Source organism: Phycodurus eques, chromosome 15 (assembly GCF_024500275.1).
Source record: "Phycodurus eques isolate BA_2022a chromosome 15, UOR_Pequ_1.1, whole genome shotgun sequence".
Lineage (NCBI taxonomy): Eukaryota > Metazoa > Chordata > Actinopteri > Syngnathiformes > Syngnathidae > Phycodurus > Phycodurus eques.
In genome coordinates, this window is record NC_084539.1 from 23,578,337 (window position 1) to 23,646,909 (window position 68,573).

General features: G+C 49.8%; 7 protein-coding genes and 2 non-coding genes across 11 annotated transcripts in view; 2 read left to right on the forward strand and 7 right to left on the reverse strand.

Annotated features, from left to right (window-relative positions):
- Positions 1-15,150: 15,150 nt before the first annotated feature.
- Positions 15,151-17,894, reverse strand: nkx6.1 (NK6 homeobox 1). Its single transcript, XM_061697933.1, has 3 exons — positions 17,303-17,894; positions 15,907-16,082; positions 15,151-15,600 (listed from the first exon to the last, which is right to left on the reverse strand). Exons 1-3 carry the CDS (start codon positions 17,892-17,894, stop codon positions 15,355-15,357), a joined length of 1,014 nt encoding a protein of 337 aa, XP_061553917.1. The 3' UTR covers positions 15,151-15,354.
- A 2,541-nt stretch (positions 17,895-20,435) lies between these two features.
- rpl17 (ribosomal protein L17) lies at positions 20,436-23,392 on the reverse strand. Its single transcript, XM_061697990.1, has 7 exons — positions 23,351-23,392; positions 22,909-22,958; positions 22,675-22,715; positions 22,305-22,439; positions 22,048-22,146; positions 20,854-21,045; positions 20,436-20,519 (listed from the first exon to the last, which is right to left on the reverse strand). The coding sequence occupies exons 2-7, from the start codon at positions 22,946-22,948 to the stop codon at positions 20,472-20,474; spliced, it is 555 nt and encodes a 184-aa protein (XP_061553974.1). The 5' UTR covers positions 22,949-22,958; positions 23,351-23,392; the 3' UTR covers positions 20,436-20,471.
- On the reverse strand, positions 22,201-22,267 carry LOC133414276 (small nucleolar RNA SNORD58). The gene has a single exon (XR_009769982.1). It is a non-coding gene; the product is annotated as a small nucleolar RNA SNORD58 (small nucleolar RNA).
- Positions 22,790-22,855, reverse strand: LOC133414277 (small nucleolar RNA SNORD58). Its single transcript, XR_009769983.1, has one exon. It is a non-coding gene; the product is annotated as a small nucleolar RNA SNORD58 (small nucleolar RNA).
- A 1,749-nt stretch (positions 23,393-25,141) lies between the features above and the next one.
- Positions 25,142-32,564, reverse strand: mfhas1 (multifunctional ROCO family signaling regulator 1). The gene is made up of 3 exons (XM_061697781.1): positions 29,426-32,564; positions 28,081-28,264; positions 25,142-25,659 (listed from the first exon to the last, which is right to left on the reverse strand). The coding sequence occupies exons 1-2, from the start codon at positions 32,280-32,282 to the stop codon at positions 28,122-28,124; spliced, it is 3,000 nt and encodes a 999-aa protein (XP_061553765.1). The 5' UTR covers positions 32,283-32,564; the 3' UTR covers positions 25,142-25,659; positions 28,081-28,121.
- A 2,420-nt stretch (positions 32,565-34,984) lies between these two features.
- Positions 34,985-35,821, reverse strand: LOC133413488 (protein phosphatase 1 regulatory subunit 3B-like). The gene has a single exon (XM_061697958.1). The coding sequence runs from the start codon at positions 35,796-35,798 to the stop codon at positions 35,031-35,033; it is 768 nt and encodes a 255-aa protein (XP_061553942.1). The 5' UTR covers positions 35,799-35,821; the 3' UTR covers positions 34,985-35,030.
- Positions 35,822-38,564: 2,743 nt separating this feature from the next.
- lmbrd2b (LMBR1 domain containing 2b) lies at positions 38,565-52,229 on the forward strand. The gene is made up of 18 exons (XM_061697816.1): positions 38,565-38,648; positions 40,614-40,858; positions 40,943-41,043; positions 41,116-41,214; positions 42,541-42,708; positions 42,781-42,991; positions 43,908-43,982; positions 44,045-44,155; positions 44,227-44,410; positions 45,393-45,574; positions 47,819-47,952; positions 48,028-48,133; positions 48,203-48,300; positions 49,495-49,598; positions 49,665-49,711; positions 49,802-49,907; positions 50,670-50,796; positions 51,798-52,229. Exons 2-18 carry the CDS (start codon positions 40,685-40,687, stop codon positions 51,859-51,861), a joined length of 2,091 nt encoding a protein of 696 aa, XP_061553800.1. The 5' UTR covers positions 38,565-38,648; positions 40,614-40,684; the 3' UTR covers positions 51,862-52,229.
- Positions 52,230-52,327: 98 nt separating this feature from the next.
- On the forward strand, positions 52,328-57,093 carry capslb (calcyphosine-like b). Of its 3 annotated transcripts, XM_061697962.1 has the most exons (6): positions 52,328-52,507; positions 52,631-52,683; positions 53,182-53,318; positions 54,715-54,892; positions 55,221-55,430; positions 56,808-57,093. In XM_061697962.1, the coding sequence occupies exons 2-6, from the start codon at positions 52,663-52,665 to the stop codon at positions 56,907-56,909; spliced, it is 648 nt and encodes a 215-aa protein (XP_061553946.1). In that variant the 5' UTR covers positions 52,328-52,507; positions 52,631-52,662; the 3' UTR covers positions 56,910-57,093. The 3 variants fall into 3 exon arrangements, with proteins under 3 accessions (XP_061553946.1, XP_061553945.1, XP_061553947.1); XM_061697961.1 differs by having other exon boundaries at positions 52,328-52,683; XM_061697963.1 differs by lacking the exon at positions 52,631-52,683.
- Positions 56,693-68,573, reverse strand: part of myo5b (myosin VB) — a 36,717-nt gene continuing 24,836 nt past the window's right edge. The window contains 17 exon segments of the mRNA XM_061697761.1: positions 56,693-57,408; positions 57,487-57,567; positions 57,645-57,819; positions 57,894-58,191; positions 58,479-58,506; positions 58,508-58,630; positions 58,693-58,779; positions 58,849-59,000; positions 60,948-61,079; positions 61,150-61,243; positions 62,662-62,860; positions 63,163-63,257; positions 64,375-64,620; positions 64,685-64,777; positions 66,155-66,265; positions 66,554-66,667; positions 66,754-66,884. Of these exon segments, the coding sequence (XP_061553745.1) occupies positions 57,247-57,408; positions 57,487-57,567; positions 57,645-57,819; positions 57,894-58,191; positions 58,479-58,506; positions 58,508-58,630; positions 58,693-58,779; positions 58,849-59,000; positions 60,948-61,079; positions 61,150-61,243; positions 62,662-62,860; positions 63,163-63,257; positions 64,375-64,620; positions 64,685-64,777; positions 66,155-66,265; positions 66,554-66,667; positions 66,754-66,884 (2,321 nt within the window). The 3' untranslated portion in view covers positions 56,693-57,246.

Here is a 68,573-nt window from a genome sequence, read left to right on the forward strand (position 1 = left end):
GAACACATACACACACATGAACACACGCACACAAACCCATGCATGCACACTCACACACACACACACACACATACGCACACACTGACAAGTGGTGGCGGCGGACATGTTGAGAATGAAGATCATTCAAAGTCTGTCACATGACAAACAAACAGGAAGGAAGAAGAAGAGGAAGAGGAAGTAGTTGTGTAGAGGAGCAAGTGCGTGTGTGTCTGAGTGCGTGTGTGTTTTGCGGTGTTGTGAAGGAGACAAATGTTGTATTGAAATGGGCTTGGCGCAGATTGTGCAGGAAGTAATGAATTCCTGCACGGCGGCGGCGTGTGCGTGCGTGCGTGAGAGTGCGAGGAGGCGAGCGAGCGAGCGAGCGAGGATGAAAATGAAATTAAATGTTGCCTTCATCTCCACAAAGGCGCATAAATCAAAATGTGGATTAGCATGAGCGCAGAGAACATGCTAACACACCCCCTCTAACGGCACGCGGACACCACATACAGTAACACGACACGCGTCAAAAACATCTTTTATATGTTTAAATACACATATATTGTAAATATAAATCATCATTCATGATCTAGCATATGTTCATTATTTTTATTCATCATCATTTATTATGTCGCGTGTGTGTGTGTGGTTGGTCATGACCTTGAAGTGCATGTGTAGGGCAGGACTGTGTGTGTGTGTGTGTGTGTGTGTGTTTTTTTTTACACCAGACAGCAATACTACATACATATCAAAAACATGTTTTATATGTTTAAATATAAAAATATAAATGATCATTTTTATTCATTTATTATTTTGTTACACGTTATTACTTACATGGTTTTGTTTTAGTGTGTCGACTCGCTTGGGGTTAACGAAACCATCGAGGGGGGCGGGGCTTGTAACGCGGAGGTTCGATCCAGCAGCCCCCACGCTAGCACGCTAGCACGCTAACTAACATGTTCAATGTTGATTCATGCAATCACACGCATGCACAGTCGCACATTTAAACATGAAGACATACACACACAGAAAGACACAAACACACACGCACACACTCATACACGGACACACGCTCACACACGCACACACAGAGACACACACATGCAGGCAGACACGCACACTCTCACACACACGCGTACGTGGGAAAGTTGCACGGCAAACATGCAGAGCGTCTAATGCGGTTACTACGCTGAGCGTCATGTGACAGGCAGAAAACTTTCTCAGCGTTCAACACTCGGGATGTGGGAGGTCGCGACCCCCCCTCGGCGAACCCCCGACGGCGGCGGCCGTGAGGCGTGCCATCATCAAACGCTAGCACAACATTCACGCTAACCGCGCTCATACTAACGCTTGTTGTTGTTAGCATCAAAGACAGCAAAAACAAGAAGAAGATAGAAGGAAATGAAAGTCTTGCGGTCAGCTGACATTCGGCTGCCACGGCTCTTATTTTGAAAGGACACTTCCTGCTCAAAACAAGCTTACAAAACTAAACTACAAAACAAACTCAGTATTACATTCCTCTTCTGGATCTTCAGCAGTTAAAGGCTGAGATGCACACACACAATAACACACACACATACATTTACACACGTAAACACGTACACACACTCACACAAACTTGCAGACATACAGACACACACACGCAGACACAAGCACTCAAATGTACACGCACACTCATACATGCATGCACACACTTTTGCATACACACAAATTACACACAGACACATGCAGAAATACACGCAGACGCACACACAACTACACATTCAGACCTACATACACACACATACACACGTGCCCATGCATACACATAGACCTGCACGCACACACTCACACATACACACTTACGCGCACACACACACACACACACACACACACACTTGTACTAGCTAACGCTGCCTATTAGCAGCTAAATGCTAATCTATATTTAGCATCTGCTTGCTAAGTGTGTCCACCAAATGCTACGTCTTAGCTTGGAGTGAGCGCTTGTCGCGGTGTCCTTGACACAAAAGTGAGCGTGAGTGACAGGCAGAAGCCCCTCCCCCTCAGGCCCGGGTTAAAAAATTCTCAGGTGTTTTGAAGCCCCCCCGGGGGGCTCGTCAGCAGGAAGGACGAGCAGCTAATGTACGGGACGACGACGGCCATCGGCGGAGGACGGCGCGCGGCGATTAGCCGTGAAAGGACTTTTGGCGACGAGGCTCGGCCAGGAGGTCTCGTGTTTATGATGTCATCGCGTCGCCGGGGGGGCCGTTAGCCCCTGAAGTGGGACACTTGATGGAGGTGGAACTGCCTTCATTCTCCCGGTGACCGCCCGAGTGCCTCATTAGCAGCTGAGCCGCTAAGGCGGCTCCTACCGATGACGGCCGCTAACGCTGCTAACGCCGCTAATCGTGACGCCCGTCCCGTCTTTCCTGCCACCTCTGCGAAACAGACTGAATCCCTTAAATGTTGTCTGCGCGCGTCATTATGTGCGTTCGTTTAAATGAATAGAAGGGGTGTGCATGTGTGTGAGCGTGTGTGTCTGCATGTGTACGCGTGTGCGCGGTTTACACAGCTTGGCGTCCGAGCTCGACAGCCAATTGTAATATTTGGACAAGATTTCAAAGCGTTGGCGAGTCGCAGACAGGAAGTGACACACCGTGTTGACATCAAAGAGTCGGTCGGGGCGGGCGGGGGGGAAGGAGACGTGTCTTTACACGCGTGTCATTTCCTGTCACGCCGCCCGCGTCACGCTCAGCGGGTGTGCGTGAGGGTTCGCGCGGTTCGCCACAGACGCAAAACTTCAACTCCAAAATTTCACTCCTGATTGGTTACCTTCCGCGGGGATCCTTTGTATTTCCATCGTCGTGGGAACGCCGTCGTCGGCGCGTCAAAGATTAACGGCGAAAGCGGGACGCTCATCCCCGCCAAAATAAAAGCTAACGACGATCTTTATGGAGCAGCTGCGCAAAAGAGGCCGAGTCGCTCTCGGCTTTACGACACGTTAACGACCTCCGTTAAGTCGTTAGCCGCGTGACGTTGGCGGCGAGGGATTGTGGGAGCAAACAGGAAACGGGAAGTGTGACGCCACATGCCAGTCCGAATGAAGTAAAGATCATTTCCTGTTTGAAGACAAGCGATAACTTTCACGATGGCGTTTTTCCCGGAACTCGCAGCGCTCTACACGGCGGCGCTCCGCTCGGCGCCGCGCCGCGCCCCCGAGCTTTCATGCCGGAATTGACGGCATCCTGATTTATGGGCCTTATTGCGCCGCGTAATTAATTTTATGCATATGACTTCCTTTACAATTACCATGGCGACCCACGCCACGTACATCAACGTTTCCTTAATTGCACATTCATCACACAAACTACGTGCCTGCACCCTGCAAAAGTCAACACACCCTACACTTTTGATACATACATTATGTTGATATAATAGATACATTATATACACTATACTACATTTACATTATCCTGTAATGTCCTGTAATATAGTTTGCTGTTTTTTTTCTGAAATTTCTTTTGTAATATTAATTTCAATATTTAATCTCATTAAATATTAAAATGAGAATCCATCCATCCATTTTCTGAGCCGCTTCTCCTCACGAGGGTCGCGGGAGCGCCGGAGCCAATCCCGGCTGTCATCGAGCAGGAGGCGGGGTACGCCCTGAACCGGTCGCCAGCCAATCGCAGGGCACATAGAAACAAACAACCATTCGCACTCACAGTCACGCCTACGGGCAATTTAGAGTCTCCGATTCACGCATGTTTTTGGGACGCGGGAGGAAACCGGAGCGCCCGGAGAAAAGCCACGCAGGCACGGGGAGAACATGCAAACTCCACACAGGCGGGGCCGGGGATTGAACCCGGGTCCTCAGAACTGGGAGGTTACATATTTCACATACAAATTGTAACAATTATTTTTCTAACAATTAAATTAATTTGATAAAATAATTGATTAATTCATTAATCCAAAATCATTCAATTATGAACAATACAATATTTGTAATCAATTGCAATTTTAATCAATCCAATATTATCAATATAAATATCAATTTTGGTCATATAATAAACAATTTTACACACCTTTAAACAAATGTGTTTAATACATTCATTATGACATTGTTTCAATTATAAATAATTACAAATTGGAGTGAATTACAATTTCATTATTAACTAGTTTACGTATTATTTTTACAGACACACTCGCATTTTTTGCTTCAAAGTTAACAATATAGAATAAGCACAATTGATGAAATGATAAATAACACAATCAAAGATTTGAAGGAATTACAACGGAACGATTCAAATCAACAACTTTGAAGCCAAGCGAGCCGTTACGACGTCACGATGTCGATGACTATGACGACGACGATGAGGAGGAGGAGGAGGATGAAGACTATTACGGGACGTTTGAACTGCAGCCCTTCTCGGGTCGGAGGTCGCGGCGATGAGGAACATCGAGCTGATGAATAATTGCAGTTCCACACAGCAGACGTGAAACTGTTGTTCGTGATTCATGTTTGATGGGATGCTGGCGCGTAAACGTTTACATAGCGCACACGACACGCATCCGAACGTTGCCGCCTTCGGGATCCGAATCCGAATTAGCTTCACTAATTAGCCTCCGCGAGTCGGGCCACCCGAGCGCCGCGGCGAACGGCCGCGACGACGACCTCAAAACCGACAACGGAGCCGAGTGACGGGCGACGGACGACGGCGGCGCAGATGTGCAAAATCGAAGCGGTCGACGGCAGAAGGGAAGACGATCGGCGGCTATAGCGCCTATCGAGGGAAGGAGCCGGAAGAAGCGCCGCCGACCGGATTTCGGTCCTCGAGGGCGGGTCGGTGGGCACCGAGAATCTCGGAGGGGGATTTCGGCCTTTCCCGTGGCACCCCCGAACCAGACTTGCACTTTCCTAAAAAGACAAACTTTTCAATGTTGCACGTTCCTAAAAAGAAACATTGTTTTCATCATTGCATTTTTTTTTTTTTTTTTTTTCAAACCCGCACTTGCGTTATGTGGATCGTTTGATGAATTCCGACTGCCTGCGAGACCTTGAAGGTGTCTGTGATTCGCGATTGGACGAGCGTGTCGGGGGCGGGGCCAGCGGGAGGAGCAAGATCGTGAGCGTTATTCGGAATCCCACCGGTGTTCCTGGCAAGAAGCCGCCGCAACGTGGCGAGAAGGGCAGACGTACGCGGATGTACCGAGATCACCGCCGCCAATAAGTCCCGCATTCGTAGCAAAAAAAGAAACAAAAGACGTTCGTTCTGGTGAGGCCCGGCGGGATTCACATGAACGCCGCCGCCGTTCTTTTTCCCGCCTGGAAGCATTCGGGCGTACGGCAGCCAATCGTAGTGCAGCGCGGCGTGTCCCGGAGCCAATCGTCTTGGAGCAGACCGTGCGGGTTTCCTAAGGAGTCTGTGGACGTTTGAAAGAAACTCTCGTTGGATGTTTCTTTGGGCAGCGCTAACTGCCCAAAGAAACAGTTAGCACATCCGCCTTCTAATTCTGAGGTTGCGGGTTGAAATCTGGCCTCGCCTGTGTGGAGTTTGCATGTCCTCTGCGTGGCTTCCCGCCCCGAAACATGCGCGCGCGTGCATCACAGGGTTTATTATTTGCGGAAAGAACAAATATGATCGACCGCTGCTCGTCTAGCGCGTTTAGGATATTTCAGGATGGTCAAATATGCCGCTGCTATTTTGCCTGTCCATTTCGGCGCGCTATCCGCGTTGCCGCTAAAACACGTGATCGTCGACGAATCGACTTCACGACGTAACCGTCGTCGCGGAACGCCGAAGTCGACGAGTCGGTTCGCGATGCTTGTCGACAAGGGAAAACTCACCTGGTGTGTGTTTTTGAGAGGGCGGCTCGCAGCGACACGTCTCGCGTCTCGTGTGAAAACGATGCCAAGGTCTCGCGGTCGTTTATCAACTTCACATTATTTTCCGTACAAGAGCTTTTTTTCCTGCATGAAAACCCGACGAGCGTCTCAGGTGACTCGTCAATTAACACGCGATCATTAACACGTGCTCCTTAATTAGCGCGTGCTGCCTAACAGGCGTGTTAATTAAGAGGCGCTGATGTGTTCCGACCCGACGGCGTACACGTCACCTTTGCCGGCAGACGCCCCATTTGCGTATTAATCGGCGCGTTACCGTGACGACCGGACGATGAATTAAGCGTCGGCGGGCAAGAGGCGAGCGCCGCCCCCGCAGTCTGCGGCCGTCTCGCGTGTCACGCGGGTCCCGTGAATGGTTTGTTAATGACGCACACGCAAACGCACGCGGGGGGGCCGACAGTGACGGATGGTCCTTAATCGGGGGCGGGGGGGCCGCCCGCCGCAACGCCGACAGGCGAGCGCCACGTGGGTGGCGCTAGCGAGTGCGGCCATTAATAACGGCGGGGTGGGTGGGGCGGGCGGGAGGGGTCAGGCGGTGTCGGCGTGCGTCCGCGGTCACGCCGCCCGATCTTTAATCAAGTGAGCGGCGTTCGCTAATGAAAAGATGGCTCCCAAATTGCAGGCGTGCGCTCGTCACACGCATCGGCGGCCAGGCGTGGGAGCAGCCTGACGACCCATCTGTGGCTCGCCCTGACCCGGGGGAGCTCGGGGGGGGTCGTCTCCCAGACAACGTGTCGCAACCCCCCTCGACCGCCCCCCGTTGGCCTCATCTGATTGCTCTTTTAGCCAAACGTTGACACCTGCTGCCTTTTTTACACATTCGCAATTCAAACTTTCATCCGCCAAACGTTACACTTGTGGCGTCGTTAGGCCGATTCCGACCCCCTCAATTAACATTGAGCCCCTCCTAAATCATTTGGTCTATCAGTCACCCTTTCCTCGACACGGTGACCAGAAGCGAACGTGACAACTCTTGGTAAATGATTCCCCTCCAAAACATTTGGCCAATCACAGTGGAGAGTTTTGTTTGACATCGACACGAGGAAGCAAAGAAGAAAGCGGACGAGGTAGCGGACAAGAGCGCGAAAGAGGAACCGGACGAAGAAGTGAACGAGGAAGCGGACGAGGTAGCGGACGAGAGCGCGAACGAGGAACCGTAGGAAGAAGTGAACGAGGAAGCGGACGAGGTAGCGGACGAGTTAGCGGACAAGAGCGCGAACGAGGAACCGTAGGAAGAAGTGAACGAGGAAACAAACGAGGTAGCGGACGAGTTAGCGGACAAGAGCGCAAACGAGGAAGCGGACGAAGAAGCGGACAAGGAAGCAGACGAGAAAGCAGACAAGGAACCAGAGGAAGAAGTGAACGAGGAAGCAAACAAGGAAGCGGATGAGGAAGCGAAGGAGGAAGCGGACGTGTTAGCGGACAAGAGCGCGAAACAGGAAGCGAACGAGGAACCGGAGGAAGAAGTGAACGAGGAAGCGGATGAGGAAGCGAAGGAGGAAGCGCAGGAGTTAGCGGACAAGAACGCAAACGAGAAATCGGACGAGTTAGCGCTGTCGTTCAGGGATGTTAGCGTCGACTGAATTTTTGAATTGCTTTGTATTTTAGTATCTATTATATAGACTCAAATATGTATATTTGAGTATAGTGTTAAATATTCTGTATATGAAACTATGGTATGTATAATAACTAACTTGTAAAGACTAATATATTTTATTGTTATGGTTTACTTTTTATATATTTGATGTACGTTGAGGTTTCTGTACCTGATTTGTGAATCAACACTCATTTATTTATTTACTGGCACAACAGTTCACTAAAATAATGACGCTAGTGAGATAACGTGTCTGTAAATATACAGATCTGTAAAGTTGACGTCATCACACGTGCTCACGCTGCAAATTGTTCTGGTTTTCGAGGAAAGTTACTCCAAAAATACCCGAAATCCAAATGAGCAGATTTCACCTGGAACGGTGGAAGGCGAACGAACGGAAGCTTTGTTTCCGTCACATTTGACGTCGCAGTTGATCGCCTCTGTTGGGAAGGCGACGCAACACGCCAACCAAAATGGCGCCCTTCAACTATCGATTCGTACATTCTTTGCATACACGACATACCATTGTGCTTTGGATATTCTACAATTCATATTTAGATATGTTAATCATTTCCTCAAAAGAACACAAACTCTTGTTGTTTCCTTTTCCTAAAAGAAGAAAAGTTTACTGAAAACAACTTCCGTTGTACCAGAGGAAATGATTGCTGATGCACTTTCCTAAAAAGAAGACAACGACACCTCCACAGGCGGCACGGCGGGACGACCGGTTAGAGCGTCTGCCTCACAGTTCTGGGTCCGGGGTTCAATCCTTGCATGTTCTCCCCGTGCCCGCGTGGCTTTTCTCCGGGCACTCCGCTTTCCTCCCGCATCCCCAAAACACGCCTTAATCGGACGCTCTCAATTGCCCGTAGGTGCGAATGTGAGTGCGAGTGGTCGTTTGTTTCTATGTGTCCTGCGATTGGCTGGCGAGCGGTTCAGGGCGTGCCCCGCCTCCTGCCCGATGATAGCCGGGACGGGCTCCGGCACGCCCGCGACCCGTCTGAGGAGAAGCGCGACAGAAAATGGATGGTTGGATGGACACTTCCGCACTACATGCATCACACCTCAACAAGTTCCACACAGCACATACACAATTCGCACATTACGCTAGATATATTGTATTTCGAGCTATAGTAGATGTACATATTTTATACGTTATTATATATTCATTGCTGATGTTGAGAAACAGGAAGCGTTAAAAAAAACGTTAACATTTGCTGACTTTGAGACGACCTCGCTGCAAATGCGCGCGCGAGCGTCCGGCGAGCGTTGCTAACGTTGAAAGTGTTTTCAAATCCAATTGAGACGCTAATCACAGCTGCGGCGGCAGCGCGGCCGTGGCTAATCCGTAAGCGACGGCGCACTCTGCATGTCGTTAGCGGGAGGCGGGGCTTCTCTTCATCACATTCCGCTAAGCTAATTCAATTAAAAGCGCCTTCGCTAACTGTCCACTTATGCTAGTTTGTCCCGCCGTGGCGCGCGACCTTCAGCGAGCGGACGGCCTCCGAAAATCATGTGCTAGACTAGCGCAATGCTAACCCTAGGAGAGTTTCAATAGTTCCGACGTCACGTTTCATTTTCACCTTGTTTCCATGGCGACCACAACACCCCTTTTTTTTTAATGACCATACGCAAAAGAAGATGAGAAACTCTTGATTTTGCACTTTCCCAAAACCAAGACGAACTTGTTGGGGTTTCTTCTGCGCGAGGTTCGCATCCCGCAAGGCTCTGGCAGAGGACATTGTGATACTTTCTGTTTGTTTGTTTCATCAAGAAGATTACGGTGCGTTGAGTTGCACGAAGACCTTTGACCATCAATGAGGTTCCGGGCGGACGTGACGGACGAGCGCGACGAACGTGCAATTAGCGCCTATTAGCCTCAATTAGCGGCGTGGTCAGGGCGACGTGTGCCCGCGCGTCACTTTTGTCTCGTCATTCGGCTCGTTTGTAAACATCGCCGAATGACGGGCCGCGCCCCCCGAAGAGCGCGTCGGCTCGGGACCATCCGATCGGCGGACGTGAGACCGTCGGGACCGTCTGTCTTAACTCCCGCGCTCTCGCTTCCTTTAACTCGCCCGGTGCCATCTGTGCATGCTCTTTTGTGCGGGCAGCTGCGTATCCCCTCGCGCCCCGCCGACCCCGTGACCCCCTACCAGTATTCAAACATACACACACACGCAACCTGTTAGCGGCACTCATTTATTCATTGGCTTTTTCACTCATACACACTGTGTAACCTCTGAACCCCAACATCCTTTTTACTCGCTACACTTGCCGACCCCCCCCCCCCCACCCCCACCTTCGTCACCCCCATCCCGCCCCGCACGCCGTCGACGCCAACTGCCACCATGTCCCACCAACAACACATACGTCCCTTTGTAACCATGGCAACGGGTCCTCAACACTAGTCATTACGAGTCACCCCAATGACACCTACTTGGCTAAAAAGCTAACTAGCATTAGCGACTTTGTAAATTCAATCGGTTGACTGAGGCTCAATGCTAACTAGCGTTATCAACATTGCTCATGCTATTACTGATTAGCACCGAAGTGTTTTCTTTCGCGTAGTGTTTTGAATAAATCTGAAAATAAGCGAGTGAAGTATTCTTCTTCAGCTCAATGGCGCTAACGAGCCTTTGATGCTCTCAAGTAACAACAACTTACATCAAGCGCTTCTTAATCTTCCTCTTTAGTGCGCGCGCGTGTGTGTGTGTGTGCGCTAAGCAGATTCACAGTCACGCGCGGTGAAAGCTGTCGATGGGCGGGGCCGTATGAGCAGGATGATGATGATGATGATGAAGACGAGATCGTGCACTTCCACTGTGTGCATTCTTGTGTGTGCGTGCGCGTGCGATTGTAATGATAATGTTTGACGAGGCTCCTGACAGGCATCCGTATTTCGGGATCAAAGTCTCAGATGACTTTCATTTGCTAAATGGAGGATTTAGAAGCTTCTGGAAGCTTTCGTGGAAATTTGCGCTCGATTCGGGACCCGCATTTGCATTCGCGGCCGTCCTCGACTTCCGCCCAACCCTCCAACGCATACCCGGCGTTCCCCGAATCCGTGAGCTCAATTAGCTGCTAATTGCGTCAACGAGCTTAAACGTACAAACGCTGACGATCACGTGACCCTTCCGATACTTCTTGACTTTGACGTGAACAACGATCAGTAGTTGTAATAATAACCGAGCCCCCTCCCCAAAAACGACCGCGGACCCGGCGTCAGGTTTAGCAGCCGGTAATGGTGTTTAGCAAGTGAAGCGGCGTGTGACCTGGGACGCGTTCACCGACGAGCGGCGGCCGCAGGGCTGCGCTCGCCGGCGCCTCCATTAGCCGAGTTTAACAGCGCGCGCTGTTCTTCTTATCCAAACTGAAGAAATCCTCCAGTGACCATAGCGTCGATCGAAACAGTCACATCCGTTGGACTTCGTCGGGCTTTTACGCTGGCCGCGTTTGGGAAGCCAACAGGTACGTCGGGTTGGCCGGCGAGCGGGTTCAACGTGCTCTTCATCGACACCTGCGTTCCGACTCGACTTCCCCTGAACTCCAAAACCGGTATCATTCGGGTCCGCAACAGCCGATCGGGTCCCAGTCCGCTCACCTCGAGCTTCGAGCTCGTGCGCGCCCACAACCAAAAGATTCACCGAGGGGAACCGACAGAAACGTGTCAAGTTCGTGACTTCTCCTTGCTAATGAAGGCGTTTCGTGATATGGGAATATATTCCGCGAAAAACAAACAAACAAAACAAGTAACACTGCTGCAGAAAAGCCATTGATGCACGAATGAATGCAGAGTTTCAATGTTGAATGTCGAATGTTGATCGGCCCACTGCCCAACCCCCGCTATTCCGAGGCGGTCTCCCATCCACGTACTGACCAGGACCGACCCCGCTTAGCTTCGAGATCAGACCACGCCGGTGGGCGAGGAGGTCAAACGAAAGACTTCGAAGTCGTTTACCATAATTGTGTTCCTGAAATATATTGTTTTATTTCACTAAATCCATGAACCAATTATTTATTAGATAAAACCGACATAAAAACAAGATAAAAATGAATAAACGAACCTTTTTTAACCAATGAAATGATTCATTCCCATTTTAAATGTTGTCATTTGTAATCATTTTCATAATAATCAGGCAATTATGGTTAAAATTCAATTGTATATGTATTTAGTAATGTTATTTTATTGACAATAAATCAATTAATTTCATTTTTAACTTCAATATGATCCATCAAAGTTGAAAACAGTTTATGTTACAAATACATTTATACTCATTTTAAAATGTAAATGTTTAGAATGAAGCTAAATTACTTCAATAACCAAGTATTTATTCAATATCAACAAATCATTGTTTCATGTATATTTGTGCAATTAATTTGTATTCATATTCAATCAATCAACCAATTTAAAGAGAAATGATTAAAAATCGATCATTCCATGTTTAGGAAAATCGACTTCATCAATGGAAAACATATTTGTGACTTGATAAATGCTCATCGCGTCATGATTTGATAAAAGAAAAAAATCTATCCATTACGATCAACGATTTCTACATGAATCACTCGCCGTCCTGTGGAACTATTTTTCTAACATGATCACGGCCGTTTCGGCGCGACGCTCACTTTCCTCACCGGCGGACACGTCGGCGCGCAAATCCGCCGCGTTGACGGACTATGAAAAGCGGTAGTTTTTGATCAGAAATGAGTTTGGGAATAGCAGCATATCGTTTGAGATGGAGTTGCGCCGGAATATCGACGGGATGGCGGAGTGACAGACAAGTCGCGTTCGCTTCGGGTGCGAGGAGTCGCGTAGAAAGTCAGGACGGGGCGAGCAAGTTCGGGTCACCGACACAGTTACCGCCGGTCGGAGGTCCTCTTACTCGCTTCTTTGGAACGGATTGATCAGGCTTTCCGCATCTCAGGGTCAACTTCTCAGGGGTCAAGTTTTCACCTAACCTGCTCGCTGGAATCCACACACGCATGCGTGCGTGTGTGCGTGCGTGTGCGGAAGGGTCAACAAGTTTGTCCCGTTTCCCAGGGTGCCAATCAGTTGCGCCCATCAAGCCGTGACGTCACGCCGGCTGCCAAAGATCGCGCTGATAGTTTCCATGGAAACACTGTGATGTCATGACCGTCATCAATAAACACGCACGCACGCACGCGCACACGGCCAGCGACACGGGAAGGAGTGAAGCGCTAACAGGAAGTGGCCGCGTGAAGACAGGAAGCCGTCAGGAAGCGAGGCAGCGGTCGGGAGGTCAGGAGGTCAGGCCGTGGCACTGTGGGTGGAGCTTATCGATCCCGGTGAGTGCCTCTTGCCAAAGGTCAAAGGTGAGAGAGAGCACAGAAAGCTTTTAAAGTGGCAGCGACCGTTGGCCTGATCAATACGGCCAGATGTCATGTGATGTGATGTCATCCGTGTCACGTGACCTCGGCACGCCCGCACTTACGCGATGGAAACAAAATGGTGCCGCTAATGCTAAGGCTAACTGCCAACCGGCTCATTTCTATGGCCGGCAGCCTGTTGTCGTCGTGTTAACATGTGATATTAGCATTGCTTACGTTAGGGGTTAATGGACTTTGTTAGCATGTTAGCCTGATGTTAGCATTCGTTACGTTAGCATATGTCAGTAATGAAAGGGTTCATACTCTCGATTTGCGAGTGAGTCTGACGTTAGCGAGATGTTAGCATGTCTTGTTGATGAAAGGATTAAACCCCTTTATTACATTGCAGCATGATATTAGCATGTTAGCGTTGTTACCAAGTGTCGGCAATGAAAGGACTGATGCATTTCATTAGCATTTTAGTGTGAAGTTTGTGTCAATGGTGAAAGGGTTAATGGACTTTGTAGCATGTTAGCGTAATGTTAGCAATCTTCAGTAATGAAACAGCTATTACACTTTATTAGCTTCTTAGCACGACAATAGCATGTGTCGCTGATGAAATGGTGAATGACTTTATTAGCATGTTAGTGTGATGGTAGCATGTGTCACTGATGAAATGGTTCATGGACTGTTTTTTTGCATGTTAGCATGACATTAGCTTGTGTCAGTAAAGAAAGGGCCAATACACTTTATTTGCATCTTAGCATGATGTGAGCATGTTTTGCTGATGGAATGGTTAAAAATTGTGGGGGGAGGGCTAATGGACTTTATTAGCATGTTAGCATAAAGTTAGGATATGTCAGTAATGAAAGTATTAGCATCTTAGCATGAGCTTAGCACGAATCGCTGATAGAATGGTTAATGGACTTTATTAGCGTGATGTTAGCATATGTGGCTAATGAAATAGCTAATGGACTTTATTAGCGTTTAAGTGCAGGGGGCGGGCCCAATGAAATTTTTATGTAATTTCCTGAGTGTTTGCCCTTTGCGACCCGCCCACTTTATCTGTTCCTTTAATGGCGTCTGCTCGTGTGTTTGTCGCTTTTATCGGCGGCGTTTTAATAAAAGGCGCTAATGGCGCGGCGTATTTGCATAGAGATGAATTACGGGCGCGGCGCCTTGACGTGACTTTTAAAAGATGATTGAGGACGTTATTACACCGCGCACTCTGCTACGCTAACAGGTTATTGTAGCGCGGCTAACGCTAATAACGCCGCCGCGCACAAAAGACGGGGCTGACCTTTCATTACTTAGCCCCGCCCCCCGTCACCCCCAGACCGCTCACGTCGCTAACGCAGCCGCCGACAACGCCATCCATCACTTTCAGTGCCGGGGGGGGGGGGGGGGTCAGCGAGAGATGATGTGACAAGATGGACACAAAAGCGCCAGCGGCAACAATGGAGGCAGATAAGAACCGGGGCACGCAACCCCTACTGCTGCCCCCCAAGCCAGCCACTGCCCCCCCCTCAGCCAACAGGTGCTACGCTAACTGCTAATCGCTAACAGGTGGCACCCAAACAAAAAGATGTTTGGGGGCAATTTCGGGAGTGTAAGTTTGTATTTCTGATTTCATGCTAAAGAATCATTCAATCAATATTTTTTCATCAGAAAAATGTTTTTGTTTTCCTTTTGAAGCTTTTATAAATACTTTCAAATGATATTTATGTCCATATTTTGTTATTAATCTTACACGGAACTAAATGATTTTTAGACCATTTTTTTATGACTCATTCAATCAATATTTGTAATCATTAAAGAAACAATGTGAATGATTGGAAGTTTTTATAAATGATTCGGATAATGATAATAATAACAATCATCATCATAACGTCATCGTCCTTGGATGTTGCTTGAAACCCAAAATGACGAAAGGAACCGGAGGAAAAGTTGACGTGCTGATGTTGTCCTTTTCGTGTCTTTTTCCTTTTTTTACCGCTGACCTTGCAGAACATTTTATTCAAATGATCAATAATTTGCTGTTCACGTCCGTGGCACGATGACGTCATGAGACCGTCAACCCCATTTGACTCTTTACGTTATCATTATTATTGTGAACATTATTTGACGTGCAAATTGTTCTGTTTGTTTTTCGCGGTTGAGAACATCAAAACGCACAAATAAAAACATATTTTTTTCCCCCTAATAACCATTTTGAGTCGTAATCGTAATCTGCAATAATGTGTAATCACCCGTAATAAAGAAACCACGTGTGGGTGAAATACATAGAGGAGCGCCGTTCAAACCCTAATAATTATTATTAATAATAATTGTCATCATCATCATGCGAGTAATAGGAAAGAGTGTTTATTGAGTGAAAGTGCTGACGTTACACGAATTAAATTAAACTGAATGTCGTGTTCTGCTCACGTGCCTGTACATTGATAATCATAATCATAATTCGAATCATAAAAGAGGGCGCGTTTGCTTCTATTTACAGTCCCAAAAGGAGGCTTTATACAAGAAAAGTGAAAAGTCCAAAAGTCTTTTTTGTTTTGTTCGTTCGTTTTTTTCTTTAGGAGGACGATCCGTCCCGCTCGGGCGCGTGCACGACGACGAGCGCGTGCTTGTGGAGGAGGCCGTTGAGGCGGGGGGGCCGGTCGGGGTCCAAAGGTTTGTCGTAGTCGTCCAAGTCGTCGTCCGCGTCCAAGTCGGAGCTGACCTTTAACCTCTCGGTCTGCGAGTCGTGCTTCTGCTTGGCGGAGGCCATCTCGGCCGCGTGCTTCTTCCGCCATTTTGTGCGACGGTTCTGGAACCACACCTGCCGCAGACATGTGCACGCCATGCAATTCTTTGTATTATTCTTATTCTTATTATTCTTAAGATCAGCTGCATCAGTCTCAAGGCGGGCAGCGACAGCGGCTACGGGAAACGACATCACTCCGTTTTGAAACAAAGACCACATTCCAAAAATCACAATCGAGTCGCAATTAAAAATCTACGCAATGACGTCGGTTCCTGCAATCAACGGCAATGCGGATGACGCCGCTCGGCTTCCCGTCCTTTTCATTGGCCGATGCATGCACTCGCGGCCTTTGTCCGACGCGAACGACTTGGCATTTTGTACCTTGACCTGGCTCTCGGTCATCCCCAGAGAAAAGGCCAGCCTGGCTCGCTCGGGCCCCGCCAAATATTTCGTTTGTTCAAAAGTTTTTTCCAGAGCGAAAATTTGCTGTCCGGAGAAAGTCGGTCGGGTGTGTTTGCGCTTGCCGTCTTTGCTCTCCAGCACCACGCAACTCTGCTCTGGAACCAAACACACACACACACACACACACAAAATGCACATCAGTTATGAGTATTATTAGTATTATTCGCCGCCGCCGCCGCCTCATCATCATCATCATCATCATCATCAGCGCTCCAACGTTGATTCTTTTCCCACCGCCGTCATTATTATTTGAGCGGTTTTTTTGTTTTTTTAACTTCCGTAGTACTTTTACATTTTTCTAAAAACGTCATCGTTATTGTCGTGATTGAGAAGAAGCATTTGATCCACTGTCATCTTTACAATAGAATTAGGTCATCATTAATCATTGACATTTAAATAACATTTGTAACACGTCATCATTATTGTTAATTGTTAAACATCTGGACAAGAACTAATCGTCATCATCATCGTCACAACTGCTATCCCACAAATTCTTCTTCTTCTTATTCTTATTATTCTTAAGAAACATTTGAAATGACCGTTTGAACGCCACTATCATTCTTCCTATTAATTCTAATAATAAACATTTGAACAACTATTGATGACCATCGTCGTCATTCTCGTTTTCCCTTCAACAGCTTTCAAACACAACATTAATCATAATAATAATAATAATAATAATAATAATAAAACAAGGTGAGACATTTGCTACCTGCGCCATCAATTTGATCGTCAAACAAATGAATAACGATCATCGGCAGTATTATTCCGATGATGATTTTTTTCCCCTCTTGCCTGCAACAGCGCGCATTATTTGATTGTTTTGCAAAGGAAAAGAACAAAATCCGGAGAATGATTCATAACCCTTTGAATAGCCGTCAACGACGTCCTCTTATAATTCGCACACATTTATTTGCTCAAAGTTTTTGAACAGAATTATTTTCGCGCTCATGCAAATTATGAATATGATCAAGACGAAAATGGGAACAATTGAATTTCGTCAGGAGAAGGTTCCTTTACTTTCCCGATAAGGAGAAAAAGGAATTTGATTTTGGGTCGCACGTGATCCAAATGTGGTAAACTGACGTCACATTTGTTCCCCGTTTTTCCTCGAAAACGATCCCAAAATCGAAACGAGTCGAGCCCGCTTTCATCATTTGCAACCGCCGTTGGAATTAAGTCAATCGGAAGGACTTTTTTATTTTGGGGGGAATGGATTCTTCCTCTTGCTACATTTCCCCCCCCCCCCTTTTTTTTTGTTTTGTTTTGTTTTGTTTTGTTTTTTTTCTTCTTCTTGAGTGCGGCGCAAACTCACGAGGCGAGCAGGCGAAGCGGGCGTCCCTCCAGTGGGCGCCCTGCATGACCCCCGGCCAGAAAAGGGGGGTCCTGCAGCCGGGCAGCTCGCTCAGGGGCTTGGGGGGGTACCGGACCATCGCGGCGGCGGCGGCGGCGGCGATTCCCGGCGAGAAGTAGAGTCCGGCCGGCGGCACCGGTGGCACCGGCGGCGGCGGCGGCGGCGGCTGCAGGGTGCTCAGGACCCCCAGGGAGGCCGAGGCCACCGAGGACGGCGCCGCCCGGGGCCGGTTGAGGATGTCGTTGATGCCGTGGGGCGTCGCCAACGAGCTGAGCTGCGGCGAGCCCTGCAGGCCGCCGCCGCCGCCGCCGCCGGAAGACTTGAGGCCCGCCGCCGCCGCCGCCGCGCCGCCCGGGCTGGGCGACGTGGCGGTCGGGGACGCGCACGACGGGTAGGCCGTCGCCGGGTATTGGGGGGCGCCGGAGAGGGTCTTCATGTCGGCCGCCATGCTGTGCAGGGCCGCCAGCGGGGGGGTGCGGCGGCGAGGCGAGAAGCCGCCGCCGGCGAAGTGTCGGGAGGAGGCGTCCTGCATCCCGGGAGCCGCCGCGAACATCACCCGCTCCCTGCGCCGCCACCGACCGGGGGGGAACTCTGCCCGCACCCCGGCCCGCCGCCACGGCTGGGGGGGGGGGGGGTGGGGGGGGGGGTGGGGTGCGGGGGGGGGGGGGGCGTAGAGGGGTAGTGGGGTCAGGGGGAGGAAGAGGAAGAGGAGCACGAAGAAGAGGACAACATGAGGCCTCCTTCAACAAGTTGCGAAAAAGAACAAGTGACAGCACAAAGTCTGGGGGGACAACTTCGTGCGCTCCTCTGCGATGATTGGACCGACCGCCGTGACGTCACCCGCAACAATCCGATCGTCATCATCATCAAAGTCATTTCCCCCTGCCGTATATTCTTGTTACCTTGCCGGTTAAAAAATAAATCAAAGTCATGAAGCAATACGGAAACACATTACAGGACGGAAGACTTTCCAAATAAAAGCCCGCAGGTGATTGCAGAACATGCTCCTTTCAAAATAAAAGTGAGCAGAATAGCTCGTGAAGTCGTCATAGGACATTCTTCCGACAAAATACAAGTCATCATCGGAAGAGTGTCCTTCAAAGTAAAAGTTTACAAATTATTGGAGGACATGCTCCCTTCAGAATAAATGTCATCAAGTTATTGGAGGGTGACTTTTCTTCCAAATTCAAGTCAAGTCATCACGTGATGAGACATTTTAGGACATTTCGGCTTCAAAATAAAAGACATAGCCGGACCCGTTCCCTTCAAAATAAAAGCGTGACGACATCCGGTGGCGTGTACATTTATGTCAACAATGACGAAAGAAAAGTGAAACGTCAACATTTTGCTCATGAAAAACTTTCTGCTTTTTTTTGTCATCACCACGTGATACGGTGGCGCCACCTGGCGTTCACACGGCGCCACTGCACACACGCTCCTTCTTCATCATCATCATCATCATCGCGTGACGCTCACAGACGACTTCCGCTTGCGCTGATCATCAGGTTGGGAGGTTCCTTTCAAAATGTATTCCGATAGTTACTCGTCACCTGGTTATAAACATCTAATACATGTCGTCAGTAACGTAATCCAAGTACCGCAATATTAAAGTCATTTAACTACTTGGTCACTTTCAAATACTGTTGGAATACTCCAACACCAAATACGACAAAATAAATTCAATCAATGAAATATAGATTGATGTATGCATTTGCAAATGCGCCGCTAATTGTGGAAAATTCGAATTGTAATCCTGCAAAATAGTACCAGTTTAATCAATGTACCTGTGTTCCGATTACGTTTTCTTTTTCAGTATGTAAAGGAATAAATAGTTCTTTTTTTCCACTTAGTACTGGACTGGAGTGAGATGAAATTTACAGTGCGCCGGCTAATTTGTCTCTGTAAATTTTCAATCCTTCTAAATTCGTAAACCGTCAGTTTCCCTAAAAAAAAAAAAAAAAAAAAAAAGTCGGTTTAAATGGGGCCGCCGAACACGTACACGTTCGAATTGCGTACGTACTTTGGAGTTGATTTTTCGCAAGGATTCATTTGGTGCTTTTGTCCACTAGTGGGCGCATTCTGCGAGCGTCACTTGACGTTGATGACGTCATCCCAAACGCTACGTCCCCAAATGAGGAAAACGCCCTCGTGGAGAAACATTTCCATCATTTCAAAAGTCCACAGCGAGAGTTGCAAAGAGTTTGCTTTGGCGGAAACCTTTCGCCGCAACTTCTGTTCTTATGGACAGAGGACCCCAAACAGCAAAACATCTGCAGATGATTGACAGCCATTCTAACCGTATGGAAGAAGAAAAATATCAAACCCCCCAAAATTCTTCACTCGCATTCCCATTTGTGGGAAACGCCGAAAACCGCCAATCGGCGTTCTCCGTGGTTGGTCGTGCCCAAAAAGGACAACACAAAATGATCTTTTTTGCCATTTACAAATTGCAGAAAACCGTGGGTGGCGGCGCGTGAGTATGCGGGGTCTACGGCGAACGTGCATTTTGGGCCACTTCTTTAAAAACCAAACAAAAACAAAGGTAGAGCCGCAAGTTGTGTGTGTGTGTGTGTCAATGGCAAACATTCGTCAAATATTGCTGCAGTTGCAAACGAACGTACAGGACTCGCGTTCCTCTCCATCTTATTAGGCCCGCTCGAGCTCCAACTGGGCTCAACGTGGCCCCGTTGACCTTTCCCCTTTTGAGATACAAAAACTTCCATTTGCTGACGATTCGGGTTCCCTCACAATAGCACCGACCACCTATTGCAGATGTTTTTTTTCATATTCATGAAAAGAAAAAAACAAGGAATAAAATGTATATTGTCTCCAGTACTACTTTGTATTTGAGAGTATAGAAAGTGTTTTGAATAGTGGGTGGGGTCAAGGTTCAGAGGAGTGCGGTGTGTGCGGAGGTTCATACAGCTTTGAAATATGTATTGATCATCCCCAAAAACGCAGCAGCTACTTTGCAGGTTTCAGCTGTTGCGGGCGCGGTCCGGAACGGAACCCACGACAACCGAGGACGACGTCACTGCTATTCGGTACGAGTCGAGTGTTCGGATGATGGACGAGTAGTACAAGAACAAGAACATTTCTTTTGGAGCTTGATGACATTTTTTATTCCAGGTTACTCGCGTGACATCAACTTTTGCTTCTTCAGCTTCTTCTGTGACACCTGCACGCACACACACAAAAAACGCGTTGTCAACATGGCGGCCGTCGTGACATCATCACACGTTCGTCATCATCACGTGTCGCTCAGAGCTTTCGCGTGTTTCCATTGGTTGATCCGAAGGTGTCCTAAGTAGTTGTCATGACGACACCCACCGGCAGTACACGAACACATCGCTACCTTGACTTGGGCCAGTATCGCCTCCATGCTCATTGCGAGTGTTTTCATTTTTTGGACTTGTACGCCCTCCAAGACGTAGGGCGTACAAGTCCACCCAAAGTCAAGGTAGCAGTGCATTGCCTTCCCCGGCCACAGGGGGGCGCCGTGCCCCGCTCACCTTTTTCTTCTGCGCCACCTCCTCCTCAGGCTTGGGGACGATCTGCTCCTTTTCGGTGAGGATCATCTCGATGTGGCACGGCGAGCTCATGTACGGGTTGATGCGGCCGTGGGCGCGGTACGTGCGCCGCCGCATCTTGGGCGCCTTGTTCACCTGGATGTGCTCGATCACAAGGGAGTCCACGTCCAGACCCTGACAAAAACGTCGCCCGGGTCACTCGGTCACATTGTTATATAGGGGACCTCGATACTTCCTACAAGTCCTTTTTTTACGTGGTTCGGGAGTGAGCCAAAGATTCCGAACGCTGCCGCCGCATTCGCGATCATTCGCTCATTTCCGACTCGCTACAAAGGAATTTTGAGTGGGCATTTTAGGCACTAACGAGAGCTGCGATATATATATTAAAAAAAAAAAAAATAAATAAACCACACTTGGCGGTGACTCGGAAACGAGTGAATGATTCCTAACGCTGCGGATTCTGAACGTAGCGTCAGCGTTCGGAATCATTCACTCGTTCCCGACTCCTGAATCACAAAAAAGGGATTTGGACTTCTCTTTCTGTATAGCGCACAGGAGCTTAACCGTTCCAGTTGCGCGAGTAGTCATTTCCCATGTTAAGTTTGAGCAGTTGCCGTTCGTTACTTTCTAGCAGAGCTGGCAGAACTACTCGCACTCTGTGGTTACACGGGAGTACAGCACAAGTACTGACCCAGTAAGTGGTAAAAGTAAAATAGTACACACAAATTTGATACAATACTCACTTTTGATAATAACAAAACAACCAAATAAAATATATTAGTGCTACACACAATATCGGGATTTGTATGTGGTAGATAGTTCCTAAAATTCCCTTTGAAGTGATTAGGTAACGCATGCATGAATGAATGAATGCATTCGGAATCTCACTCCTTTTTTTCTGAACTGCAACTGTTCACGTGTAATCAAATCAAATCAAATCAATCAATCCATAACAGTAAAGTAACTGCTCAAGGAACTCCAAGTCCAAAGTGCGACAGCACCAGTAACTGCTGCAGGTAACAATAAGTAGTGTTCGCTACTCCCTTATTATTAACACGGTTAGTCCCCAAAATGTCCACTCAAAATGGGGAGTCGAGAACGAGCCAAGGACTCCAAGCGCAGTCCTCCGCTCGCTTTGCTAGTCACTGGGCAGGGACTGCCGTGACGCCAACCGACCTTGAGCTCGGCGTTGCTCTCCGCATTCTTGAGCATGTGCAGCAGGAACTCGGCGCTCTTCTTGGGCCACCGGCCTTGCGTCCAGCCGAACTGTTTGGCCTGCGGGTGAAACGTCATTGAGACCGGGCGCGCGATCGCGTGCGCACGCTAGCGGCCGCTCAGACCGGAGTTTTAGTTTCACGGTTAATCCAAAGGTGTCCTAAGAAGGTCATCACGGCGGCCGCCGTCGCTCTACAACCCCCGGCGCCGTCGCTCACCTGGGCGCACCTGCCCACGCCGCCGTTGTAGCGTCTGAACGGGACGCACTGGTGCTTGACCACCACGTCGCGCAGGTACTTGTTGGCCTTGCGGATGTGCATGCCTTTGATGGCCTGAGCGGTCTCACGCGTGTTCTACAAAACACATTCCTGTCATTAAGTGTTGACATCCCTGGCTTAGACCATCTGCACTACAGTATCTCCATGGTGGTAATTGGAACGAACCACTGGTGTAAGATTTCAACTACATAAGGTGCAGCAAAAAATAAATTGAAGAAGGGAAAAGAAAAAAAAAAAAGAAAAAGAAAAAAGCAACCCTGTCCTGTCCTGCAGTGCTGTAACAATGTCAGAGTTGAATGTCGGGGCTCACCTTGAAGTGGACACGCAGGTTGGAGCCTCTCGACTTGCATGCTAGGAGACAAAATGTGCCATGAGCAAAGGTGTTTGCTTTATTTGGAAAACGCGCAGTTCTTTGATTGTAAAAAGGCGCTCAGCCGTCAAGGTTGCTTTCATGTGGAATCCAAAGGTGTCCTAAGGAGTCATCAGCGCGCCGCCGGAAATGAAATACAGATAACGCCTTCAAATGTCTTTTGAACATACTCACACTTGGTGGGGTTCTCGGGGTCCAGAGAGTAGCGGACCATGATCGGACTTCTGCAACAAGAAGAAACGTGACAACACAAACTAGCAGCGGTTAGCTTGTAGCGCCGGCAAATGGAACATTCGCTAACGTTTCTGTGCCACAAGTAGCCACCGGTTTATTACTAACTTGGCGTTCCGTGGCACTGAAACCGTTTATCGCAACTTTTAATCGTTTCCATATAACGGGGACGACATCCAACGAATGACGACGCAGCCGACATGGCGGACCTTCGCTAAATGTTGACATGTAAGCCACAATTCCGACATTTCACACCAACTTGTGACGTTAACTCGTGTGTGCGCGAGTTACAAGTAAACTGACACCGTTTACAAGGAAGGATGTCGACAGTTTGTAGTAGATTTTCGATGGATTGTGTCGCTGCTCGTCCGGTCGGATTCCTTACCGAAGAGGCCTCGACGGGAAAAAGGAAGTGACGCATCACCGCGCAGCGCTTTTGCGCCACGACACTTTCAGCGCACCCTGGTGGCCGGAGGAGAAAACTACGGTGGCCCTGAAGTGCAAAACACACCAACTAAAAACAACCGCAAGTTAAAATTCACGACATCAATTAACTAATCACAACGGACACGAGAACAAATCGAAAACCACAACAACAAATAACTCTTCACAAAAAAACAAACAACTAAACACAACAGCCACTGAAACACACAGCAACAAATGAAAAACAAAATGAAATGAGCGTTAGCAGTGGTACAAATGTAGCTGTTGCTATCAAATCATATTTGGACTTGGGGCGTATGTGACGTTCTGGGTCACGTAACTTATGGCGCGGTCGACCTCACCGGGGTTCCAACGCTCGCTGCGTATCGGTCGCGTATTGCTCACGCCGCGGCCAGCGCCCTCTTTTAAGGATGGGCGTCTGAATCTGAAATGATCAAACTGAATCGGAAAATATATTTGAATTTTCATTGTGGATAATCGGTCACTCAAGTTTATTGGACTTCAGTTCCAAACTAATACATTCAATTTCAAATTATACTATTCAGATTCAGTTTTTAAATGCAATGTTTCAAATTAAAATCCTATTTTTCAATTCAAATTTTTCATGCATTTATTCAAGTTTAGCAATTCAAAGTCAAATATAAGTGATTCAAATTCAGTTCCTGCTGGCACATATTTCAGCCAATAAAACTTTACCTTCTGTTTCTGAATTCAATGTATAAAAGTCGTTTTTTTCCCTTCCACTTTTCAATACATTTAACTGTGTACTCTAAACCTAAGCTTGGTGTTATTGGTGAAAAAGCAAAACGTTTTTAGTTTATGTATGTTTACATACACACACATATCATTTTATAAAAGTGATATTTTTAATAACATTTAACGTCCTTATTTTTAAATTTTATTAAAAAGCCAATATCTTGCAAAATTCCACTTTCAAAAAATGTAAAATGAAAAGTAGTGTGATATTCTCTAACATTGTTTTTCTTGAACAATTTAAGATAAAAAAAAAAGTGATACATTTTCATTCATTTGACAAATAATTTCAAATCAAATGTGACATCTTGACAATGATGTAATATCAACTTGTTCTCCTCACCTTTTGATGTGAGCCATAGTTTATAAGAGAGGCGACGCCCGGGCCCAATCATGAGTAGCAACAATCTGTGAATTATAATTGCCATGAAAAAAACCTTTTCAACCCCAAAGAAAACTACAAATGAGCATTTTTGTGTGCGTATGTGTGTGCGTGCGTGCAAATAACGGGATATAGTTCCGTCCATCAAATCTGCCAATACGGAACCTCGTGTGCGCATGGGTCCACTGTGTAGAATTAGAATACACAGCAAGGCCCATTACAAAAACCAAAACAAAAAAAACACGCAGTGGGCTGCAAATGGCTCTTGGGTCAGAGGTTGCACAACCCGGTTTACGTGTACCTCAGCTTTTTTGTTTTTTTGTCCAATCACATTTCAGCCTGTATTTGTTGCCGTCTCAAAGGAATCACTAGTGAAGGTCCATAGAATGGGATCTAGATGAGCAAAAGGACTTTCTTACAACCAATTAATTCAGATATTAAAAAAATAAGTTATTTTACTCATTCTAAAGAATCAGTCAATGATTGGGTTAGTTGAAATTTACTCCGCCAAATGTCGGAACTGGCATCGTCCTCGAAAAATCCACGCGGGTCGGCGGGCTTGAGTTTGTACAGCGAAAGAAGACATTTAGTGTCATATCGGTGATAGTTATTTCTTTATTTCATTTATTGATCTTTTTTATTCACATGACTCTCTCCTCATGTAGAAAAATAAAGCTTTTATTGACATGAAAAAGGCATGTCGCAGATTGATGACGTCATCCATCAAGCGACACAAGAGTCCGCCACATGTCGCCATGGTGACCAGGTTATGACATTTGGACTCCTGCCACACAAAACCCAATTATTGCAGCTCTGCTCATCTTTGGACACGAATGGGATGACTCGTCGATCGAGCGACGAGTCAACAACATTTAGCTGAAGAATAAATAGTTGCGTTGCATTGTGGGAAAAGTCAACCCTCATCGAGTGCGCGGACCAATCAGGTCCAAGCGTGTTTGACCAATTGTCCTGAGACGCGTCCTCACGTCGCGTTCCTGAGAAGCCCCCGCTCGGCCGGGACGCGGTCCAGTGCCCTCCTCCCCCCGTCGCGCCCCCCTGCAAGAAGAAGTCCCCACGTCAACGGCCACATGTTGGTGCTGTACCGGACCGACGACCTGAAATCAACACAAAAGCAACATGTAAGGAAGTCAACTAACACCCTAATAGACGTGATGTTAGCATTCCAGTTAACATGCTAACAACATGACATTAGCCATGCTAGCGACACAAGTTAGCTATGCTAACAAACATGATGTTAGGAGAGGTGGGAAGTAACAAAGTACTTTGTTACTGTACTTAAGTAGATATTTCAGGTATCTGTACTTTACTTGAGTATTTATTTTCTGGTGACTTTTTACGTTTACTGCTTACCTTTACCACATGTATCTGTGCTTTCTACTTCTTAGATTTTAAAAACTAGCTTTTTACTTTTAAAACCTTCTAAAGTCAGACATGCAAACACCAAAGGCATGAAAAAGGTGACAAAGAAAAACAACATTGTAGAGGGGCCAGGGGAGGTCCCCCGGGTCTCCGCAGAGAATTGTTTTGATTTGAACATAAATTCAGTCATCTGGAATAAGCCCCAAAAATAAATAAAATAAAATAAAATAAATGTTCACGCAGAAAAACACCGTTGTTGATGTACAAATTGAAGATTCAAATTAAATTTGCCTTATTTCTTTGCTTTTTTTGTTCTGGCCTCCAACTTGAGCCAGGCCCATCTCCACCTGCATCTGATGCCTGCCTCAAGCTGTGCCACATGAATAGCATCCTCCTCTTTAAGCGCTCTCATTCTGGAAAAGAATTGACTGAAATCATTGTCTGTTTCACTTCATTTTCACTATGACCATCTTCAAAGGCTAATCCCAAATGCATCCTCCAGGAAAATAAAAAGTACAATATTTTTCCGTTTTTATTGGCCATTTCTGAATTTGAAGTGAGTTCATTCTGTGTTATGACATAATCCCTAACATCGCTCAGTCGCGTAATACATTTAATAATAACATCTGTAAACTAATTAGAAAACTGTGTTTCGTAATTAATACAAGATGTGCTAGCGCATCAACTCTTGTCGCAGATGTTATACGTGTTTCGCGGTTCCGCTGGCACCGCAACCGGGGCCGCGATCCGCAGCACCTCAACGCGAAAATCCAAAAGACCAGTGCGACAAATACAACACGGGCTGATCTGATGAGCAAAAATGTCGTTAAAACGTAAGAGAAGCAATAGAGGATGTCCGCTCCACTCCTATGTGTGTGTGTGTGTGTGCACAGTCAAAACTACAACAAAATATCTGCAATTTACTGTTTTCCCAAGTTATAAGTGAGCTGAAATACCCACGTTTGGGCAGACAGTACCAGACAAATACTACAATACATGAAAGTTCGTCTAAATGTAAACACGAGTAGCGTGCCGTCGCCTTCGTGTTGATGACGACCTTCCCAACATGGCCGCCACGTAGGCATCAGCCGGGCTGGTTTATATATATATATGTATATATATATATATATGTATGTATATATATGTATGTATATTTATATATATATATATATATATATACATACACATGTGTATATATATATATATATACACACACATACATATACATATATATATATATATATATATATATATATATATATGTATGATATATATATATATATATATACATACATATATATATATGTATATATATATATATATATATATATATATATATATATATATATATGTATATATATGTATATATACACATATATACATGTATATATATATACATATATATATATATATATATATATATATACATACACATACATACATACATACATACCCGGGAAGCCCAATGGAAGACGTTGTGTGAGGTCATGTGACGTTTGATTGGTGAACTAGACTTAAACGTCACTAGCGCTTAAATTGGATTGACGCAAACAGCGGCCGACGCGGAAGTCGAAGTTGTAGTCCCGTGCACGAAATAGTTGATAAATAAGCAATAATTGACAAATAAAAGTAGCGATCATTGTAACGGAGTAAAAGTACCCTTACTTCTTAACAGCAGAAGCGGCGGAAGTGTTTTTTCCTGGTCTCGTCAACTCCTGTGACTTACCAAACAAAGCAGGTCCCGAGCGCACAGGCGGAACCTCAGGCCGATGCATGCGCATTTTAGTCCGCCGCGGAGTAATATTCAAAAATGACATCTGTGTGGATGTGTGGAATGGATCTAGCTGCCAGCGTTCAAGGAGTATGACGTCAGCGACCCCCCCCCCCCCCCCCCTCCAAGGAAAACTCAGATCTATACGATTCACGCAAATGGCCTATTTTGAGTTCAAAACGGCGAATTTCGCGACTGATTTGCACTTATGTAAAGTTAGTGACAACGCGGTGTAAAAAGCAGAATGCCCCAAAAAAACGAAGTAAGCGAGTCAAGCGTATAGATGTGGTAGATAGGACACTCCCCCTACGGCGAAGCTCAGCTCGTGAAGGCAAAGTGTCGGCGTGTTCCGTGTTTGCGGACGGAAACCGAAATAACAAGGTGCCTGCGCGTTGTGCTGCGTCTCGGGGTCGCTTCAGCGTGGGGTCACTTTGGGTCAATCTCGTCGGGCGCGGGCGCGTCCGCAGGCGTGGGCGGGTAGATCAAAGCCACGTCGACTCGCTCGGAGGAATTCTTCGGACACGTCAGCTCGCTCACCCCTTCGGGACGTCGCTGAGACAGGAGCTCTCCTGAAACGCGTGCACACGACACACGTTAAAGCCCCGCCTGTGTGCGCGCACACGCGGGATAAAGGCACGTTCGCGGAACAGGATTGACTGACACGTGCCTGCTATTGATTTGGACTATTGTTGTCATGCCTTAGCTGACTAGTACAGTGGAGAGAAAAAGTCTCCACACCCTTTTTCAACGCCCGTGTTTTTGTGAAATCGGGGGGAAAAAAATAAAAATAAATTACTTTCTAACATTTATGGGAAGTAGAAATAACTGAGATAATGTGGTTGCACAAGTGTGCACACCCCCGTGTGTGCAGAAAGAATCAATCACATTCAAACTCACGCAAACCGGGAGTCAACACACACTCGCCATCATTTGAAACGCATCTATCTGATTAACCCCAAATATTAACTGCTGTTCAAGTCGACATTTCCTTCCATTTTTCTTGCATGCTTTTACTTCACTTGAGAACTTAACTTAACGTAGCGACAGTTACTTATTTATGGTTACTGAGTGACAGTTACTTAGTGACAGTTGCCGCGAGTTCCAGTTCCAGATAGTTACAGTTGGTGACGTAGTTACAAACTGGGGATGAACCGATCCCATTCAAAGTCAGCACACACCTGCCACAATTTGTCAACGTGCCAGTGATTAACCTCAAACAAAGTTCCGCTGTTCCAGTAGGCTTTTGCTGGCCTTTTTTTTTTTTTTTGAAGTCTGAAGGTTTTGTGCTAACCCTGATTGCTATTTGGAACCATTTCAAATATCCTCAGACCAGGTCCAGCAGTTATTTTTGGCGATGAGTAGTGTTATTAGAATTATGGACAAAAAGGTCAGCTTTGGTTTCATCAGACCAGAACAACATCTCCCTAACGCATGTGGCGGAAAAAAAAGGATTTATCTTGGTCTCATTTTTGTATTCATCACAAAAACCTGGCTTTTCAACAGGGGTGTGTAGACTTTTTATATCCACTGCATTTCTTTTCTTGTGTTTGTATTTACTTCGCGCCCCGATGGCGTACTGGTCCATCATAAGCTTGGGCTGGTATACCTGATTTGTACTCGTAGTCATGTGACATCAACAACAAGCCGCACGACATCATACTCTTAACTCGTCGATGCTTCGTTCCCGAAATAACGACGACAATGACGCCAGACGGAAGTCGGGTTCTTACCGGGGAAGGCGTGCGGGCTGGCGGCGCCTCTTCGCAGGCACTTGGCGCAGAGGACGTCTTTGTGGTAGTGCAGACCGGGCCAGTCCGCGAGCAGGGCGTCAAGCTCGCGCAGCAGCGGCGCGACGGCCTGCCACGCCGTCCACATGTTGGGCAGCGCGGCGCGGCTGCCGACCGACAGCGTGGCGACCCGCGGCCTCCCCGTCGAAGGCCGGTGGCTGACGACCACCGGCACCTTTCCCCGATACGCCACGATGCGGCGTCGGCCGTCCGACCTCTGGACCACGTGGCCGTTGATCCGCGCGCTGAAGCGGGCGAAGAGTCCGGGCGGAAACAGGAAGGGGAAGCTGTACCGGATCTGAAGCCGCTCCGCCGAGAAAGGCGGACTCGGCGGCGCCTCCGCGCTCCGGTCGGGTTCCGTTTCAAAGCTCCCGTCGGCTTCCGTCTCCGAGCCGTCGTCGTCTTCCTCCTCCTCGACGCGCCCGGGGAACTTGTACCAGAGCTCGGCGCCGCTGTGAAGGGGCTCGCCTCCGCGGGGTTTGTTGACGCAATAGCAGAGGCCCATCTTCTCCAGGAGCTCCAGGACGACGTCCGGGTCCCGCCCCGCGGGGAGGACGGCGTCGGACGGCGGAAGGCCACACCCGCCGAAACCTTCCAGGTGCCGCTGCAGCCGTGCCGCCCTGAGGTTCTCGCCGTCCTCCTCAGCCGCGGCCCTTTGGAAGACCACGTTGAGGATGGCGATGAAGCGCGGAGGGTTGTGAAAAACGTAGTCCTCCAGGACGGGGCTGTCCTCAAAGTGCAGCAGCTTCCCGCTGCGGTGCAGGTAGGACAAAGCGTTTCGCAGACCTTCCCCGGTCAGGCCCGCCTGCTGGCCCAGACGGGTCGAGTCCCAGCGGGTCAACCACAGTTCTTTGGACTTGAGGTGCAGCTCCTCCAGCGTCTGCCAAGACCTGGGCAGCGCCCGGTGGAGGTCGGGAAAGATATCGCGGTGGCGGGCCACCGACATCAGTTTGTCCCTGAGGCGCCCGACGTCGGTTCGGTCGGTCCGCACGCTGCCGACGCTCAGCAGCGGGGACAGAATCTGCAGGCGGAGGTCGAGAAGAGACCGCAGCCGGGCCTTCTTCCGCCGCAAGTTGGTGTCGGAGACGGCGTAGAAGGGGGCGTGTGGGCTGGAGGTGCGCGTGGCGTAGCCCTCCTGCAGCGCCTGCTCCACCTTCAGCGCCAAACTCCCCAGAACCCGAACGTCCCTCCTCTGCTGCAGGCCCACCCGACGATGGATGTCCAGCTTCTTCTCCTCCAGCTCCGCCTCCCCGCACAGGTCGGCGTGCGTGCCCACCAACAGCACTACGGCTCGGGGCACCTTGGCGCCGAGCAGGTGGAGGAAGTAGCCCACGTGGGCGTAGAAGTCGCACGAAGAGTACGCTCGGAGGTTGACCACCAGGATGTAGAGCGCGGCGGGGGACAGGAAGAAGGGCTTGATAAGGTCGAGGTTCTGCTTTCCGGACAACTCGTACACCAGGAAGTTGGGCCCGCCGTCCGCCGCCCAGCTCGTGACTCGGATTCCTTCGTTGGCGTGGACGCCTTCGCTCTCGTGTTCCTCGCCCAGCAAGCTCTGCCGCAGTCGCGTCTTCCCGGCGCCCTTCGGTCCCAACAGGACCAATTTGAGCCCGGGCCGAGCGGTCGGCCGCGCGTGCGCCGAGTCCAGCTGATAGGCGGCGATGTGCGGGATCCCCTTCATACACACCTCGTACGGTGGCCGGACCAGCGGGTTGTCCTTCACCTTCCAGATGTTCACCTTAGACAGTTTTCCGAAGTCGTCGGGAAGGACGGCGATTTGGTTCCCCTGGACGACCAGCTCCTCCAGCTTCGCCAGCTCCACCAGTGAGTCCGGCAGGTACGCGATGTCGTTGTTGTCCAGCCAAAGATTGGCGAGATTCCGCAACCTCCCGATTTCCCGCGGAACCTGAGTTAGTTTGTTCCTGCTCAGGTACAGTTCCTCCAAACCCGAAATGTCCAGAAGTACCTCAGGGAAGTCCGTGAGCTCGTTGGAGGACAAGTTGACCATTTTGAGTGTTTGCAGGCTGCCAAAAGCGTGCGGCAGCGCGGCCAGGTGGTTCCCGTCCAGCATCAGGCTCTCCAGGTTCCGCAGTCGGCAGAAGGTGTCGGGTAAAGACCTCAAGCGGAGGCTGCTCAGCCACAAGATCTTGATGCTCTTCAGCTTGACCACGTCCTCTGGCAAAACTTCAAACTTGTTCCCCGAGCAGTCCAGTTCCTCCAAGTCGGCCAGGGCCAGGATCTCAGGGGGGAACCTGCTCAGCTTGTTGTGGTCCACGTCCAGCGTGCGCAGCCGGGCGAGGCCGCGGAAGGACTCGGGCATGTCGTGCAGGTCGTTGAAGCTGACGTCCAGTTCCTCCAGAAGCTCTAGAGCCGCGATGCGCTCGGGTAGCTGCTGAATGTTGTTGTGACTGACGCTCAGTTTCTTCAGGGTGCTGAGCCGGCCCAGGCCCTCCGCCACGCCCCTTAGCCGGTTGTGGCTCAGGTCCAACTCCACCAGCTGCCGGAGATCGAACACGGCTCGCGGCACGCTGGAGAAGCGGTTCCTACGCAGCACCAGCACGCGCAGGTTGTTGAGGCTGGACGCCAGGCCTTCGGGAAGCTCCTGCAGGAGGTTGTTGCCCAGGTTCAGGGCCTCCACGTGGGACAGGTCCTGGTCTTTGGGGTAGGGGGGCAGCTGGCGCAGGTCGCTGCGCAGCTTCCTGGACCGGAGGGCGGCGTCTCGCCACAGCTGGGCCGCCTTCACCTTGTTGTCCTCCCCCTCCCCCTCCCCCCACTCCTTGTTTGTTTCATTCAGGGTCCTCATGGGTCGCCCCTCATCTCGCGAACCTCCGTGCGAGCGGCCTGCTGGCGGCAAACGGGGTCGCCTTGGACGAGAAGGAGGCGGGGCTTCATGGGCGCCGAGGAGCTGACGTTTGAAGGAGTGAAGCAAGAAAGACGAGGCGCTCCTTCTCGGATACTCTTCCTCTTCTCTTCCTCCTCCGTTTCTTTTCCTGCTTTTTCTTTTTGTCTTTTTTCTGCTGCTGCGGAGAAAGTGAGGAAGTCGACGTCATCATCCCCCGCCCGCCCGGAGGAGGAGGAGGAGAAGGAGGGGCGGCGAAAGTCGACTTCCTGTTGACATAATTCCGTTCGTCATTATTTGTCTTTTTCTTGTTGTTGTTTTTTTATGCGCAACCTAACATCGTGTCTTCAACGTGTTTAGCTTTGATACTTTTAACATAGTGTCATCATGTCGTTTTTTTAAATATTGATTTTAAAGCCTTTATATTCCTTATGTTCCCTTTTAATGCATTTTTTCGCATCAATTATGAATAACATGAATGATTAGCAATTTTCCATAATTCGCCCCCAATTGTTTGGGGTGCGTGACGTCTTCCTCTGCGACATACCACGTGACGATGAGACCTAAAGTCACCTCGTCTACGGCTTTACATTTACTTTTTTGTACAAAATAGTCAAGAAATATCCGTTTGACTCTTTCATGCCATCTCGAACGCTTCGTTTTGTGGCGGATTTTCATTCAATTTGATGAACATACGTCCGGCTGCGCGATGGTGACGTCACACTACGGCCACCCCACTTGGACGAACTTCAGTCACTCGCGGTTTTCACGTGCCGTTTTGGATTTCGAACCTTTGTCTCCATATAGTCCAGACGACTCGCCTCACTGTACTGGATTTTTTAACAAAGGAGGTACTCAGATCTCCATTTATCAATAGACATATTTGCTTGTATTTCACAGTTCCTTTGGATCCGGCGGTGCCATCCAAAGTGCCATCCATCCATCCGTTTTCTGAGCCGCTTCTCCTCACAAGGGTCGCGGGCGTGCTGGAGCCCATCCCAGCCAACATCGGGCAGGAGGCGGGGTACACCCCGAACCGGTTGCCAGCCAATCGCAGGGCACACATAAACAAACGACCATTCGCAATTTCGAGTCTTCAATTAACCTACCACCTACCATGTTTTTGGGATGTGGGAGGAAATCGGAGTGTCCGGATTTTACTTTTACTTGAGGGCATCAACCGAGATTGATTGATTAATTCATTAGAACAATGACCGCATTTTAATGGCATTTTGTGTTCCGAAGTAGCCGGAACCTTTGTCAGTGCACGATTTCCTGGTACACCGACTAGACTGACGCACAGCTCGGAGCTCAAAACTCAAACTGGAAGTCAACGGCATTGCTAGGAATGTATGGCGCGAGATTGTTTCAATATTATTGACACGTGTGTTTTTCAAATTCACAACTGTATGCGGTACATTTTTCAATGGTGTGTGTGCATTTATCATGACATATAATTTGTAAATATTAAATGTTGTTCAACTGTTTGGAACTTTTGTTGAAGGTGCGCTTGTGGATCAGCGGGCACGCGCATTTATTTTGGTGACAAACGTAACGAACTTCCCACACGTGTCAAGCTCTAAGATTGACACGTGTGGGAAGGCCCTCCTTCCGTCCGCTAGGCGGCAGTGTTGCTGTCACCGTCGATGATTTTCGAGGAATCCGACAGTCTGGTGTTCTGACCCTGCTGAAAGCCCCGGTAAACCGGTAAACGTACCGAATCTTCTCGTCTTGTGTGTGTATATCTGGAAAACTGCGTTATGTTCGTGAATGCGCATGCCCGCTGATCCGCAACGGCACCAACAGTTCACAAGCAGAATTTTATAGTTACAAAAAAAGTCATGATAAATGCACACACAATTAAAAAATGGATTTGTGTATCTGAAAAACACGTAAATAATTTTGAGACAAATCTCTCCCCATAGGAGGCAAATTTCATTCTGAAAAACAACAAAACTTGACAAGCGTGTTTTTGTGCAAATTGGGGAATTTGCAACCCCCCCGACGTGTGATCCAACTTTTCAACCGCTACGCACAACCATTCACGGTAATCCTGTCCTAAAAAAAAAAAAAAAAATCAATCAATCCTAAAGTGGCAATTTACCTTTAGCTCTGTTTAGTATTTTAATGCAATTCAATGCATTTTTCCAGAGTTAACACGATTCCTGTCTGTCAATCACTTGTTTCAGTCGGCCAAAATTAAAAAAAATGGACAAATATTGTTGCGATTAATCGGTTAATTACAAAGCCTCTAATTAATTGTTTGTTTTATATAACTCGAGTCCCACCCCTACTTTTAATACATTTGTCAAATTCCAGTTTATGAAACACACCGACTGCCTCCCTCTAGTGGTCGACGCGTGTCATTGCAGCTCAAAAGCAGGCGAACCAGGAAGTGGCGTCACCAAATCGCAACAGTCCATTCAGCAACAAGTTCAAAATGTTTATTTTCATAAAATAAAAGAAATCAGAAGAACAACAAAAATAGTGGACAATCCTGGCTGTCACAACACGTAAAAGATCTTAAAGTCTTAGATTATGAAGAAGGCTTTCATTCTTTCATGCATTTAAAATATTCAACTTTTTTTTGTTTTTTTTTAAAACACCATATGATACCAGATGACAAGCAACATTTCGTGTCATCGGCGTTTGTGCTTCACGGCAAAAAGAACCTGGGCGAACCCGCGACCCGCCGGTGGGCTTGCGCCCCCTTCAGTAGTAAGGGCCGACGTTCTTGTAGTCGGCGTAGCCGGCCCACTCGGGGAGGATCCCGTGCCCGCAGGCCAGGCCGCCGAAGGCGTCCGAGCGAACGTCAGAGCGGAACGGGCCGGCGCGATCGTCCTTGGCCCGGAGGATGCGGTAGTTGCGTCCGCGGTTGCTGTCCCAGTACTCCGCGCCGGCCGCCTGGTAGCAGACGGCGAACTCCACGCGCCGCCGGGGATCGAGCGGCCGCGGCAAGGCGAGGCGGAAGGAGAAGGTGTCGCCGTACGCGCTCCGGTACGAGTCCTCGACGTAGGCGCAGTCCACGTCCGAGTGGCTCTCCCACGAGTCGAAGGTGACACGCAGCCGCACGCGCTTCTCAAAGGACAAGTTCTTGACCTTGACGGTTCCCGCCAGGATCCGCTCCTTCAGCACGCAGTTCTCCAGGCACACGCACGTCCTGTCCAGACTCTGGCGGAACAGCACGCCGTCGGACGCCGGCTGGGCGAAGTCCAGGATCAGCTCTTCGTCGTCGTCTCCCCGGTCGGCCGGCTGGAGGCGGATGCCGGCGGGAATGCGGATGGCGTCCTTGAACTGGGAGAAAACCTTGACCATGGCGAGGGGCAGACCTCGGTGGTCCGCGAAGGTCACCCGCTTCTCGGGCTTCCTGGCTTCGCGCTCGCGGCGGCAGGTGGCGGGGCTCCGGGCTTTGGGGCCGGGCCGGTACGCAAAGTCCTCCTGGGACAGGAAGAGCGACGGCGCCGCCACGTCTGTCGGCATGTTGACACCGAAGCCTCGCCTAGCGCGTTAGCTTAGCATCACCCTGAGGAACAAACAGTGGTGAAAAATGTTCTGGACACTTTACAGCAAAAAAAAAAGAGCGTGTGCTCCCTTGACTTGCGATCAGGAATACTTGTTAGTCAGCATTGAGGAATTCTCCATTTTCAGCCCAGACAGAAAGAGAATGTCGGTAAATAAAACGCTTTGATGGAGTGCCGAGCCCAGCCGACTTTGGGCGAGAGGCGTGAACCGGTCGCTAAGCCAATCGCAGGGCACGTCGAAACGAACAACCATTCGCACCTACGGGCAATTTAGAAACCGATTGTTGACCGTTTAACAAACCAATGAACTTAAAAAACATCAAATCAAAAATGTAGTTGTGCAAGGACGACAGTAAAGTGGGAAAAATGAAAGCTCCTGCTCGGGTGAGCACAAGTGACGTCAAGCCGCGCGGTTCCCAGAATGCTTTGCGCCACGCAATGTTGAACTATTGCGAGAATTAACGGCCTTATTACATTAATTTGTGTTACCGGTGGTTGGTTGAATGTGTATCTTATTTAAACTGTGACATTTATGGCTGATCTATGTTGCGCTGTGATTTTGAAGAAACTGACTTTGTCGTTTGTGCAAAATGTGAAATATCGACTTCCCAGTCAATTCTGCTAAACAGATAAGCCTGATTGACGCCTGTTAAACCGAGCCTCAGACATTCTCGAGTGTAAAAATATGATTTCAATGCTAGGCGAGTATCACGCTCTGAAAACATTGATGCTATTATTTCCCAATTTGTAATTTCCTTTGATGTGGTTCGATAGCGTGCACAAATGCGGGCGGCCCCTCCGATAATCGCGCGACCGCTACTCGTGAGCGTGTAGTCAGTCGTGGTCTCGCAAGTTGGAAAAACGTGCAAATCGAAGTACGTGCAGCGAAAGTACTAGATTGACCGTTTTGTCCAAATGATGAATAATTCGTCGTCGGCATGCGCGCATTTGAAGCAGCAATATGTTGAGGAGCTAACAGGGCTCCCGATACTCGCTTCCTGTACTTTTTCTACTTATTTTTCCATTTTAGAGCCTGCACTTCTCTCCAAGGAGTTGAACCAGCACTACTTTTACCACAATATCTCACTTCTACTTAAGTTTGACTACTTCAAGTAACCAACTGCTGCGGCGTCGAATAAACGTAAACAGCGAAGTCATTCCGTAACGGTGACGTTTATCATCGGGTTAGGCTAAAAACGGGTTGAAGGCGGCGCCGTGACGTCACACAAGAAGCCGAGAGGCGATTGGCTCCCGCTCACGGCTGACGCTCACTCGAAATGATTACGTCACGCTGCTCTTCTGACGTCACAGGAAGTGACTCAAACTTCCGTTTCCGGTCGCCGCCGGGACTTGACGCAGCGCCTCAGTCAGGTCACGTCAACGCACAAATGTTCTTTGCACACAATCGACGTGAAGGTAACTGCTTCTATTCATAATCGAGTCCTCTGTGGATTAGTTTTCCAATTCATCGGATTGAGAAAAAAAATCCCTTGATTCAAAAAGAGGCCATTATTTCAAACAAACAAAGATACAGTGATGAAGTTTCAGGTTCTGGTTCGGTCCGTAACAAATTCCCAAAGTAAAAGCAGATGTTTGCAAACTCTGCTAAGTTTGAGGAGGACAGCAGAAATTGCAGATGAGATGAGATCATTTCAAGTTAAACAAGGTCTCAAAACCATTAGCCGCTTATTAAAACAATCGGCGATTAATCGATTGTCGATTGATTCATTAATTGTTGTGCTTTTAGCTGTGCACGTCAAGTTAACGTTGCATTGAACATGCATCCAGAAAGGTTAGTTGTTGCGCTTTGCATTTATTTGTTTTAACCGTTTTAAGTATCCATCTATATAGTTGTGTAGACACAAATTTCTGCATTGTCAAATGAGCAGTTTAAAGTGAAGCTGCACCACCACCAAGTGCACGTGTTGAGAAAAAAGTCCAGTTTTACCTGAGCGACGTCAACTTTTGCAAACGCTCAAACGCCTCATCTGCCTCAGAGGCTCCGCGTGCACGCGCACCTTCATTGGCTGGCGGGCGTGCACGCGAGCAGCTTCCGAGCCACTCGCGCGCCACGTGGACAGCCCCGAGCCACCAATCGGGAGGGCTCGGGGCCGAGTGGTCGTGACGTCACGACACCTGCTCCCCGCGAGGTTCAAAGGTCGTGACACACACGACCGGAGAACGCTCGTTTTGACGCCAACAAAAGGTCACAATATGAACGCGTGAGAAAATACGTCACAATAAAAGAGGGCTTTTGCGACGCAACAGACTTCGCAAAAAGCAAACAAATGTACGAATTGGTCACAACTGAAGAGCTATTCAGCACGTTGTCGAGATAACATGAGACGCAAGCGTCAATATTTGCGCACAGGATGAAGTTCAAGAACGTGGACTTCCACATGTCCACGCTGTACTTGAATGCACCGCCGGCTGCTCAAAATAGCCAGTGATCAATGACAGGTGTCAATCATGAATCAGGACGATTCTGAAGCGCCGCCCTTCTCGCGAGGAGGACATTGAAAACAACAACAATAAATATGACGTGGACAAGAAAGAAACTGTTTGACTTGGTCAACTTATTCGCGTACTAATTATCGTTGTGCCCCTACTGCGCATGCTCGCCCGCTCACGTGACGTCAAGGCCCTCGCTCGGCCAACCCGGATGTGACGGTCGATGGCGGCGAGCCTTCCAATTCGCGAGGTTTTCGCGTCTTAAATCGCTTTCATTTGAGTTCAGACGAGCGATTAAAGAGGGAACGTCGCTGGTTTTATTCCAACATAAAGGCCGCAAACGGACAAGCCAAAAGCGGTAAGAGTTGAGACGTCTGCGGTTGCTCTTATGCTAGCCAGCTAGCAGGAAGAATGAGTTTGTCTGTTTGCCTCGGAATCATGTGGTGCCTGTAAACATCGGCGCGAAGCTACTTGAAACGTCGACACACTCCCAAAGAATCGGGTGGGAACTGTGGTGGTTGCTGTGTATTCACGAGTCCTGGGAAACACAAACACAGACAACTCGTTCAGCGGAATGAATGCAACTGAAGTCATCGACGACTCCCAGGGAGCAGTCATGTCACAGTGCCAATGAAGAATTCATCTGCGGACTCCGAGCGGCGGCGGCGGCGCGTTTTCTTTTCTTTTCTTTCCTTTTTACTCTGTGGAGCGGCGCATGCGTACGCAGGCGCGTGTGCTGGTGCTCAAGCACCTGCCTCGTTTGCCCTGGATGAAAATAAGGGCCAATAAGGCTGCATGCAGCCTTTTTATTTCGTCAGTCAACAATATTTAAAAAATACATAACAATGACCATCTCGTCATCACTTCCACTCGCAGTGTTTTGATCAATGAGGGGTATTTATGAGAGTCATCGGGAGACCTGTACATATGCTCCCGCCTTAATTTATTTGAGGCTAGTCAGAGGCAATTTAAATGGCAAACGTGTGCCCAGCGACGTCATGGAACACGACTTTGAATGTGATTACTTTATTCTGAACGTAGCAAGATTTACAAGGGTGTGTGCACTTGTGCTACCAGGTTATTTTTACTTCCACGCTCAAAGAGTTGTACGGGATATAGGTTAACTAATAGCTGAAGCAAAGTTTCATAATGATGTATCTTGGTATATCACAAAAACCTGACATTTGTTAATAGTTGCATGATTTTTTGTGTTAACAGAAATAATGACAGAAGTATTGTGTCCTCCTTTGTGTATGAATAATTTAGGCTTTTTTTGGGCCTGATCACCTGCCCCCCAAAATGTCTTTGCGCGTATGTACTGCATGTGTTAAGTACCCACTAATTTTTAAGACACCGAAGCCTTCAACTGTCTATACTATGTATGAATGAATGAATGAATGAGTGAGGGAGTGAACAAGCGAGTGAACGCATCTCCTTCAGTTCTTTGATCATCCTCCATGTCTTGGTCGTCTCCAAGCGTCAAGAGAGGACGAACGCATCTGGACTTTCCTGCAAATTTAATCTTAAATTACTTATTGAGAAATAATTACTTGAAAGTGTAGCACTTGAAATATACGGAAAGCGCTTCTCCCATATTTTGGCACTTGAATAGATGCATCCTTTATTCAGCCCACGAGTAAAAGAAATTAAATAGTTAAAACAAATGCAAAGCGCAACAACTAACGTTTCTGTAAGTTTTAAGTCACTTGCCCGAGAAAAAAACTGGAAAAATTCAGCGGAGAGGTGAATCCGCAGGTGCCGAACCTCGACGAGGCGTGGCTCCGCTGCAATTGTAAGTAACTGTAGAACAGTAAATGAATGGAAAGTAACGAACGGAAAATAACTGTGACCGTGAAGTAATTGGAAATAACTGCAAAGTGAGAGGAAATTGTAGCAGTAAAGTAGACACTCAATGACCTAACAGTAAATGAATCGTCACTGGAACAATAATTCACTCAGTCGTTACCGCTCAAGTCAGGATAACGTCCAAAGTAACAATAACTGTAAAGTAACAAACAGTAAATGAGTAGAAAGTAACAGAGAGAGGAAACTAATTGAGTAATTGTAAAGTAACAGGAACAGCAAATCGATAGAAAGCAACTGTAAAAGTGAAAAGTAACTAACAAGTCAATTACCGAACAGTAAATGATTGTAAGAGGAACAGCTCAAGTAACAAATATTTGAAAAGTAACTATAACTGCTTAAGTAACAGACAGTCAAGTTAATTGAAAGTAACTAACGGCTCCAGTAACTAGTGTAACAGGAGAGGAACATCTGAAGTGACTGGAACGGAAGCGAGCGTGTGCTGTGTTTTTTTGGGCAGGTGGGCCGGGCGGGCGGCAGCGATCGGTGTTCGTCGGCGGGACGGGCGCGGCCCGAGGCCGGCGGGTCGGGATGAGCGGGGCGGCGCTGGGCGCCGAGATGGTGGTGGTGTTCTTCCTGGCGCTCTTCCTGCTGCATCGCTACGGAGACTTCCGCAAGCAGCAGCGCATGGTCCTGTTCGGAACGCTGCTGGCCTGGTACCTCTGCTTTCTCATCGTCTTCATCCTGCCGCTCGACGTCACCACGGTCGGTCGTCGTCGTCGTCGCCGCCGCCGCCGCGCTCGCTCACAGCGGCGGTGAGTCGCCGGACTGAACTGTGTGCCGTTGCAGACCATCTACAAGCAGTGCAAGACGGACCGCCGGGATCGGACCACGGGTTCGCCGCCGTCCAATCAGACGTCCGGGAACGCGTCGGCGGCGCCCACTCAGAGGTCGGTGCGGCCGACGCGTCCGCCAAGCTAGCGTGTGTTCTGATGCGACGTAACCCCGCTTCCTCCCCGCAGTGCGCGAGCGGCGTGCTACGAGCCGTGGAGCTACATCCCGGACGGCGTCATGCCCGTCTTCTGGCGGGTGGTCTACTGGACGTCGCAGTGCCTCACGTGGTCAGTACGTGCCAGGGCGCCGACGGAACCGCCGTGCAGCGTACGGGATCGGCCGCTGTTTACAGTGATTCAAATGAAAAATCGCCGGTGGGAGCGCGCCGTTGCAACAGCCAATGAAAAGTGCACGAGCGTTCATTCGCACGCCACAAATGCTTATGGGTTTTAAGCTTAAGCGACTATATAGTGTATAGTATGCAGTCGTCCCTCGCTATGTGGCGGTTCACTTAGCGCGGGTTTGGTGCATCGTGGATTATTTTGGGTGTACGGTCCACGACAGTACAGTGACTCAACTGCATGTCTCCGTTAAAGTAAGCAAACGTTAGCTCATTGAATATAGCATGCCACTGCTCGTTAGAACAAATCGTAATCTGTAACAGGTGGTTAGGCTAGAGGGAGGATGGAAACAGCTGCTGGTGCGCTATCTCTCAGAATATTTTATTCTCGCAACACTTCCTCTCTTTGGGCTAAGACTACCCTTCCTTGACAATTGTGCCATGTTTTTGTGGTTTCATAAAACTAAGGCTACGTTCACAGTGCAGGTCAATTTGGATTAGTTTTTTTTGCCCAATGTGACGTTTCAGCTTTTTCTCATGTCAATGCGAACAGTACGATTCAGATTATTTTTTTCATATCCGACACAGGTGTCTTTTACATGTGAATATAAATCGGATATGTATGTGGCACGAATGCAATGCGGACGCTCACGGAGCGCGCACGCGACCTATACGTCATCAAAAGATGACAAACGTCACAGTTATTCGACAAAACAGAAAAGCAAACGGCTAACAAAGGAGCAGAAAACAGTGAGTGGCGAAAGATGATTTACTTTACAACTGATCGATTACAAAACATTTGGGCTCCGGTTTCACAAAATCTTTGAAATTGCCACAAATGCGTCATGACGAGACCTCCGGCGGCGGCGGCCGTCAACGCGGGGACGTCACGGACGCGTTCCGTACACGGTACAGGTTGTTTGTTTTTGTAAAGTGAACGACTACGTAAAAAGGTGGGAATGAACAAAAAGTGTGCATTGCGCATCGTGCCCTGCAGTGTGAAGGAAGTTTAATACGCCGCAACGTACCGTATGTGGGGCCTCGAAACCCGATACGAGGTTGCGGTTTTCCGTCGCAGCGCATTGGTAGATGTGCGGGACTCGATCGCGAAAAGTCGCCAGCTGTCGCTTTTGTATTTATGCGATGGTCCATTCCAGTGGGGCCGCGCGGTGTGCGGCCGACGATAACGGGCGGGGGTGCGCGTGGCGTCCGGCAGCGCGTGGCGATCGGTGGGCGGCGCGCGGTGTCTAACGCCGCCCCCGTCCTCGCTCAGGTTGCTGCTGCCCTTCATGCAGTCGTACGCTCGCTCCGGCGGTTTCTCCGTGGCCGGGAAGGTCCAGACGGCGCTCATCGAGAACGCCATCTACTACGGAAGCTACCTGCTCATCTTCGGCTCGCTGCTCATCTACGTCGCCGTCCACCCCGAGTGGCGCCTGTCCTGGTGAGAGCCTGACCCCGACCCGGAGTTTGGCCCGCGCCGCCTCCGCGACCGCTCACGCTAATCGTCGATCAGGTACGAGCTCCAGACCGTCGGCATCACGGCGGCCAACACCTGGGGTCTGTTCCTGCTGGTTCTGCTGCTGGGCTACGGGCTGGTGGAAGTCCCGCGCTCCTACTGGAACGCCTCCAGACACGGACACATGCTCCTCAAGACCTACTTCAAGGCCGCCAAGCTCATGACGGAGAAGGCGGACGCCGAGGAGAACCTGGAGGACGTCATGGAGGTGAGCGTGCGTGTGACCGCGCCGCGCACACCCGAGGTCGAACGAAATCCGATTTTCTCTCCTAGTCGGTGGCGACTGATCGGTGACGTCGCCGTTATTTTCCTCAACTCAAAAACGGAATCATTGTTTGTTTGAAGGGTTTTTTCCATTTCTGAATGGCACGCACACGTCAAAGCGTCTCCCTCACTCGCGCGCCGTCGGCCGACGACCCGCCGAGGCGGCGGGAGCGTGTCAACGTGGCGCAAATGTTCAGTGTGTGCGATCGCTCCCGCGGTCAAACTCGTGCGTAGCATTGGCTCGCAAACTTGTCAATATTAGCACGAAACCTACAAAGAGACGGCTCTGTTCTTTCGCCGGAGAAAATGCTTGTTTCGATCCTCTTCCATTCTTGAGTCATCAGCGGTCGAACACCCACAACACCGGTTTCCGACCAAGCAGTGAAGAAAACAACCTTTTTGTGTCAAGCAGAACAGCGACTGAAGTGAATCTTTTTTGCTTCTGTAACGCCCCCGACTATAAAACGACTGAGAAAGAGATTTCCAGATATGCACCCAGTTGAACGTCGCTCTTTTTTACATGGCGAATACCCGTCACTCACTTTTCCCAATCACAGCGCACACTTTGTACTCCCGACCGCGACACACACTCTCTCACACACTCGTACATACACAAGTGCGAGGTGCGTCAAGTTGTGCGTCTCCCTCATCATCAACGTGACGAGGTGAGATTCATCTCCCGGTCTTTATCTTCAACGCAAACGTATATATCATATAAATATAAACCTTTGTTGATGGCGGTCATTGGTTGGATTCCAGTTGATGATTACGAACATCCGTGGCAGTGAATGTAAACATAGACCAGCTGACGAGACGCAGCAGATTTCCTGCATGTCCCCCCTTGGACCCTAAATGTTCAGGAGGTGAGAAAGGTGAGCGAGGCCGTCAAGTACAACCATCCTCTGAGGAAGTGCATCGACACCATCCTCAGGAAGGTGAGTCACGCCGCCGTCGCCGTCCCTCGCACGTCTGACACGGGCGCCCCCCCACCCCCCAGTGCCCGGCGGACTACCAGGACAAGATGGGCCGCAACATGGACGACTACGAGGACTTTGAGGACAAGCAGACCTTCCCTAGCGAGAAGAGTCTGGTCAAGCTTCACAAACGGGCGAGTGGAAGCGGCCGCGGGCGAGCGGCGCGGCGTGCGTCCGCCTTGTTTTAACGCGGCGGTGTGCGCAGGTGATCTACGCGGTTCAGCGGCACAAGCGCACGCGCGTGCAGTGGCGCATGCTCCTGCGGGAAGCCTTCCACCTGGAGGACGTGGCCAAGAACGAGACCAGCTCCACGCGGCGCTTCGTGCGCGGCTTCCCCCCCGCCGAGCCCCCGGGATGGTTGAGCAGATACGTCTACACGCCCACCGCAGGTCGGCCTCCACACGCTCGCCTCTTGGGATCCCTGAAATGTCGAGATCAGGGAGTAGGGAATGGGAGCGAATGATTCCGAACGCCATTCGCTCATTCCCGGCTCCCTCATCGCTACAATGGGAAAGCGACGACAAGATTTTGGAATGGCTTTTGATTTCCAAATAATAAGGTATTGATCGACGCGTGAATGACGCAACTCACCGGATACATGCCAGTAATGTCCTCCCCTTATACATCCTAGATCTCTGTTGTACTTGTCTCATTTAGAATATTTGCATACTTTCTGCTTTCTCCGCAACACACGTTGCACGTTGTGCAATGTATACATTGACATTTGCTTCAACCCGTCCCCACCGTGACAGCAGCAACATGGCAGCCGTTTCCTGTTTTGCATCTTTGCCCTCTGCTGAGAAAAAGGCCAATTTGCATGAGGTCCTCCTCTGTGTCCATTGCAGTAAACGATACACACATTTGTTCTTTTGGCTTCTAAAGAACGACTTCAGTCGTTCTTGGCATCGAATGAGTGAAAGGTGGGGCTTGACAGGATGTGTTCCACCCGTGTTGCCGAGCAGAGCGGGAGGGTTATTGCAGGCTTGCTTTGCGGAATACCGCTTTTGCCGTCTGTTCAACCCTTTTCACGCAAGTTACGAAAGGCTCTGTGCGTCGATTCTGGCAAATGAAAGGCTGAGTCACGCATTTGTTTGTTTGTGGGTTTTATTTTATAGTATTTTATTTTTGTTTGGTACAAAAACTGAGCAGATGTACTAAAACCGGGACAAAACTGAATCATACAAACAGTGGGGCATACGAAAACTGAGGTTCTGCTTATATCGGGGTTTTTCGTGAACTACATACTTTGACCTTTCGGGGTGCACTGTGTGTAGGAGATAATCTGTACTCGCTGCCCATTCCAAGAGAACTACAAATTGGCCAAGTGACGTTGAAGCGCGAGCTTTCGAACAACGTGTGGTGTTCCCTCAGAGTGGTACTGGGAGTGCCTGCTGAAGCGCGGCTTCCACCGCGTCCTGGCCTCGGTCCTCAGCCTGTTCAGCGCCGCCGTGGTCTGGTCCGAGTGCACCTTCTTCAGCACCGAACCCGTCCTGTCGCTCTTCGCCGTCTTCATCCAGCTGGCCGAGCGCGACTACAACTACGTCTACATCCAGGTGAGAAACTAGCTTTTAGCTTGCTAGTTGACTAGCTGGCGACTACAAGCCGCAAGTTTGCCTACCGGCTCGTGGCGGTTGTGCGACTTCAGATTTTTGGAAGTCTACGCTAATGTGATGAAAGTCGGCTACGCTCTCAGTGCTCCGGACTGACTTTTTTGTACAACTTGGAGCGCAGCGGCCCCTAAGGCCTGGTACACACACACACCCACACAAAAGGATTTTTCCAATCTTCAAAGATGTGTAGCTGTGAGAGACCCCACGCACAAAGCATGCATGCAAATCAGTCGCCTTTTGGTGAAATTCGCCGCTTTGAACTCCAAATAGGCCATTTACGCGAATTGTACAGATCTGATGAGTTTTTCCTGGGGGGCGGCGGGGTCTGATGCCACGGTCGTCGTGGGCCGTTTCGTACTCGTTGAACGCTGGCAGCTAGCGGTCACGGTACTTTTACTCCGTTACAATGATCCCGATGTCGCTCGCTACTTTTATTGATCAATTATTTCTTATTTATCAACTATTCCGTACGCGAGACTACGACTTCGACTTCCGCGTTGGCCGCTGTTTGCACCGATCCAATTTAAGCGCTAGTGATTAAACATCGCGTCTAGTTCACCCGTCAAACGACACAAGAAAGTCACATGACCTCACGCGACGTCTTCCATTGGGCTTCCCGGACATGGGTATTAACGCTAGATAAGCCAACCCGGCTGATCGTCGTGCCGCCGTTTTGGGAAGGTCGTCGCTACCCTTGTTTACATTTAGACGAACAAAAACAACAGCGTGCGTGTATTGTCGTATTTGTTTGGCGCTGTCTGCTATTTCAGCTCACTTAGAACTTGAGGAGACACCGTGCTGTAAATTGCAAAAGTTTTTTTTTTTTTTTTTTTATTGTGCAATTTACGCAGTACTTGAGTCATTATTTCAACTGTGTACTTTTTACTCTTAAGTATTTTTTTGGAGGACTACTTTTGACTTTTCCTTGGGTCACGTTATTGTCAAGTAACAGTACTCTTACTCGAGTCCAATATTTGGCGACTCCCCCCACCTCCTCTATTGCCACTCTTGCGTTTAAGCAACATTTTGGCTCATCAGATCAGCCCGTGTCGTATTTTGGCGTTGAGGTGCTGCGGGTCGCGGCCCCGGTTGCGCTCCCAGCGGAACCGCGAAGCGCACGTCACATCGGCGACAAGAGCTGACCCGCTAGTTGATCTTGTGTTAATTAGGAAACGCACTTACAATTATCAAATTTATTTACAGATGTTAATGTCAAATGTTTTAAGCGACGGAGCGATGTTAGGGATTATGTCACAACACAGAATGAACTCACTTCAAATTCAGAAATGGCCAATAAAAACCGAAAAATATTGGACTTAATGTTTTCCCGGAGGATGCATTTGGGATTAGCCTTTGAAGATGATCATAGTGCAAAATGAAGTGAAACAGACGATGATTTTAACAGCCGAACAGGACAAAAAAACAAACAAACAAACAAAAAACCGTGTTCCACCGCCGGCCGACGAACGAGTCCTCCGAGGTGCAGATTCCGCGTGATGGCGCAAAATCGAAGACGCTTTCGTCCGTGCTTCTGAAGGGGCCGCGGGCGTGGGGGCCTTGTAAAATGGCAATGTGGTGAAAAAAGACTTTCTTGGGGAAATACTTCTTGCCTTCTGGGGAGCCCACTTTTCTTGTTTGTTTCGATTTACGGTCGTTCGCCCCCTTGCCCTCACACACGTTGGGCCGCCTTCTTCGTCGCGTTTCTTTTTCTCTCGGCGCAACAAAGCGTTATCGCCGACAACTGGGCTGGAGAGAGAAGTGCAAATTTGTCAGCAACCAAAAATATATGTATTAATACTGCAAGAAATGGGCACATTTACTGGTGAGTAGCAAGTTCTGCACTGTTTCAAGTTCCAGGGGTCAAGTGCGGCCTTTTAGGGGCGACACGGGCAAATCCGTCCCGGTTCCGGGCCCACCGCAGCAGCGCGGTGAGAATTTGCGGCATTTGCGAATACGGCAATCCCTCGCGATTTGGCGCCGCGCGTATTGCGGATTCAGTGATGGCAGATTTGCTGTCCCAGCACAGATGAAGCTTCTACACTTTATATAATAATATCATAAACGGTCGCTACTTGGCAGATTTCTTCTGGGCCGCGACGGGGGTTTAGCGTCATCACAGACCTCCGAGTGCGCACGGGAGTAGATGGCCTGCTCCCCGTGAGCTGTCGTGCTGTGTGCGTCCACCAGGTGGCGTGCTTCATCACCATCTTCTTCCTGTGTACGTGCGTGTACTCCACGGTGTTCCGCATCCGCGTCTTCAACTTCTACTACCTGGCGCCGCATCACCAGACGGACGCGTACAGCCTGCAGTTCAGCGGCATGTGAGGGACGCGCAGCTCCGCCTTCACCCCCCCTTCCTCCAGGGTCATCTCTGACTTCCGCCGTCGCCCCGTTAGGCTGTTCTGCCGCTTGACGCCGCCGCTGTGCCTCAACTTCTTGGGTCTCATCCACATGGACGCCGCCATCTCGCACCAGCACAAAGAGCAGACGGCCTACACCTCGGTAAGCCGCCCTCCCTCGCGCGACTTCCCGCGCGGCCGGCGTCCTTCACGTCTACTCGCTGTGCGTCAGATCATGGGCTCCATGCGCGTGCTGTCCTTCGTGGCCGACGGCTTCTACATCTACTACCCCATGCTCGTCGTCATCTTGTGCATCGCCACCTACTTCAGGTACGTCTACGGCTCAGTTTCATATCGTTTGATCCGTGACGGGAAAGAATTTCCTTTTGAAAATCAATTTCAATATGAGTGGTTGAATGATTGGCGGTTGCTAACCCTCAACAGCTCATCATTGTTTCGATGGAAAAAAACAATGTTCAAAAATCCTATTTTCCAAACTTTGGTGAAGTGTTGTGAAGACGTTAATCACTTGATGAGATCTATGGGCTTTTCCCCCTTTTGCTTCATACAGTGGACCCCCGCATACCTGCGGATTTTTGGGCCCAATCTTTTCCAATGATTTTTTTGGGGGGGGGGGGGTTCTTCTTTTGAATGCAATTTAATGTCAATCAATCAATGAGCCACAGAGTTGGCTATTCGCAGTCCAGCGGAAAATTTGAAATCATCAAGAACTTGCTGCAAACGGGACTTTCGCCACGGGAGACTTTCGCCCAGAGAAAACCAAGGCGGCTTCAAAAAAAAACAAACAAAAAAAAAAAAGGCTAGATTAGAATGTTTCTTTATTTTTATTGATCAAATGATATGGCATAATTGAGCATCTGTCAAGTGAAGAGGATTGGGTGCTACGTCACTAAGAAGTAGATTTGCCAACTTTTCCAAAGGTGTAGTGCTGCTTTGAGATCCTTTTGAAAAACGGGTTGTATTTAAAAACCGCCGGCGCTAGCTTAATGGACGAGGAGACGCCATAGACAGGCTAACGAATAGCATCTATGTGGCAACGCTTTGAGGAATGGATATTGGAACACAAACGGTGCAGCAGCACACGTAGACAGAAAGTATAACAATACTTCTATATTCTTGATCCTCGAAGAATGACTAATGTTTCTGCAAATTACCGCGTCAGTGTCGTTAGTTTTTACACCGGTGGCCGAGTCACGCACAGCAGGAGAAACCACAACGAATGAATCGTGACGCACTAATGTTTAATCTGCATATTGTGTTAATCGTCAGTGGACGGCGTATCCTCGCTATGTCGCGGTTTCGCATTCGGTGCGTTGCAGTTTCATAATGCCCACGTAATTGGCCCCATGGCAGGATTTTGAGCGCAGGCTGCAATTCTTTTGGGGGGGGGGGGTCCAATAAATGTTCTGAAATCTTTCTGCAAGTTGCTTCGGGAGGTATTACAGCGTACGCTACAGTCGGAAAGCGACACGAATGCCGATGTGACTTTTGTCCGCACGTCAGCCTGGGCACCCGCCTGCTCAACCTGCTCGGCTTCCAGCAGTTCATGGGCGACAGCGAGCTGACGTCGGACCTGGTGGACGAGGGCAAGGAGCTGATTCGCCGAGGTGGGTGCCGCGCCCCCGTTAGCCCCCGTTAGCGCGTCAGCGTGACGTGGGTTGGCCTGTCCGCAGAGAAACGCAAGCGCCAGAGGACGGAAGACGGCGAGAACAGACGCCGCGTGAGTCGCGTCGCCTCCGAGCGGCACCGCCGGCGACCTTCGCGCGGGGACGAGGTTTTGCTTTGACGCGGCCGCGTGCGTGTGTTTCAGGAGTGGAAGGAGCGTTACGGCAACGCGAGGGAGGAGCTGAGCGCCGGGGGCAGGAACAACCACGAAATGAAGGAGACCGGTTACTCGGACGACGCTAGCAACAGATGTCAGCGCTCCCCTTATTTTAGCGGCGACATTCGCTTTCCCTTCCGCTGCACCTTTCCTAGCTTACGTACCGGCATGGATTCGTCGATATTAGGGCCTGACCCGTTCATCGGGCCATTAATAGCCCTTTTCAAAGCAGCATAAATTGGCTTTTTTTTTTTTTTTTTTTTTTTCTTTCTTCCTTTTGCAGATTTTTGCCCGTTTTTACACATTACCACATTACAACAACAAAGATAATGACAATCGTCCGATTTCTTTTTTTGAGGTTGATGTCGATTCTGATCTTTGGCAGAATGCAATTCCCTGCTTATTCAAGAATTTTGTTTTTTATATATATATATATATATATATATATATATATATATCGTTTGTTTAAATGTCATTATCTTTGTTTTAATGTGTTCATGTTGGGGAAAAAAAAAAAATCCATTTTTTTTAAACTTTCAGTTTTTTTGTAAAAAAACAAAATTGACATTGAATTGACGTTGCTTTTAAATGCTTTGTTTAAATGATTTTTCTAATGTGTGTAAAACAAAAAAAAATATCGGTTCATGAAATCAGTTGGTCGTAATAATGTCATTGAAACGAACAACAATACCAAGTTTTGGGTAAGTTTCAGCATTGACAAAAATGTATCACGCATTTTTCATATTAATCGGTTAACTGAATTTGATTTTGCCAAATATCCACCTCAAAACATCCGTACGGGCGGGGCCCTAGTTTCCGCGGCAGCGTTTTGACGGCGTGTTGCGTTTGTGTTCAGCGGGGAAGTTTTGCCGTTCTGCCAGTCGAGCGGATCGCGACCGCATCGAGCTTCTCCGGGACGAAGAACCGATGGACTTCAACGCCGAGTCGCCGGGGGACGACGCGGCCCGCCAAGATGGAGGGAGGTAAACCCGCCGACTGGCCGGAGAGGCCAATTAACATGTCGGGATTTTCATAGAGCCGACCCAGATAGTTCCTCTTCCTAATTTCCTCCTCCCTAATCATGATATTGGGATTTTTATTTCCAAATGATTATACCGATATTTTCCTGAATAGTTGATACAAATGACAGTCGGGATCATTTTCAAGTCATCAAACGTCAGAAAATAATTCAAATGTTTTTGAACAAACCTCCCGATGATGATGATGATGATGATGATGATGAGGGGACCGAAAGGGGCAGACAAGCTCTCCCGTTCGCGGCCAAATGCGAGATGCGCGACGTGAGCGTTTCTCCGGACGATGTCGGGGCCGCATCGCGAATCCCGAAGCTTTCTCAGTAGGGTTGAGGTCAGGGGCACGACTCTCTCTTCTTTTGTGCCCACGGCAGCGAACGATAACTCGCAGCACGGGGACGTCCGCCGCGCGGGTAGCGGACCCCGCCGCGTCTCGGATTTTCCGGGAAACGGCGCGAAGGCGCGCAAATGAGCTGTGAAAAGTAGGCGGACTTTCTGCCGCGGCGCTTTCGTCCGTGGTCGCAAAAGAGGAACCGCGCTTTGGTGAACAAAATCATCTCCAAAAGAAATTCAAGCAGAAACAGTTGAACGGATGTCACCACTGCCAACTGGACTGTTTGGGAGCTTTTGGATTGAAACAGTTTGGCATTGTAGTCAAAATGACCTCCTAATGCTGACAATTCAACAAATACTTTGAAACTCTGCTGTGCAAAATCAATTGCAACAGTGCACATAACCATCTTTCAAAAAAACTGGGGAGGTTTGTTCAAAAACATTTGATGATTATGCCAACAGTCATTTGTATCAGCTACTTAAGAGAAGGAGAGAAACATATCATTTGCAATGCTCTAGGGCTGAAACCATTAATGGAATACTGCCAAAGCGCCATATTGGGCTTTTCCTTCAATGAATTGATTTTGTAATGTTATGTCCTGGTGGTGGTTGTTCAGAGCCACGGGCGGACGCTACTTGTCCATGTCGTCGTCTCGGAGTCGCATTTTTGACGACGTCTAACCGCGTAGACGTCGATCAGCGGAACCGCGGCTTCGCCCTCCACCGGACCCCCGTCCGTCACGACCCGACCTCGCCGCGGATTCGCCGGTTCGCCCTCCACCGGACCCCCGTCCGTCACGAGCCACCGTCGCCTGACCTGCCGAGGACGTTCGTAAAGCTGCCGTCCAGCAGAGGGCGCCACCCACGTCTGCATGTTTTCGCTACTCGAATGATGTTCAACGTTATAACAGATTAGAATTGATCGAATGTCCCTCATTATTTGTCCTCTTTTAACATGTGCCACAGATGCTGTTGTATAGTATGATATTTATATGAAATATTTATGTATGTAGTTTGTGCTGTGAAAATCACTAAAACTGGGCAACGAATGGCGTTTGTATCGTGGCTTTTCGTTCAACGGGCGTTGATTCTCGAGGACCAGCCATCTAGCCAATCGGGATGGGAGGAGGGCGGTTCTGCCCGGCAACAATGATCGGCGCCTTTTCCCCCGACATCCGACCCGTCGAATGGGAGGGCGGTCTCCCGGGCAACGGCTCCCTGTTTGGTGACACCGGTTGCTTGTCGCCTTTCGCCGTCTTGTTTTTGACTTGACCTGAAGGAGATTTTCTCTGCGGGGAGCACTTCCGGTGTGCGTTGTGCTGGTCAGGTGAGTGAAGCGGGGTCACGACATCCAGGTAAACGTTCGACAACGCCATGAAAAAAGGGGAAACACAAGCGGACTTAGTTGCTGTCGGTTTCCGGTCCAGAGCTTTTGTTTTGGAAATTCCAGGAAGTTGGGACGACAATTCCCTGCTCGTGCCGATGACTTGCTCTGAAATCGAAGTAAGTCAAGTCAAGTCATTCTAAGACTCTTCAATTTTCGGACGGGACCCATGGAAGTTTCCCTTAAAAAATGGATCATAACCATAGATCATGATTTTGGAATTAACCACCAGTGTTGCCACAGTCAGCTTGAAAAAGTCATTTGTTTAGTTTACTGATTATGACTTGATTTCAGCGGTAACTAGCCCTATTTTCCTGGGTAAAAAGTGTATTTGTTGTTTTATAATTAAACTAAGAATGAGTGATGCTGGTAACGCAAAGTCATTTGGAGTAACGCGTTACTACGCGAGAGCGCAAGCCGATGACTTCGCATCATATTAACACGCCGTCACTGTGGCTGGTCAACAATGACATTTGCCACAAACCGTTCGCACGTGATTGCTTGACTCGTTGTGGTTTGATCGAGTAACTCATCGGATTGGAGTAATTAATGCGTTACAAAAAAATGCTTCTTAGTTACTGGCTGAACCTCACGACGACTTTGTGTCGACGCGACAGATGGCGGGAACTTCCAGACACGACCGAGACATGGCGCTCAACGCCAAACGGCAGCTGACGTCGTGTTCCGACCCGCTGGAGAGACTCCGCCTCCAGTGTCTGGCCCGGGGGTCCGCGGGCATCAAAGGTCTCGGAAGGTGAACCGAGCGCAACGAGCGTAGCGTCACCCGGCGCCATTTATGACATTCATTCAATGCTAGGAAGCTAGCCTCAACACCTTCCATCCATCCATCCATCCATTTTCTGTCGCGCTTCTCCTCACTCGGGTCGCGGGCGTGCCGGAGCCCATCCCAGCTGTCATCGGGCAGGAGGCGGGGTACGCCCTGAACTGGTTGCCAGCCAATCGCAGGGCACATACAAACAAACAAACAACCGTTCGCACGCACAGTCATGCCTACGGGCAATTTCGAGTCTCCAATTCATGCAGGTTTCTGGGATGTGGGAGGAAACCGGGGGGGGCCGGGGATTGAACCCGGGTCCTCAGAACTGTGAGGCTGACGCTCTAACCGGTCGGCCACCGTGCCGCTCAACACCTTCCATTTTGTAGAAATCATTTTCAGGTTGGGCGGCACAGTTCTGAGGACCGGGCTTCGAATCCCGGCCTCGCCCGTGTGGAGTTTGCACGTTCTCCCCGTGCCTGCGTGGCTTTTCTCCGGGCACAACCCTTCGCACTCACATTCGCACCCACGGGCAATTCAGAGTCTTCAATCAACCTAGCACGCATGTTTTGGGGATGCGGGAGGAAAGCGGAGTGCCCGGAGAAAAGCCACGCGGGCACGGGGAGAACGTGCAAACTCCACACGGGCGGGGCCGGGGATTGAACCCCGCTCCTCAGAACTGCGAGGCAGACGCTCTAACCGGTCGCCCACCGTGCCACCATAAATAATCTAAACGTGCTATAATAAATCAACTATTTGAATCATTTAGCGGTGCAAATATTAATCAAGTAATCACCAAGTAAAAGTGTCAAATTGATCAACAACTCGATGAATCGTTTGGAGACCTTGTTTCATGTAATATGTTTACAAATCACAATTTCTGCCTCTCAAGATGAAATATTCTCCAATTTCTGTTGTCCTCCATGAAATTATCTTTTTTCCAAATAAGACATTTGCAAACATCGACTTTTACTTTGGAAAACGGTCAACATTTTGGCTGACTTTCTGACAGATGTTCCAGACCAAACCAGGAACTGAATCGTCATACATTTATGTTTGTGCATTTTCTGCACCGTCACTTGGGAAAAAATGTCCTGCTTTTCAATCAAGGGATGGAAACAAAATGTTTTTTTGTTCAGAATCATCAATTAGTCAAAAACAAAAAATCTGACCGATGAAGCAATTATTCAAATCATCGTTCAACTTGTAAGCATTTCCAATTGTACAAAAGTGTGGCTAACTAGCTAGCATCACCGAGTTGTTAGCTAATTTTCGTTGGTTTTTGAGGAACATGCGAGCGCCCTCTGGCGGGCTCACTGATTTTGTGACTTACCATTGTTTTTCTTTTTTTTGGGGGGGGTATTTTGTACCTCAGGGTGTTCCGGATCATGGACGACGACGCCAACCGCTCGCTGGACTTGAAGGAGTTCCTGAAGGGCGTCCACGACTTCGGCCTCCCGATGGACAAACGGGAAGCGGCGGCCATCTTTCAGCGCTTTGACCGCGACGGGAACGGCACCATTGACTTCGACGAGTTCCTCGTCATGCTCAGGGTAAATGCTACGCTACGCTAAGCGAGAACCAACATCATGTCCACGCTCTTTTCAGAGAAATAATTTTTTGTTTTTTTCCACATTCCCTGACCTGACCTGACCCCCACTGACTTGCTTTTTTCAGAATTTTCACAAACCCCTTTTTTTTTTTTTTTAAACGCGATCCCCCACTAATTCACTTTTTTTGCAAAAAAAACTATTCCAAGTTTGTTTTTTCCCCTCATGGCAATTCTAATGAGCGTCAATTATTTGTGGACTTTTGCTGTATTTCCAAATTGATTCCAAGAAAAACGCCCAAAAAACAATCAGATTCTCCGTTTAACGGCAGCCGGCCATGTCCGAGGCCCGCCGAGACGCGGTCTTGCGGGCCTTCCGCAAACTGGACAAGAGCAAAGACGGCGTGATCACCGTGGACGACCTGCGGGGCGTCTACAACGCCAAGTACCACCCCAAGTACCAGAACGGCGAGTGGAGCGAGGAGCAGGTCTTCAGGAGCTTCCTCGACAACTTTGACTCGCCGTACGACAAAGACGGAAAGGTACCGAACTTTGCGGGTCCGGACGAGCGAGAAAGTCTTCCGAAGACCCCCGCGTACTCCGAACGGAAATGACACACGACGAGTTCAATGGCAAAAACGGAGCCGCGCCCACTACCCGAGCGCCTGTCGCGGCATCGTTCCGAGATTCCGCCAGAAAGCGCCTCGCCTCCGTCGGCTGTTTCTTCGCCGTCTTGTTCATTTTGAAGGCTCGCGACAACTTTTGTTTGGACAAACAGACTGATGACGAGTCAGCAAAATGTTTGGGAACACAAGTTGAGCACTGAGGAGTCAGCGGCATTTTTGTCGTGCTCATTTTGTATTCTTCCGATGAGACAGCGGCGCCCAACGTTGTCGCAGGTCGCCACTGGTCAATTCACCTGTTCGCACGTTTTTTTTTCCTCCACGGGCCGACCCTGAAAAAGGGCAATACATTCTCACTTATTCCCCCAAAACAAAAAAACGACCTTTTTTTCAATGCGTGTCAATCATCCGCGTATTTTCCCAATTTGCCAATCGTGTCGCGGGCAGTCAAATCAACACGAGCGCCGCTTATTTCTCATCAAGTCGCTGCCAACGGATCGCCGACATTGCGCTGAAAGCGAGCGTAAAATCCGACAATTCCGTGAAAAAAATAGATAGCAGACGGCAAAATGAATTGAGTTATTTCTGAGATATGAGTATGTATGAATTTGTCAAAGTGTGGGAACTATCGCACGTCTTCACCGTCATTACGATCGTATACAGACGAGAATGTTTCATGAGAAGTTGGGCTCATTTACGCACGAGTGTCCGCGGAGTTTGAAGGGCGCGACGTACGGACCTCCCTCCGTTTTTAGGAAGCCGTTCGCGTTACGAAAAGTGTACGTAAGCGGGCCGGCGCCGTTGGCGGAGTCGAGAAGGATCGGCTCGACCGCGAACGGCGAGACGTGAAATCGGTTTGCACCTTTTTGGAAATAGGACTTCAAGCGTGGCTCTTTCAGCGCAGGAGACACTTACAAACGCGTAGAAAACCAAGGCCACATCCTAAAAGATGTGATTTGTTGTTTCTTTTTTTACCATTATCGATCCAATATGAAAATGAGCCGTAGATCCAAATGATTAGCTTTTACCTGGAACCGCAAATTTGATGATTTTCGTTTGACCAAATTCACCCCAAAATGGAAACGTCTGCTTTTGCTTTTGAACTCTCCACAAAACATTGACACGTCAAGCACACGTACAAAATGACGGCACTCGCAAGGTTGAGTCACTCGGTGGGCCACGCCCCTCAAAGGCACACGTCAACAAAGTTCAGCACCCGCAGTCGGCTTGGTTACGAAGTGTCAAAAGCCGTCCGTGACGCTCTGTTTTTCCGACGGGCGCTCTTTCCTCCCGCAGGTGACGCACGAAGAGTTCGTCAACTACTACTGCGGCGTCAGCGCCTCCATCGACAACGACGCCTTCTTCATCCTCATGATGACGAACGCCTGGAAGCTCTGAAAGCGCCGTTCGCTTTCGGCGGCGCGGGAACTGTGACGTTGCGGGCCTCGATCGTTTCTGAAAATCGTTTTGAGAACCGTCGTTCTCGGCTACGATTTTGGAATTGCGATATAGCCGACCCATCGGTCAGAGGAAAAACCGTTCCCGGTCGCCGTCGCGAGGCTCGTCAAATAAATACCGCACGAATGGGGCAATATTGCGCTTGGTGTATTTTACAAACATCGTACCTTTTGTCCATCTGTGCAAAATGTTCTTACAACAGATTCAAATGTAAAACTAAAGATTGACAAAGATCTTCAAGTCCATCCATATAAATATCGGCGTTATCGGCGAGAGATCAGACCCTGCCCAGGAAGCGCAGGCCGAGCGAGGCGGGGATGTGCAGCGTCTCCAGGCTGAGGGAGGACGGCGCGTACGGGAACACCAGCGGGAAGGTCTGCTTGGTGTCCACCAGCAGCTGAGGCGCGGCGGCGTCCTCGTCGCGCTCCGCCAGCTGCTTCTGCACGGGACACAAAACCGCGCTTAGGCTGGCTCTCAGACACACGGGCCCCGTCAAGTGCGCATGTACGCGTGCGACCTGTATGTTCCTGATGAAGGCGACGGTGACGCGCTCTTCAAACTCGTTGAGCGGCGTGTACAAGTTGAGGATCTTGACAATCTGCACGCAAACGGCAAGAAGATGAAGGAGAGCGTCGGTCGGCGTGACGGCACCTGCGCGCGGGCGTGCGGGGCCACCTGCTGGGAGTTGAGCGCGGTGCAGAGCGAGCAGATGGCGTCGGCGTCCTGCGGCGTTTTCTTCTTGACTTGCAGCAGCTGCGCCGCCTGAATGACAGGAGCCAGACTCTGCGCCGCCCCCGTCTGGTACGACTGGTTAGCGCGCAGCCACTCCTCCAGCTGGCTCGTGTTGTACCTGCGCGCGCGCACACGATGAAGACGCGCTTAGGCTGCTTAGGCTAGGGTTAGGGTCTTCATCGTGTGCCCCACCTGAGCTGCATGCCGGTGCTCCAGGAGCAGACGTCCTTGCGCAGCAGTATGTTGTTGAGCGTGACGGCGTTGATGCAGCAGAAGAGCTGGCGGACCGCCTGGCCGGCGATCTCGGGGTCCAGGCCGTGGTCCCGCATGACGCCGTGGAAGAGGCCCAGCCGGCGGATCAGCGCCCGCAGCGTGTAGCCGCCAGACGCTCCGCCGCCGTCGTTCTCCACGCTGGACGAGCGGTTGCGGTAGCCCGCCGGCTTGACGCCCGCCAGGCTCGGGATGCTCTCGCTCTCCAACATGGCCGACACTGACGCGCCGCACCGGTTGAGACGCAAGGAAAGATGAGACTCGGACAGCTTCCCCGGACAAAAGACAATTGAGCGTGGAACCTCAACCGCTTCCGAGACCGGCTTCCCGGTTCCCATTGGAACGAACGGAAACGAACGAAGTTTTTAAGTACGGAAATACAAGGGGTGGTGAAGTCCAGAAAGTTCTAGGAAGTGCGCGATACAGAAAGTCCAGAACGTAGTAGTAGGAGAGTCCCGAGAAGCGGAGGAAGCACGAGGAACTCCGAGAAGTAAAGAAAGTACCGACCAATCATGGGCTGGATGGCGGCCTCCGCTGACGCGTATGAGCTGCTGGTAGATCTGAATGGACAGGTCGCTGAGTACGGACCGGTACTCGGCCAGGTCGAAGTTCTTCAGGCAGTGCTCGTTCTGCTTGGATGTGTTCTGGACCATGAACGCCTGCACACACGCGCACCGTCAACTTGCGCTCGCGGCGCCTTCCGACGCCGCGTTGTCGTCACCTCGTCTCCGCTGTACTGCTTCAGGCAGTGCAGGAGGCGGCTGGTGTTGGCCAGCCAGAAGGACGTGGTCTCGAAGTCCTCGTTCCTCTGCGGACGACAACGGCGGAAACGTTCACGTGGGGGACCGGGTAGCGCGCGACGCACGTGCCGTCTCACCTTGAGGACGCGCTTGATGGCGTTGATGGTGGCGGTGAGCAGAGACTCTACTTTGCGGTCGTCGTTGACGTAATCGGCGTGGCGCACGCACATGAACAGGATGTACGCCGGAAGACACGGGACCGTACCGGACAACGCGCTAGGATGCATGTCTGCAAAAGACGCACAAGACACCAGGGGGCGAAGGGGAGGGGCTTCACTACACGGTCCTCGGTCATCTCCCCAACATCTGATTCACCGATTTTGTCGTGATGCATTTCTTTATTTATCCCCCCCATCTATTTTCGGAGGGGCAGCAGCTTTAGCGGGGACGCCCGGGCCTCCCTCTCCCCAGCCACTTCATCCCGCTCGTCCGGGGGGATCCCGGGGCTTTCCCGGGCCAGCCGGGGAGGCGTCCGGGGGGCGTCCGAGTCGCCTCGTCTGGCCCCTCTCGATGCGGAGGAGCGGCGCCCCTCCCGGATGACCGAGCATGCGGAGGAAACCGACTTTGGCCGCTTGTATCTTGGGGCCACGCCCCGCAGCTTGTGACCACAGGTGAGGGGAGGAACGCAGATCGACCGCTAACTCCAGAATCCTTCCCCACCGCCACAGACCAATACAGAGTCCGCATTAACTTCAGACGCCGCACCGATCCGCCTGTCGATCTCCCGCTCCAGTTTTCCCTCACTCGTGAACGAGATCCCGAGACACTCGAACTCCTCCACTTGGGGCAGGATCTCATTCTTGACCCGGAGAGGGAACTCGACGCTTTTCTGACCGAGGACCACAGTCTCAGATTTGGAGGTGCCGATTCTCATCCGAACTGACCGCGAGCCGCTCCGGCGAGGGTCGATGAACGCAGCTCGATAAAGCCAAAACAACCCCATCATCTGCAAAAAGCAGAGACGTAATACGGAGGTCGCCAAACCACACCCCCTCGACACCTTGGCTGCAGCTCGAAATCCTGCCCATGAAGGTATTGAACCGAATCGGTGTCAAAGGGCAGCCTCGGCGGAGTCCAACTCTCCCTGGAAACGAATCTTTACTGCTGGCAATTCGGACCAAAACTCTGACACCGGTTGTACGGGGACCATACAGCCCATATTGGGGGGCCCGGTACCCCGTACTCCCAGAGCGCCCCCCACAGGACTCCCCGAGGTTCAAAGTTCACAAAGCACAGCGTAGACTGTTGGGCTAACTCCCATGCACCTTGCACCTTGCTTCTGGCTGTGGACCTGGACCACCGTTTCGCAGCCAGAATGAAAAACTGAAATCAGAGATTGGACTTCCCAATGGAGCCTCCCCTCCAGAACCCCTGAATAGACCCGACTAGGCGGGCTGAGTCGTGCGAGACCCCTGTAGTTGGAAGACACACTCCACAAGCGCCGGTCTGCCAAACCAAAGGCACGTCCACGCGTCGAGTCAACCAGGGCGGGACCCTAACATCCGGAGCCTCGAGGAACTCGAGACTAAATGTCCCCCCGTCTCCTCTGGGACATGGTCCTACTTCTGACAGGGGACTCTGCCAAAGGTCCCCGGCAGACCCTCACAATACGTTTGGGTCTGCCGGGTCGGTCGGACCGGCATCTTAACCGCCATCGCTCTTCACCCGGGGCGTCCGCAAAGTCGATCGTCGAACGGCGGCCTACGCCTGTGACCGTTGTCGTTATCCAGGTCGTTTCATTCTCAGGCATTGAATTGAAAAAAACAACCAATTCTGCTCCAAGTTGGAAGCGCACCCCGAACCACGTATGGTATCGGTCCTTTGGAACGCAAAACGTGGTTCGGCTGCCCGGCCGAGAGAGACGTTAGGCGGCGATGAGCCCGTGGGTAGGCGGACCCGTGTCCTCTCTTCGGGCCCACGGGCGCCATCGAGGCCCGCCTCTAGGGAAAACGCCGTCCAAAAATGTTTCTCTTCATCGGGGGTCTTTGAGCTGTGCTTTGCCGTGCTTTGTGCGGTCCCTCACCTAGGACCCGTATGGCCTGGGTGAGCCTGCCGAGGCCGCAAAGCCCCAGACAGCTCAGCTCCCGGGATCATCGGGAAACGAAGCCCTCCGCCACGATAAGGCGACGGCTCAAAGGGAGGAGTCGTGACCCGCCGACAGGAAGTCGCATCTGACCTGAGACGAGGGTCTCGATGAGCAGAGGTTCATCTTCCTGGTCGTACTCCAGCATGCCCTCAAAGTCTTTCTCCTTACGTTGAAGCGTCACGTGACGACCCAGGTCGGACTTGACGCGACCGCCGTGACTCACTGCGGACACGCACGCCGACATGAAGTACGCTACATCGTCGTGGTCGTGAGAATCGTGTGACGCGTTTACCTTCCAGCTCCTGGACTTTCTTCATGTAGATCCTCAGCTGTTTCTTCAGCTTGCGCTCGTTCTTCTCCAGTTTCTCCACAAGTTCCTTTTGGTCCTAAGCGCAAAAGGACACGTCGACTGCACAGCCAACACACACACCCAAACTGCACAATCAATGGAAATGTCATCGCGATCGCGATTTTGGCCTCCGCTATCAAATTCACCTGATTGTCTGCGATGTATACATTTCAAATGCAGCCTTTGTCGCGTATGAAGAAGAAGAAGGACCTTTTATTGTCATGAACACGCATGCATGCGCACGAAATTTGTTCTCTGCATTTAACCCATCGGGGTGAACACATACACGTTAGCGGAACACGCCGGAGCAGGGGGCGCCCGAAGCGCCCGGGGAGCATTTCGGGGAATCGGTGTCTCGCTCAAGTCCGGGGGATGCGGGCGGATGGTCCGTTCGGGGTCTTGAACCTCGGTCCCCCGCGGCGGCGGGCGACCATCCTAACCGCGGGCCACGGCTGAACTCGAAGCGCTTCCTCAACCGCTAGTCCGCCGGCCGCCAGGGGGCCGACGCGCGGCTAAGGCTTTATTTAGCTGCCCGAATAACAACCGAGCGCAGCGCGAACGCCGCAGCGGGAGCCGAAAGTCGCTCGGCGGAACGACGAGACAAGAAAGTGCGGCAAAGACGGCGAGCGCCGTGCCGAGGGAGGAGGAGCTCGTGCCTCGAAAAGGGATCAAGATCCGTTTTATGGACGTTTCCACGCAAGGCGAGTGACGCTCAACGAGGAGTCAAGTAAAGAGCGCGGCAGAGTCGCCCGCTCGGCGAGGGAACGCGACCGGCTGAAAAAAGTACCGGACGAGAAATACGGTATGCGACGACTGCGTTGTTAGCCGAAGTCATGTCATTGGCTTCTATATTGATCGGTTACGAATGAAATGGGTTTCAATGTGTTGAAGTGGGAAGAATCGACAGCGGCGGCAGTAATGCCAATCGAAAGAGACCATTGAGCATCGGAGTCACAACAGTTTGCCACCCTTAAAAACACGCAGCATTCATTGATGCTTCCGCCCACCATTTGCTTTTCGTGACATTGTTCCATTTTTGGGTGAATTGAAAATGAGCGGCTCGGCGGACTTTGGGTTAGAATAGTTTGGGATTTTTCATTTGACTTGCTTTTTATTTCATTTTGACTTTTCTTTTTCAAATTCAATTCCTCAAATGCTTAGTTTCCGTTGAGTTTTTATTTGGGGTATTTGTCGAGTGTGAGATTTAAAAAAAATTAAATCTATATCACAGCACGTATTGTGTAATAAAGTGTTGTATTGCCGTAAAAGCTGTCCAAAATGTTAAAAAGCCATTTGTCAGGCTTCGTTAGCCGTGTGTGAAACGTGGTGCTCGCGCGCGCGCTCCGTATCTCCTGGGGGCTAACGAAGCTCCCCGGCCTCCAGAAAAGCCAGAGCGGCTGGAAACGCGTCGCGCGACGTTTGCGGCGAAGATAGCAAACGCGGCGTTTTGCTGACCAGGTTGTCGTCGGTGAGCCTGGTGATCTCCAGCTGCACGCCGTACTCCAGCAGGGCCTCGGGCGACAACGACGTGGCGTAGTTGAGCGCCTCCCGCTTCTTCTCCACGTCCTCCTTCAGCGCCTCCACCTCAGCCCGCAGCGCCTCCACCTCCTCGCCGTGCTGGCGCGTCTGCGACTCGAGATCGCGCTCCAGCAGTCTGCCCGGCGAAAGAAAAAACACCGTGAGGAGCGCGGCGACACTCGGGCGCACCGCCGGCCGACGAGATGCGGACCACGTGAGGTGCGCACGGGCGTGAGAAGAAGAAGAAGAAGAAGAAGAAGAAGAAGAAACAGGAGCAAGCGGCGACTTGGTGACTTCTTTGAGGCCGGCGTGCGCCAACAGAACGTCGGAAGTGGCGTCCGTTGAAAGAGGAAGCGAGCGGGTTGCCGACGACAGAGCTGAAACGTTAGCGACGGGGAGCGGGTGGGCGGGGCTTAGAAGCAGCATCGGGGAACGTACTCGTTGGACTGGCAAACTCGCCGGTAAACCATCAAGGCCTGGTCTTTGTCAGACGGCAAGGTCGCCGTGTCCGCTTCGTCGGTGCTCGCGTTCTCCTGCAACACAACGCCAACCGATCAAAACACAGCGCCGCCTGCTGGACACGTCAGATCACCCTCTGGAAAACATTTCTCTTTTTTGAACGCCACCGAAACACCACGTCCCCCCCCCCTTTTGTAACATTATTCTCGTAACTTATTTCTTATTCCGTTTCTTTTTGTCCTTAACATACTTAAGCTTTTCTATTTTACCTTTTGTACCATTTTTGGTTCTTTTAAAACAGCTTCTGAACACATTAAACTTTCACATTTAACTCTTATTTGAACTTTTTCTTTCTACATTTAACTTAATTCATTCAAAGTTTTCACTTTTTTGAAGTCAAACGTGGGGGTTAATTTCCAGAAACAGCCCGCAGTAAATCAAATATGCGAAGTAGTGACGAATTATGTATGATACTAATTGATCAATATAAGTCCAAGTTTCATACATGCATTTCAGAGAGGTGCAGGTATTTTATTTGTCCACCTGAGGTCGCCATCCACACACAAACAAGAAAAGCACACGCCTCTTGGGCACGCCCCGCTTTAGCGACGTAAACAACGGTGCGATCAGGCAATTTCCGGGGTTAACCATTTGCACACTGACGGTCCTGCAAAATAGTCAGCAAAAAGCAACGGTTTTAAACGACAGTAATGTAGTTGGAGAAAATCAAGCCAGACGTCGTCGTCGTCGTCGTTACGAGTAGGCATGACACGATCGGGATTTCTGGGGCCTATCAGCGAGTTGAAAAAAAAAAAAAACGAGAACCGATCACAAGATGGAGCAATGCGTCTATTTAGATGACCTGTTCATTTAGTGTATATACTTTTTTGAAACGACGACTTTTCCGGTCATGTCCTTTGAATCCTCAAGGAATTTGGTGACGCATACGTTTTGGTAAGGTTTCTTCATCTGCTCAGAAAAAGCAGCTCAATTGACCTGCGAGTCACTACGGCCTCATTTCAATCATGCAGCTTTTACCCAGTAAAGTTGACTATATCAGAGACGTGCAGGTGGCTTATTGCACGACACGTACCTGAAAATGAATCCGCAATTAAGTCAACCGCGATAGACTGTACCGTAGTATCTGTAACTTTGAACGTTTGCGGGCGAGTAACGCGTCGAGTCGCTAACCTGCGCGCGTTTGTTGTCGCGTCGCTGTGCAGTGCTGACAATCTGCGTCCTGAGGATGACCACTTCCTCCTTGCGCGCGTCCAGCTCCTCGTTAGCAGCCTTCAGCTGACTCATCAGGATGTCGTAGCCGTCCCGAAGCTGCCGGGAGGCGTCGGCGTCGGCGTCGGCCGCGCGTTCGCCCACGCCGCGCCGCAGCTCGTTCAGGTCCGCCTTCAGTTTCCGATTCTCCGACTCCAGCTCCTGACGCTGCGGGTCGCAAACGCCGGTCGTGACGCGTTTTGTTTTTTCCGCTCGCGACAACGCACGCTACCTTCAGGTTGTTGTAGGCCAAGTCTGCCGCTTCCTGCTCAGCCGCGGCGGCGCTCTTCAGACTCTTCGCCGCCGCCGCCTCCTCCTCGCAGTCCTGAAAGCAGCGTCGGGTTGGGGGACAGTTAGTTTCGAGTTTTAAAAACGCGCAGCCGGGCCGTGTCAGAAAACAAAGGTGACTAATTCTTCTATTTTTGCATCGTTTCGCCACTTTGATATTTAAGATCATCAAACAAATGTAAATATCAGACAAATATAACCCACGTGAACTTATTTAAAAGTCATTTTTGGAAGGAAATAAAACTACTCCAAGTGACCTGGCCCTGTGTGAAAAGGTTTGGTTTAATCATGCATTAAATCGTGGCTAATCACAACCGTTGGCTCATGTTCACGGATCACACCCGAGCCTGATTACCTCCGGACCTGTTCCATCAAGAAATCACTTCGACGGAATCTGTCCCGACAAAAGATCTAAAAAAGCTGCGACAAAAGAACACCATCCCAAGAAATTCCCGAACAGTCGAGAAATAAAGTCTGGGAAGGGTCACAAAAGCCATTTGTAAAGCTTCGGGATTCCGGCGAACCATGGGGAGAGCCGTTATCCTCACATGGAAGAGCGGTGAACCTTCCCAGGAGCGGGCCGGCCTCCAAAGGTAGATTACCCTGAGAGAACAGCAACGACTCATCCAGGAGGTCGCAAAGGAACTCAGGAAGACTTCTAAAGAACTGCAGGCCTCGCTTGCCTCAGTTAAGGTCAGAGTTCACGACCCAACAATCAGGACGAGACTGCAGGGCAAACATTTCGGGGCCGGTACTTTTTCACTTTTTAAGAAATGAAACTATCATTTCAAAACAGCACTTTATGTTCACTTGGGCTTAGATGATTTGTTTGATGATTGGAAATATTAAGTATACAAAAATATACATACTTTATTAACTTGTTTATTTGACAAACAATTTGCTTCCATTTTCATTGCTCATGTATTCAGCCAACTCCCCCTTTCGTCCCGGTTTTACTATTTAATGGCGATAACCTTTGACGTCCTTGCATCTGGTTTGCGTGCCAATTGCGGTTGGAAAGGCCCTTTTCCAAGTTCTTCTTTTCCACGCGGCATTTGGCGAGGGTGGGATTTCTCCTTATGACGCAACATGTCAATGCGCTTCGGACCGACGTTTGGATCGCTCGCCTTCTCTAATTTCAATACGGTAAACGGCTCGCGTCTGATCGCGGCGTCTGCTAGATAGAGGTCGCCCTCCGACGGCGAGTTCACCTTCGAATCCCTCCGCCGCGGAGGCGCCCGAGCGCGGCGCCAGTGGCGGGGAACGCTCGAATCCGCTCTTAATACACGTTAGACCCGAGGGCGATCTCATAGGGTATCGTATAAGACTTAAGATCGTCTCGCGATTGCCGTGCTGCATCGGCGCCGAACCGGGCCGACGGTCTCGACGCGCGTAGCGCGCCCGACGTGCCCACCTCGTCCACGCTGGCCTGCAGCCGCTTCCTCTCGTCTTCCAACTCTCGCACGCGCTTCTGCAGCTTGACGAAGATGCCGATGTCCATGGCCGCCTTGGCCACGCCCATCTCCTGCGACAACGCGACAGACGCTCGGTCACTACACGCGCGTTCAAGTGCACACGCACACCCGCTAACCCACTCACACATTCTCCTTCTCTCTCACACACACGCACAAACTAACACACTTTCTCTCACATACATGCAGTCACACACTCATACAGAGACACACACACTCATCGTCACACATGCGTACACAATCACACAATTGCTCAAAAAGTAATGCACGCACACACACACACACGCGCTCACACTAATGCACACATATTCACTCAAACACAGGAACGCGCACGCACGGACCTCCACCAGCCGCACGGCGTCGTCGGCATCTCCCGCCTCCGAGGTGGAGATGGACGTGTAGTTGGAGTCCGACTCCAGGCTGCTCTGATTGGACGGGCTTCTGCGGTGGCCCGGCTGGAACCGCGCGGAGATTAAAGGTCAAACGCGTCCCGACAGGAAGCCAGCGGGCAAAAAACAAAACAACGAGGAATCCGAGCGACCTTGGCGAGAGAGACTTCCTCCTTCAAGTTGTCGTATCGCTGCTCCAGTCGGGAATATTCCTTCAGAAGATTCTGGTAGCGACGGCGCTCGGCGTCCATTTCGGCGCGCAGCAACGCGCTCCCCACGTCCTCTGTATGAGGGGCCGTGAGGCACATTATTCAGAAGTAGCTCTCACACGGACTATTCAAATGCTTTCAAACGCACACAAACTACTGAAAGGCTCTCATACGCACGCGTTTTGCTCTCGTCAACACGACTCAAATGCATTCACGTGTGCATGTCAATCATGCTCACACGTGAATAGTCTAAATCTTTTATTAGCTAGTTCAATTCAAAAAGTGAAATTATAGAGATGCACTGCACACTGCACACACTCAAGAGTGAAGTATTTCAGATTTAAAATATGTATTATTTTGATGATTGTAGCACGTAGCAAATAAAAAAATTCTCCCATATTGAGAAACTCAAATATAACGTCAAACGAAATAGTGAATTAATTCAAGAAATAAAGTGATTTTTTAATGGAATTTGCCCTCTGAAAAGTACTTCAGTGTTTAATCACTCGATGAGTACTGAAGAAAAACCTTTCAATTATATTCTAATTTATTGAGATGTACCTATATTTAACAAAGTCATGAAATATTTGACTCCGAGTGTGTCGTCCGGGGCGCGTATGTACGACACGAGTTCAATTCCTTCGTTCCCTTTGGCCGTCCTCATTAGGTACACCGGCGCAGGGGAGCTTAAACGCGACTATCCGGCCGTCCTGCCTGTAACGAACCGTATACGTTTCAGATTGTAACGGAGCGGTGTTGAAACTCTGGTTGTCTCGAGTCCGGGAGTAAGCGCACGTCCGCTGCGCTTTAGCCCGAAAGGCACATTTATTCGGCGGCATCCGCGTCCGACGAATGGCGTCTCGCTCTCGGTAGACGAGCCAGCGTAGCCCTACGCCATAAATGACACGTATTCTGATTGGCCATGACGTCATATCCTACCGCACTTACACATTAAAAGCATCCATTTTAAATCAATGAGGAAAAGCGTTATTGTAACACAGTAATCGACAAGTATACGACATATATACATTACGAATATATATGGATGTACTATACAATATAATGCTATGTAACGCTACTGCTTCAGTTCGATTTTCTTTTTTCTCTATGCGAGCGTTTGCGATGGAAACGTGAAAGGATTTGAATACGTTTTCTGAATGGATTCGAGGATGGCGTGTGAACAGATTTGACACGTTCACGTGAGTGTGTCGGAGGTGGATGCGTGCAAACATTTGACGTTTATGTGAGCGTGTATCTCTACGAGTTGAAAAGGAACTGGTTTCCAAATGAAATATGCCACTGACCATAAAGTACAATAGTACGCCTGACTTAAGCAGTAGCGCGTTGGCGTGCGCTAGATTGTGAGTGCGCGTTAGAGGGTGCGTCGTATGAGTATGTATGTGCACGAGTGCGCGTTAGTGTGTGAGTGAGTAAGGGTTGATGCACGAGTGTGACAGTGAGAGCGCGTGCGTCTGTCTGCAAATGTCTAATACGATCGGCTGATGCGATCGCGTTGCGGCGTGGGATCGGCTCATGTCGTGCGATTGGCCGGTAGCGCGTGGTTCGTTTCGGCTCCTCGGGTGATTAGCTCGTGCGCTGCGACCGGCGCACCCGCGGCGCGCGATCGGCGCAGTCGGCTCTTATGCCACGGGATTGGCCGGTGGAGTTTTACCGGCGCACCCGCGGCACGCGACCGGCTCGTGGCGCGAAACTACCTCGCCGGCTGCGATCGGTTGGAGACGCAGGATCGGCTCGCGGCGCCG

Bases quoted from the DNA above. Each gene is read 5' to 3' on its own strand.
- lmbrd2b (XM_061697816.1), top strand. From the start codon at position 40,685: ATGAGCGGGGCGGCGCTGGGCGCCGAGATGGTGGTGGTGTTCTTCCTG. The intron at 41,215-42,540 runs GTCAGTACGTGC...GTCCTCGCTCAG, and splicing joins ACGTCGCAGTGCCTCACGTG to GTTGCTGCTGCCCTTCATGC. The intron at 48,134-48,202 runs GTAAGCCGCCCT...GCTGTGCGTCAG, and splicing joins AGCAGACGGCCTACACCTCG to ATCATGGGCTCCATGCGCGT.
- nkx6.1 (XM_061697933.1), bottom strand. From the start codon at position 17,894: ATGTTCGCGGCGGCTCCCGGGATGCAGGACGCCTCCTCCCGACACTTC. The intron at 16,083-17,302 runs GTGAGTTTGCGC...GTTTGGTTCCAG, and splicing joins CCGCTTCGCCTGCTCGCCTC to AGCAGAGTTGCGTGGTGCTG. The intron at 15,601-15,906 runs GTACAAAATGCC...TGTCTGCGGCAG, and splicing joins TGACCGAGAGCCAGGTCAAG to GTGTGGTTCCAGAACCGTCG.
- mfhas1 (XM_061697781.1), bottom strand. From the start codon at position 32,282: ATGAGGACCCTGAATGAAACAAACAAGGAGTGGGGGGAGGGGGAGGGG. The intron at 28,265-29,425 runs GTAAGAACCCGA...CACGCGTTTCAG, and splicing joins CAGCCCGCACGCCTTCCCCG to GAGAGCTCCTGTCTCAGCGA.
- LOC133413488 (XM_061697958.1), bottom strand. From the start codon at position 35,798: ATGCCGACAGACGTGGCGGCGCCGTCGCTCTTCCTGTCCCAGGAGGAC.
- capslb (XM_061697961.1), top strand. From the start codon at position 52,555: ATGAAAAAAGGGGAAACACAAGCGGACTTAGTTGCTGTCGGTTTCCGG. The intron at 52,684-53,181 runs GTAAGTCAAGTC...TCGACGCGACAG, and splicing joins TGACTTGCTCTGAAATCGAA to ATGGCGGGAACTTCCAGACA. The intron at 54,893-55,220 runs GTAAATGCTACG...GTTTAACGGCAG, and splicing joins AGTTCCTCGTCATGCTCAGG to CCGGCCATGTCCGAGGCCCG.
- rpl17 (XM_061697990.1), bottom strand. From the start codon at position 22,948: ATGGTCCGCTACTCTCTGGACCCCGAGAACCCCACCAAGT. The intron at 21,046-22,047 runs GTCGGTTGGCGT...CGTTTTTGTCAG, and splicing joins AGAGCAACGCCGAGCTCAAG to GGTCTGGACGTGGACTCCCT. The intron at 20,520-20,853 runs GTGAGCGGGGCA...GTGTGCGTGCAG, and splicing joins AGGTGGCGCAGAAGAAAAAG to GTGTCACAGAAGAAGCTGAA.